The sequence below is a fragment of the Panulirus ornatus genome, chromosome 10, assembly GCF_036320965.1.
Source record: "Panulirus ornatus isolate Po-2019 chromosome 10, ASM3632096v1, whole genome shotgun sequence".
In the NCBI taxonomy this organism is placed as follows: domain Eukaryota; kingdom Metazoa; phylum Arthropoda; class Malacostraca; order Decapoda; family Palinuridae; genus Panulirus; species Panulirus ornatus.
Genome location: NC_092233.1, coordinates 55,171,669 through 55,243,757, shown reverse-complemented (window position 1 = coordinate 55,243,757; position 72,089 = coordinate 55,171,669). Strand labels below are relative to the sequence as shown.

At 40.5% G+C, this 72,089-nt stretch overlaps 1 protein-coding gene across 1 annotated transcript; it reads left to right on the top strand.

The window, feature by feature from the left end:
* The first annotated feature begins 31,684 nt into the window (after window positions 1-31,684).
* LOC139750959 (ATP-dependent RNA helicase DDX24) lies at window positions 31,685-65,208 on the top strand. Its single transcript, XM_071665913.1, has 11 exons — window positions 31,685-31,882; window positions 33,423-33,645; window positions 37,423-37,887; window positions 38,908-39,420; window positions 41,709-41,899; window positions 51,483-51,663; window positions 52,216-52,356; window positions 53,911-54,039; window positions 56,757-56,918; window positions 62,274-62,560; window positions 64,677-65,208. The coding sequence occupies exons 2-11, from the start codon at window positions 33,442-33,444 to the stop codon at window positions 65,047-65,049; spliced, it is 2,646 nt and encodes an 881-aa protein (XP_071522014.1). The 5' UTR covers window positions 31,685-31,882; window positions 33,423-33,441; the 3' UTR covers window positions 65,050-65,208.
* The last annotated feature ends 6,881 nt before the right edge of the window (window positions 65,209-72,089 follow it).

Genomic DNA, 72,089 nt, shown 5'->3' with positions numbered 1-72,089 from the left:
AGTTCGCCGTTTCCAGCGTAGCGAGAGAGCGTCGGAGAGAGACGAAGAATAGCCCCCATTTTACACATCAAATCCAGTGTTAGTAGGGAGTAAATGAGTTCACATTGAAGATAACTCTGGGTCTTGTTGGCCAAGACCCTTTGAGAACTACGATACGACCCTTTGAGCACGACAATAAGACCCCTGAGCGCGACGGCACGACCCTTTGACAAAGCACGACGATACGACCCTTGAGCACAACAATACGACCCTTGATGACGACAATACGACCCTTGAGGACGACGGCACGACCCTTTGAGCACGATGATACGACCCTTGAGCACAACAGTACGACCCTTGAGGACGACGATATGACCCTTGTTCACAGCTCGCCGACCCTTGAGTACGACGTGACGACCATTGGGTATGAGCTTACTGAAGGGTCAGGTCAAAGGCTCAGGCTATCCATATATACCCAAGGGTCGTCCCGTCGTGCTCAAGGGTCGTCCCGTCGTGCTCAAGGGTCGTCCCGTCCAGCTCAAATATCGTACCGTCATGCTCAGACGCGTCGGGCCTTCGTACAGTCGTCGACGTACTCTGCTATATAATCTGACTTTTACCATCTCTCAAAGATGATTTGATGCAATGTTCATGTCAAGATATTTGCATCATAGCTCATACTGCAGTGCTGTCCCCCAGTCCTGCAGGAGGAAGACGCCCTACCACCTCTCTAATGCTGCAGTATGTCCACACTCCTGCAGGAGGAAGATATCATACCGCCCTGCTAAAACTGAAGTACTGTCTTCCCTCCTGCAGGAGGAAGATGTCCTTCCATTCCGCTAAAACTGCAGTACTGTCTCCCCTCCTGCAGGAGGAAGATGTCCTTCCATCCCTGCTGAAACTGTAGTACTGTGTCCCCTCCTGCAGGAGGAAGATGTCCTTCCATCCCGCTAAAACTGTAGTACTGTGTCCCCTTCTGCAGGAGGAAGATGTCCTTCCATCCCGCTAAAACTGTAGTACTGTCTCCCCTCCTGCAGGAGGAAGATGTCCTTCCATCCCGCTAAAACTGCAGTACTGTCTCCTCTCCTGCAGGAGGAAGATGTCCTTCCATCCCGCTAAAACTGCAGTACTGTCTCCCCTCCTGCAGGAGGAAGATGTCCTTTCATCCCGCTAAAACTGCAGTACTGTCTCCTCTCCTGCAGGAGGAAGATGTCCTTCCATCCCGCTAAACTACAGTACTGTCTCCCCTCCTGCAGGAGGAAGATGTCCTTCCATCCCGCTAAAACTGCAGTACTGTCTCCTCTCCTGCAGGAGGAAGATGTCCTTCCATCCCGCTAAAACTGCAGTACTGTGTCCCCCCCACTCCTGTGGGAGGAAGACGCTAAAACTGTGGTAATGTCTCACTCCTGAAGGAGGAAGGGGAGATGTCCTGCCGCCCCGCAAATTCCACTTACACTTATGCCTGGGACAGAGGGAACTTACACTTCTTAACGAGAGCCGAGGAGAAGGAACTTAGCATCGTATAGAGGGAATACCTGGCCATTACCGGGGACGTCTTGGCAAGTTTTGTCAGCGTGGCGTGACGAGCGGGTTTAGTTATGGTCATCATTGTGGACGAGGTTGTCCCAGATGGGGCGGCTGGTGAGGGAGAGAGAGAGGAGGAGGAGGAGGAAGGAGAGCGTCAGGTGGTGAGGCAGAAAGAGAAAGAGAGAAAGAGTGGGGTCGGGGAAGAGGGAGCGCGTCAGGTAGTGAGAGAGAGAGAGAGAGAGAGAGAGAGAGAGAGAGAGAGAGAGAGAGAGAGAGAGAGAGAGAGAGAGAGAGAGAGAGAGAGAGAGAGAGAGACGGAGGGATGGATGGAGGGAGAATGAGAGAGCTTCAGGTGGTTGCCGGAGGAAGATGGCACAGATGGTGAGAGAGAGAGAGAGAGAGAGAGAGAGAGAGAGAGAGAGAGAGAGAGAGAGAGAGAGAGAGAGAGAGAGAGAGAGAGAGAGAGAGAGAGAGAGAGACAGACAGACAGAGAGAGAGAGAGAGAGAGAGAGAGAGAGAGAGAGAGAGAGAGAGCCAGCCAGATGGCGTGTTCGCTGGAGGAAAGTTACCCCAGATGGCGCCCTGGCCAGCGCGGAGAACATATAAGATCTGGATAACGCGAACTTCAGGCAAGAAATCCTCACTTTCTCTTTGTCTGAGATGCCATTGGAGGGAGCCCTGCGGGTCTGGAGCGATGCAGCAGAAGGTGCAGCAGGGGATAAACCTCAGACCAGAGACCAAAAGCTGTCCACGACTCTAAGGTAAATGAAAAAAAAGACACACGGGGACTTAATGTTGTAGAAACTCGTCTCACTGGTGTCGCACGCCCTAACGTTGAAGCTGAACCTACCCTAGCTAAGCCCATGGGGGAAGAATTCGATGTCCTGGTCACCAGAAAAGACAACATACAGGCGGTCGCGATTTCCTATGCAGCGCAAAACGTGTCAGGAAGAGTTTTTTTTTTCTATTTTTCAATCAGCCACATCCAGAAACCGCCTAAGATCAAATCTAGGATTAAACCCATTTACTGGGAGTCTTCATGGTCGCTGTGCTATTGTGGAATGTCGGTTTCAATCAATTATCGCCAGAGATGAGGCACTTCGGTATTGCTTACAAGGAAATCGTCATTTTCCCCGAACTCAGGACTTCGACTGCCATCTTCGGGAGCTCGCAATACTTCGCATCGACGCCAAGAACCTTTTTACCAAATCATGACAGACTGGCCCTGACGAAATACTTCAAGAATGAAAAATCCCTTTTCGAAGGCGGAATAGATCACCACTGAATAATTCACGAGTCCATTATACGACAAACTCGGCGAATCAGACGTCATCTGTCTGACCCGGAGGCCGATAATGGCAACATTACCACCGCGCGCCGAGAACTGTCCAAAACAAACTTCCCGCCCAAAAGATGGCTGCTGCGAGTTCGAGCCAGCCAGGCCAAAAATATATATTAGGGTGGGCCGTTCGTCAGGTGGGAATCCAAGGTACTCAGGGTGCGTCGATGAGAGATGTATCTAGTAATATTCACCGCCAGGAGGCACTTGTCTATGATATATGGAGACTTTATAGTCATTTATATGCCCTCCTGACCTCCCCCCCGATATTCATCCAGGGGTCATCGGTCTTCCCGCTTTTGCCGCCGCAAAAGTCAGGTGTGACCTCTCCTCCTCCCGACCCTGATCCCTCTCGAGATAACTGGGAAGTTTTTCCAGATTGTCCTGTCCACGTAACTCGGTCATCGCGGCCGGGTGAGCTAAATGAAACGGACAGAGCGACGTCAAATGGCGCCGGTCGTTTATCAAGGGTTAGACGCAGTGTGGAGGAGGAGGGTGTTATTACACCCCAGGGAATTAAAGCCCCTCCCTCTTCCCTCCCTCCTTCCTCCTCCTCTTCCTCCTCCTCCACCTCCTCCTCCGACTCCTACCCACCCACCCACACTGAAGCAAGAAGACCCTTGAGTTCTATTACATGTTTTTTTTTACCTGAAGGCTGGTAAACCTCCGGGAAAATATGAGTTTTCGCCTTTCTTCAGGCCTCGTCTGCCGCCATGGGGAGATACGTTCTTTCATGACGCAGGGCCTCTGGAGGTTATTTTGTGAGTCGTCAATTAGACCATCGCTGACTGCTGCATCTCCCCTGTGAGGCATCTCGAAGGCCACGATTGGCTGGGAGGTTTGGGTGGGGTGGTTTTGAGAGGGGGGAGGAAAAAAGAGAGAGAGGGTTTCTTCTCCTTCCTTCAAGAAGTCCTTAGGTGACATCAGGAGACGAGTGGATCGAGAGATGGGTGTAAAAGGAGGCGAGACGGGACCTGGTAGGATCCCTACCCATGAAGTTATAATCTTCAAATGTCTGGGAGAGAGAGAGAGAGAGAGAGAGAGAGAGAGAGAGAGAGAGAGAGAGAGAGAGAGAGAGAGAGAGAGAGAGAGAGAGAGAGAGAGAGAGAGAGAGAGAGAGAGAGAGAGAGAGAGAGAGAGAGAGAGAGAGACGATGACGCACAGACCTGCAACCAAAGACAGCACAGACAGCACATCTCAGATCCTACAGAGCGTACGGAAATCTTAGACCTTACTGTTGACCGAGCAAACAGTAACTCAACAGAAGGAAGAAAATCATATCCAAAGTGACAGACGTCCGTCTCGAGGGAGAGAGAGAGAGAGAGAGAGAGAGAGAGAGAGAGAGAGAGAGAGAGAGAGAGAGAGAGAGAGAGAGAGAGAGAGAGAGAGAGAGAGAGAGAGAGAGAGAGAGAGAGATGGAAAAAGAAAAAGATAATGTATTAAAAAAATCCTTGTGATGAAAAGCCTTGAGACACCAGTTGCCCAAGACAGTCTGGGACGTCGTACAAGGAGACACGGGGTTCCGCGCGCTACAATTAAAACTTCGCCAACGCCCCAGGGAATGTCAATGCTAACAAGAGCTCAACAAACTAAAAGAAAATCCAGATGCAAATTTCTGAGGAGTTGAAACACTGCGACCCGTGAAGTGTGGATGGTAGCAGGAGTGATGAGTTGAAGCAGCTTCAGGAGGTTGTGAGGGGAGAGTTGTCCAGGCGGGGATGAGGGGAGGCGGTTGTAGGAGTAAGGAGGTGGTTGTAGGAGTGAGGAGGTGGTTGCAGGAGTGAAGAGGGGGTTGCAGGAGTGAGGAGGTGGTTGTAGGAATGAGAGGGTGGTTGTAGGAGTGAGGAGGTGGCTGTAGAAATGAGGAGGTGGTTGTAGGAATGAGAGGGTGGTTGTAGGAGTGAGGAGGTGGCTGTAGGAGTGAGGAGGTGGTTGCAGGAGAGAGAAAGTGGTTGTAGGAGTGGCGACACGGTTGCAGGGGTGAAGAAATGAGGACATGGTTGCTTGGGACGTGGTGTGTAGGGAATGGGGACGCGATTGCTGGGCTACAAACACAATTGCATTGTCGGGACGTTGTTGCAAGCATGTGATCACTGTTACAGTAACAGGACGCGCTTGCAAGAATATGGTTAGAATTGCACGATTAGGAACGCGGTTGCAATGTTGGACACAGTTACAGGGAGGGGAGATGGTTGCATGGGTGGAGACGTCGCTCGAAGGAGTGGGGACGTTCTTGTAGGAGTGGAGATGCAGTTGGAGAAGTGGAGAGGATGTGTACAGAACTGGAGCGAGATGGGTGCATTACCTACATCTGGTGGTCTCCAGCGTTTGCCTACTGAAGGGAACCTCTCATATCGAAGGATATTACTGTGACCACGAAAACCAATAGTGCTTTACTTAACCCACTGTGTTTAAGAAATGAAGAATGTGCCAATGGACAAAAGTCATATCATCATCACATATCGCATTTTCAGAGACATTTTAATTTCTCAAGCTTTGCCAGTATGAGAAGTGACAGAGTATGTCTTTCTTGCAGGTTGTCGTAGTGGAGGTGGAAGATACATGTCTTAATGTGAGGTGGATGACGACCTACGTATGTAAAGGATGAATCTCATTCTCAACGGAAGCCTTGAGCAACCCTCCGTCATACTGAAGTGTATCAGGTATTTCTTTATCACTTGTTATTTCCATAAGTCCATGATGTGAGTTCCATAAACCCGCAGTACAATGGAATGCAATACTAATGCCAGTCATGTGAGCAACTGTATTCATCTTTTTACCATCAAGTTCAGGGACGAAGCTGTTTCGTTAGCGAGATACATTTGTGAAAATATAGGTATCCATAGACGAAAACTTGAAGGTAAATTGCCCTTGATGGTCATTTCTGGACTCCAGAAACTCCTTTTTGTTTTATCCAGCCATCATAAGGCCTTATTCTGCAGTGTGAGATAATTATAATCAGCTTCAACTTCCGCTGAAAGTGGTTGGGAATTGTATTTTGTGCAAGGCTGCAGCTCGCACTGAGTTCATTGAATTAGTTACGGCATTTATGACATAGCCTGAATCAAGAACTTTAGCTCACACAGCTTTCTAATGGACGACTAAATGGTGAAAAATACAATAAGGGTCACATTTCCTGAAGAAGACAATGAGAGTCGTCTTACTTAGAGAAGACATTGAGAGTCGTCATTCTTAAAGAAGACAAGAAGAGTCGTCTTCCGTAAAGAAGACAATAAGAGTCGTCTTCCTTAAAGAAGACAAGAAAAGTCGCCTTCCTTAATGAAGACAATAAGAGTCGTCTTCCTTAAAGAAGACAATATGAGTCGTCTTCCTTAAAAAAGACATTGAGAGTCGTCTTTCTTAAAGAAGACAATAAGAGTCGTCTTTCTTAAAGAAGACAATAAGAGTCGTCTTTCTTAATGAAGACAATAAGAGTCGTCTTTCTTAAAGAAGACAATAAGAGTCGTCTTTCTTAAAGAAGACAATAAGAGTCTATTTTCTTAAAGAACACAATAAGAGTCATCTTTCTCAAAGAAAACAGTAAGAGCCGTTTTTTCTTAAAGAAGACAATAAAAGTCGTCTTCCTTAAAGAAGACAATAAGAGTCGTCCTTCTTAAAGAAGACAATAAGAGCCATCTTCCTTAAAAAAAAAAAAAAAAGACATTGCAAGCCTATATCTGTAGCCTAGTCGGTACTGTAAGCTCGTAGCTTCCAATTATAACGTTTTTTGAATATCCTTTAGTATCTTCTTTACAGATATCACTGAACATCACCTAATTCACATCACTGTACGTGCGTGAACGCATCGAGTTGCAGTGAAAGCCTTAAGACATATCTAAAAAAATCCTTCTCTTTAATTTCTATATTGCTGGGTTTAGTTTGGCTTCCCGGTTACCAGAAAGTTGCACAACTTTTTTACCAAATGTAATTTCGTCTGTTACCCTGTTACCAGAAAGTTGCAAACACTTTTTTTTTTTAATTCTTTTTACCAATGTGATTTCCAATTTACCCTCGAAACCTTGAAGATGAGAGTGAACATCAGGTATTGTCATGACTTTAACAAATACTCGGTTGTGATTTCCTTTTTTTTATCCCCCTCAAGCACGAAAAGTATTGCTGAAGAATGTATTCGACTCCGGGTTGCTCGATTTCAACACAGTGTCCTTGCCAAAAGAAGAAGAAGAAGAAGAAGAAGAAGAAGAAGAAAAACTGGGTTGCTGACATGCAAAGCCCCTTCGTTCTAAAGATTCCTCACTTTCTTTTCTTTTATCTTCTTATCTTGAACATTAATTCTGATAATTAGATTCGAGTTACAGAGATTTCATTTGTTACTACATTACTACAACATCTGCTGACTGCCCAAGAAAAAGAACCATTCTAGCCCTTGAGGTTAGGAAGATAATACTGTTGATAATAAACCTTGTTAAAATCCCTAAGCTAACAACTTTTAATTCACTAAGTCTTCCTAAGATAACAACTTTTGACTCACTAAGTCTTCCTAAGCTAACAACTTTTGATTTGATTTGGCTTCCCTAAACTAACCGCTTTCGACTCACTAGGTTTCCACAGGCTAGAATAGCACAACCAAAATTCCCTTGTGACCTAAAAAAAAGGAAATATATATATATATATATATATATATATATATATATATATATATATATATATATATATATATATATATATATATATATATAAAGCAAGATACAGGCTTTCGTATTTCAGAAAAAAACACAAGAAAGAAATTAATTATATGAAATTATGGTGCATTGCACTTAAATCTGAGAGACAAACTTCAATAGAAGGAGAGCTCTGTGGGCATTGCCAGCCCACACTTTACTGATGCACTATCAAACTCACACTGTCACTCGAAAAATTCTGTGGGATTATCAACCCACGTTTAACTAACAATAGCATAATCTAATGATATATTTCACTGGCGGCAACGTAAAAAAAAAAAAAGTAAAAAGAAAAAAAAATTCCTCTAACATTACCATTTCACATTTAACTAACATGACCAAAAAAAAAATTAGATACTTGATCGCCCACACTTCGCCAACCCGAATCAAAAAATTCACGCCTACCAAACCCGCAATTTTATTGAGCAAATTAAAAGAAGAAAAAGAAAATGTAAGGAGATACCTATCTACTCTGATCTAGATTTCCCAAACACAACGATTCCTCCGCATGCTACCAAGATATTATTTACCAGAACAGCAAAAAAAGATCCACAGACATTGGTGGGCGACAGGAAATCAAGCTATGAATAAATTCCTTTTACTAATGACTAAAGGAATTATTTGGCGAACTCAAGACTTCTGGAGGGATCCGTTGAAGCACGAAATGCATGATAAAGGACTTGAGTTCAATTATGGACTTGTCTTTCTGTAGTTTATGGACTAAAAGTCCTCCCTTCCACCAACATTTTACAGACGAGTCGTGATAGCATTCCGCGAGACGATACAATAAGTCTACGGACTCCGCGACCCGCGTTTCATTACCAAAATTCTCACACACACACCCACTCTCTCTCTCTCTCTCTCTCTCTCTCTCTCTCTCTCTCTCTCTCTCTCTCTCTCTCTCTCTCTCTCTCTCTCTCTCTCTCTCTCTCTCTCTCTCTCTCTCTCTCTCTCTCTCTCTCTCTCTCTCTACGTGCCTTCACCCTCTCAGTCAATATCTTCCCATATGATTTTCCCATATGCCTCTTTAGTTTGAACACTCACATTCATCTCACCAACCAATCAACAACGCAGTCACCCCCTTTCTTACTAAGTCCAACTGCAACACTATCCACTCCCACCGCCTTGCCGGATTTCATCTTCAGCAAGACTTTCACCACCACCTTCTCTCTACACTAAACCACTCTCCATGACTCCCTCACTTCGCACTCCACCCCGATCAAAACACCTTACATCTGCCACTCTATCATCAAACACATTCAACAGTTTTTCAAAATACTCACTCCATCTCCTCCTCACTTCATCACTACCTGTTATCACTTCCCCCCTCGCCCCCTTCACCGATGGTCCCATTTGTTCTTTTGTCTTTCGCACATCATTTGCCTCCTTCTAAGATATCTTTTTATTCTTCCTTAAATTTAATGACACTCTTTCACCCCAGCTCTCATCTGCCTTCTTTTTCAACCCCTGCACCTTCCTCTTGCCCTCCTGCCGTTATCTCTTATACATCTCCCAGTCATATACACTCCTTCGTTGTAAGTTCCACATGCATCTTCTGCACATGCCATCACTGCATCCCTTAATACGTCCCATATACGAAATGTATGAAACTTTTTTGTATCCTCACCTCCAGATCTAAACCCGAGAACTGACCTCTGGTATCTAACATGTGAGGAAAGTCGTTATAAGACTACAGCCACCATGTCGGACGACCACTCGCGATCAGCTAATCAAAGATGAGGTTGTTTATTGATACCTCTCGCCTTCTGAACTGACTACCTGCTGTCAGATCAATGTTTATCGAATCCACAAGCGTTCCTGAGGATCCGCCATGGGGTGAGAGGCGTTCACGAGGATCCGGTATAGGGTAAATGGCGCCCCTAAGGATCATCAACACAACCAACTGTCCTCCTGAAGGGGGTCGTCCGTGGCGCCTCTGGACAACGCAGACGAAGTCGGTGAGGAAGGAAGGAGGAAGGAACGGTAGAAGAAAGAGATGAAAAGAAGGAATTGGATGAACTGAGTTAGATGAGGACAAGGACACGGGGAGAGAATAAGAGGGAAAAGGAAGAATTGAAGAGAAAAAGAAAATAGGGAGATGATATGGGGAGAGGATGAGGGTAAGGTAAGAGAGAAAGAGAGAGATGAAGGGAGAGGAAAGGATAAAGGAAAAATCAAAAGAGGGGAGGAAGATATGGAACGACAGAAAAGAGAGACAGGAAGAAGGAACAGAGGGCGAGGAGGAAATGGAAAACGAAGAATAAGTTGAGGTAATAACAAAGGTCATGGCTCACAAAATAGAAAATAAATAAAACGTTTCAAAGACGATTCTGCCACAGCTTATGTCAACCCTCTCAGACGTAACTGAGCCATGGTTCCCCCACACTTCCATCATAAACCAGCTTCATGCGTGTGTCATGACCCTAACGCGTCGTGAACACCTCCAAACGCAACTTCCTGTAGATGGCCAAGGTATATATATTCATCTAAGATATTTAGGGAAATATTTCTGAGGATTCCCATAAAGGGAAGAGTTTCGTGTCAAAAGGAAATCAACGATGAAAAGTAGGAGGTAGGGTGTCCATGTGGCTTTTCTATCTGATACTAAACTCCTTTTTTTTCTCTTTGTCTCTTTTCTTTTTAGCCCATGTGACAGCACCATGATCGCTAGCGGATACAGGTGGCGCCATCAGGGTGCAAAAGCAGGCAGCCAGCCATATGTAAGCTGCTTACCAATGTCGGACGGAGTTAGGTGAAGCGGGAGGGGGTCGAGTGGGACGAAACTTAGTCGAACTTGCCTGCATGGGTTGGAGTCTGGGGTCAATCTAGGATGTTGAAATCAGTCTTCGTGGAAGAGGCGTGAATGAATCAAGAACCAGAAGAAACAGACTTGAATGAGAGAGGACTCAATGGAACAGAACTGGATGAGAGAGGACTCAATGGAACAGAACTGGATGAGAGAGGACTCAATAGAACAGAACTGGATGAGAGAGGACTCAATGGAACAGAAATGGATGAGAGAGGACTCAGTGGAACAGACCTGGATGAGAGAGGACTCAGTGGAACAGAACTGGATGAGAGAGGACTCAATAGAACAGAACTGGATGAGAGAGGACTCAATAGAACAGAACTGGATGAGAGAGGACTCAATGGAACAGAACTGGATGAGAGAGGACCAAGTGGAACAGGATAATAAGATCCATGAGGGCCAAGTGGAACCAGACTGGATGAGACAGAACCAGTTGGAACAAGACTGACTCCAGGATGATCAAGAGAACTTGAAAAAAAATTCAGAGAAGACTTGGAAGACGACATTTGTATTGGTATCAACATTCCTGAAAGAAAATGGGATTAAAACAGGAAAGGAGAGAATAAGGGAAATTTACGATAGGTTATAACCTAATTTTACAAGTCGACAAGCATTAGATTCTCACTGTGAAAACTAAGATTACAAGAAGATAAAAACAATTAGGTATACACCTTCACCTGTGGCCAGCGACGTAAAGCATAATATTAGAAACCTGACCACAGGAACCAGTCCCATGCAGTGTTAGAGCAAATAAAGTACATTATACTTATCAGTAGCTTTCTTGTGTTTCTCAATAAGCTGTTGTGGCAAATACTAAAGATAACAATGTTTCAGACATTTGTTTCTGACCGTCACAAGATTTCTTAAGCACAGAAGCTTGGAAAGATTGCCCGAAAATGGAAATGTTGCCAAAGAACTCACAATGCTATCTACATGCTACCACATTCTTCTATATTATAATCTTTTCTCTTTAATAAGGTTTGATCTAAATCTATTATATAGACTGTATTTTTCTCTAATCAACTCCTTTTTTACTATTCCCTTATGAAGAAGGTGTTTCTTTTTCTGTTCCCCTTTAGCTTTCTCTTCCTGTACGCATTTCTCTGTATGACTTTATGACTCCACTTTGGCCGTCTGACTTCCAGACGTTTCCTCTGGAGCCCCGTCGTGTATATCATGTCTCTCTCTCTCTCTCTCTCTCTCTCTCTCTCTCTCTCTCTCTCTCTCTCTAGCCACCAAGTTTATTCTATATCATGCCCTGGTCCCTCCAGCTGCGAAGTGGATTGTATATCATGCCTCGCCCTCCAACTACAAGTGAGCAACAAAGGTATAAACAACACAGACATTGCCAATGACCCGCGTAGTATTCCTACGCGTTCCATCTCTCATCGCTGCCTGAATCACCACCTGGGGATAAATACACGTCTATATAACTTTGTTTATACGCGTCACGCCCAAAAAAAAAATATATATATATATTATTCTAGACGCCCTTTGGAGCTCGTCTACTGCCAACGAGGTCACCGGGCTGTATTGTGGCCCCCGACGGTAATAAAGTATATCAGGTTTTTGCTGAGTGTAAATTGCCAGCTGGGGCGTTTTACCCTACGGCGCCATGATAGTCTGCGGTGGCAAGTGTCTGTGTTGATTTTTCACAGAAAACGAGAGTGAAGAGGTGGTATAGGGTTAGGGGGGACAATAAAAGAAACAACGCCCCGTTATGGGACGTACGAGGCAAACTGTGTGCGACCGAAAAGAATATAGTGGTTTAGGGGGGGATAACGTCTCTGCAATGAATTAAATATCATAGACAACTGAAGAATAGAATACTGGTACTAATGAAGAACGATATTAGAATGTAAGTAATGTACGAGCGAAAGCATTCTACACAAGAAGGAATTCACGAAGTTTAGATTAGATAAAATCGAAAAAAGAAAGATATTAAACAAGGATACATCATACGATGATATGGGTACAATGGTGTGATATTCTTAATAAGAAATAGATTTCAAAAAGTGAACTTTGGAGGGAAAAAATCGTGAGTTATATATATATATTTTTTTTTTGAGAAGATATAAAGGAAAGAAAAGGAAACAGATTGTCGAAATAATCAAGAAACAACCACTGAAGAATGAAACTGAAAACGGGAAACAGACATTAACGTTAGGATAAACGGGGATATGGGGGTATATAATGAACTCCCATTGTGATGGAATCCAATGGATGTTTGATGTAAGATAAACCTAATCTATTAGAAATCGTTAAGAAAAAAAATCAGATGTGGATGGAAGCGTAAATAATATTATATAGAATATGTGAAGAACGCTTTCTGAACACAAAGAAAGTTAAACATGTAAGTTAATAGTGGATAACCTGGTTGAATATAAGAGAAGAAGAAGAAGATAAGAAAATTTGATAATTATCAAACGTGAGGGGATAAATATATTCAAACGTGAAGCGTGTAGCCAAAGTGATGTGTGGTATGGCGAGTGAGAAAGAAAACCCTCCTCCAACCCCAAAGAAAAATAAATGTTCCTTGAATCGAATTAAAACATTTTAAACGATGATGATATTAAAGTGGGGAATCGAAGGGTCATTTTTTTTTAAGGAAAAAAAATGATTGAGTGAAGGGTTAAAGATGAGAAGTATACGGACCCAGAAACAAGAATGTTTGATAGCGAAACCTAATGGTGAGGCGAGACGGTCTGCTGATTAGGAACATCTGATGCAGAAGGATTACATACATACGTGGAATTAACCTGTGAGAAGAGTGATGGGAGCAGGATGAATGTTGGAAGAGGCAAGGAAGAGCAGAGACTGTGTTGCGAGAACTGGGAGTGTGCGAATGTGAGTGTGTGAGTGGTGTCGGGAGGGATGAGTGCGTGGAGGTGGATATGACCAACATTGTGGAGGAATGTTACGTGGGACACATGCCAGAGAGGACATGATGCTAATGGATACTACACAGGGCACCAACCTCACTCTCCCTCACCAATTTCTTCCTCCCTCACCCCACCACACCCTCCCACCTCACTTATCTCATTCTCCCTCACCAACTTCACTTTCCCTCACCAACGTCACCCTTCCTCATTAACCTCACCCTCCCTCATCAACCTCACCCTCCCTCACCAGCCTTACTCATCCTCTCCATCCTCACCCACTCAAACAAACCACGCTCTCCCTCACCAACGACACCCTCCCACCTCACCAACTTCATCTCCCTCACCATCTTCACTCTCCCTCACTAGCATCACCCTCCCTCACCAACCTCATCCTTCTTCAATAACCTCACTTTCGTCACCAACCGCAACCTCTCTCGCCAAACACACCCTCCCATCTAACCAACCTCACCCTCCCACACCAACCTCACCCTCCCTCACCGACTACAACCTCTAACATCACCAACCTCACCCTCCCTCACCAGCCTCACTCTCCCACCTCACCAACCTCACCATCACACCTCACCAACCTCACACCACCGACTTCACCTTCCACCACCAGCCTCATCTTCCCTCACCAACCTCATTCTCCCTTGCCAACCTCATCCTCCCTCACCAAAACCACCATCTCACACCAATCTCACTCGCCATTACTAACCTCACCCCTCACACCACCAGCCTCACCCTCCCTCACTTTACTTGTCCACAGTATAATTGTGCTTACACGAAGGACCTCTTAATTAGAGACGAGGGTAAATATGTGTTTTTTGCTTTTCTTTTGTGATCCACACAACGGACCTGTGAAAACAGGGTAGCCATGGAAAGCTGCTGCCAGTAGACTTAATGTGAGAGAGAGAGAGAGAGAGAGAGAGAGAGAGAGAGAGAGAGAGAGAGAGAGAGAGAGAGAGAGAGAGAGAGAGAGAGAGAGAGAGAGAGAGAGAGAGAGAGAGAGAGAGAGAGGAGGCACTAGCGGTCAAATTAGCCAGCAGAACACTGAAGGATTTTGTGGAAAGTATTGAAGAGGTTATGAAGAAAATAAAGCAATATAGAAACTAGGAGTGACTGAGGTGGAAGAGATGACAGTCGATAAATGATTATTTCCAAATGGTCAAGGGGGACTGTGTGCAGGCCAAAGACAGATGTAACAAAAGAGAACGGAACAGAAACAAATAAATGGCTTATAACGTTGGATAACGAAATGGAAGGAGAGACTATTCTCGTTTTCGTTCTCTAGTTAGACACATAGATACAGAGTTTTGTGCCGGGAATAAAAAAAAAAAGAAAAGAGAAAGGAGGAAGCTATGTTCGCTGAGCGCTAAGCTGGAGGAGTTAAACACAAATTGCAGAGAACGTAGTTAGGGGAAACTGCGTAAGACAGCGGGGTTCCCGTCCAGGTTTGGGGGACCATCTGAGCGGCTCAGGTTAGATCGGAGGAGATCCAAGAGAAATGCACGACACTTATTAGGAAGTTTAACGAAAGTCGCAAGGCAGGTCTGGTATTGGGACTACTTCCTAAGTACGAATGCCAGGGAACTTGTAGTAGAATTCTTCTGTAAATCCAAGGAAGGTTGATTACGTACATTTTCTGGGGGACGGTTTCGTCGGAGATAAGGGATTCAATGCTAAAGATGGCTTGCATGTAGACGGGATTGGGTTTGGTGTAAGTAGATAGGATCCTTGAGGACAGGATTAAGCAGGTAGCTAATAGGTATCAGGCCAACAGGTGTGATATCAAGTCGGGTATGGCTACACTTAATGGATCAGACATTATCACAAGTGACCTGAGTGTGGTGGTCTAACTTCGTAGGTTTGAGACTAGCTCACCTTGCCTTTCTGAAGGAAACATCGATATATATATATATACATATATATATATATATATATATATATATATATATATATATATATATATATATATATATATATATATATATATATATATATATATATATATATATATATATATTTCTTTTTTCTTGTATACTATTCGCCATTTCCCGCATTAGCGAGGTAGCGTTAAGAACAAAGGACTGGGCCTGTGAGGGAATATCCTCACCTGGCCCCCTTCTCTGTTCTTTCTTTTGGAAAAAAAAGAAAAAAAAAAAACGATCATCAGTAATGGATTAAGATAGGACAACAACATCACCCAGCTGTATACAATATAGCCAAAGGGATGGTTGGTTCCACCGCCAGAAATATAACGTACAACACAGGATATATCACTCTAGAACACCCTGGTCAGTCCAATTTAAGAACATGCCTTTTGATTCAGGTCACCAAAACCTTCTCATAAATGAAGCAAGACTAGAGCAAATTCAAACAAGTGCAACAAAGTTGAGTCTGTCATTTAGAGATAAGCTTTATGAAGGGAAACAAAGAGATAGAATTATTCATTCTCTCTAGAAAAACGTAGACTCTGAGATCTAATGGAAGTTTTCATACTATAGAATATTGACAGCATAATGTAATAATTTCGTCAAGTTCGATTCAGATTCACTGACCAAAAACAACGGGGATTATATAGTAGCAACGTGGAAAAGAAGAAAAAAATTCAGTTGTAGAGTTGAAAAAAAGAAAAAGCACTGAAATAAACACTCCCCAGACGTAGTAGATGCTAAGACTGTCAGTATCTTCATATGAAGGCGAGGCAAATACATCAGTGATGTGCGTTATCAGTAAATAGCCCTGTTTCAAGAGCAGATAATGTAGTCAACACTTTTCCATTTATCAGACACAAGCCACAGTGAGGCTGTGTCGTTCTAGGGTAGGTAACGTTTCCCATTCTGACTTTCCTACAAAATTCCCTCTGCGGTATATACGTTTTCCATTGTCCATGGTACTTTCATATCACATTTTTTTTCTTTTCTACTAGCTGTTGAGACGGAGGGGAAGGTGGGAAGGGAGGTGCCTTTGCTTTGTTATCTTGTTTCCGACACATTTTATGCAGGTAACCTCGTCAGGGACCATCAAGTCTCCTGTTATCTCACACCAACATCCCCCTCCCTTACCATCCTCACCAACCTCACCCTCCCACACCATCCTCAACCTCCCAGTACCTACCTCACCAACCTCTTCAACCTCGCCCAATGTCTTCAACCTCGCCCAGTCTTAATCCTGCCTCACCTTCCCTCACCTTCCCTCACCTCCACGACCCAGGGCCCGCCCGTGCCTACCACCAGGCGTCAGGGAGAGGCTCCCCAGACCCCACGCCTCTCCTCTCCTCTCCTCTCCTCCTCCCTCCTCTCCAGCAATGTCCCGTGCTCAGCATGTTTTGCTGTAAAGACACAGCAGCAGCAGCACCAGCAACGCGCCGCCGACTGGCCCAGCCCGACCTGGCACCACCACCATCCCACCCACACCCTCACATCAGTGCAGAATTCCTTGACTGTTTTGTGCCATGATTTACCCTCCGCTGTCCCGGCATTTGTAAAGTGTGACCAGAAAATGTATTTTCGGGCGCGAGCAAAAGAGCGTCCGCTTTTACCCGGAATTCAACGAAATGGTATTTGAAATCCTCCTCTAATTCCATCAAGCAGTCGGGAAAGAGGCTGGTGGTCCGCCTAATTCACTCCACACTGGTAAGCTCACAGAGAGAAAGTAAGATGTTGCAGAAAGGGGTCACAGTTTCTCGTGTTGTGATTTTTCCTTCTCTGTCCGACTTGCACCGTTCACCTGCATCTAGTCCTTCTCGCAACTTATGTCTCTAATCCTCCTCGCTACATATGTGTCCAGTCCTCTCGCTACATATGCGCCCAGTACTCTCACTACATACGTGTCCAGGCCTCTTGCTACATATGTATCCAGTCCTCTCGCTACGTATGTGTCCAGTCCTCTCGCTACATATGTATCCTGTCCTCTCGCTACGTATGTGTCCAGTCCTCTCTCTACATATGTATCCAGCCCTCTCGCTACATATGTATTCAGTCCTCTCGCTACATATGTATCCAGTCCTCTCGCTACGTATGTGTCCAGTCCTCTCGCTACATATGTATCCACGACAATACGATCCCTGATCATAATGTTAAAAGCACTGAGGAAAACGGTACCGTCCTTAAGCATGACGATACAGTCCTTCGGCACGACGGTACGACCTTTCTGTATACTGACCTGACCTTTGACCCGGCCCTGATTGGTGAGGTCAAAGGCTGTTCCTACCGTCGTTCTACTGGGTCTGAATACAGACTGGCAATTATATACGATAATACCTTCAGATGTAGTGGTTAGTGTTCCTGTCGGTGGTGCATTCACAGGTCGCCCAGGGTCGAGAGTATGGGTTCGAATCCCGGTTTTGTGGCAGTTAGTCCACAGTCAACCCAGCTGTTCATCCAGGGCTTGATCGATAAGATGGACACCTGGCTTAGGTTGCGATATATACATGTATTCTTTTAGTTTTTATTTGTTATACTTAATCGCTGTTTCCCGCGTCAGCGAGGTAGCGCAAGGGAACAGACGAAGAATAGCCCAACTTCCTACATCCATATACATATATATAAACGCCCATACATACATGCATATACATACATACATACACCATATACATACATATACATTTCAACGTATACATACATATACATACACAGACATATACATTTATACATATGCACGTACTCATACTTGATGCCTTCATCCATTCTCGTCGCCAACCTGCCACACACGAAATAGCATCCCCCCCCCCCCCCCCCCCTCCAGCAAGGTAGCGCCAGGAAAAGACAATAAAGGCCACATTCGTTCACACTCAATCTCTAGCTGTCATGTGTAGTGCACCGAAACCACAGCTCCCTTTCCATGGTTCAACCCAGATGCTTCACATGCCCCGGTTCAATCCATTGACAGCACGTCGACCCCGGTATACCGCATCGTTCCAATTCAATATATATATATATATATATATATATATATATATATATATATATATATATATATATATATATACCTCGCAAACGCGGGAGACAGCGACAAAGTATAAAAAAAAAAAATATATATATATATATATATATATATATATATATATATATATATATATATATATATATATATATATATATATATATATATATATATATATATATATATATATATATATATATACATATATATATATATATGTGTGTGTGTGTGTGTGTGTGTGTGTGTGTGTGTGTGTGTGTGTGTATGAAGGTTGAAATTGCACTTCAGTAGGAGTTCATACAATTTTATTCAACTCGTAATTTTTCTATACGTGTGGCACGACATGTTTCGTGGAGACAATCCACCTCATCATCAGGTGCCAGTACTTAACCAAGTTCTTTAGCTCCCAACATCACACTTGTGGTATAATCTGTAGAGGGGTGTAGAATAAAGGGATTTTGAAGATCTATGGAGTGATCATTTTCATGACAATGTTTAGCGATCGCATTTGTGTGGTCATCCCTGCGTACTGCATGACGGTGCCAATAACACCTCTCCCTTACAGTTTACCAGTCTGGCCTACATAAATATATTTACATGCCTTGCATTTGACGGCGTAAACACTCCCAATTGTTGCATGATTTGGCCTTCTATTTATCAAGGTCTTGCTGATGGTGTTATTGTGCTGGAAAGCATCATTATAAGCACAGTTTTTTAGAAGATAGATTAGCTAAGTTGGGAGAATAGGGCAACACGAAACATTTTGACTTATCCTGATTTGTCATATGATTTTGAGACAAGAAACATAAGATGTCTTCCTTAGCTTTTTGTGATCGAAGCTTATGCACAGAATGTACCTCCAGATCGACAGAGAAATAGAATATTGGTTCCTCTACGACCATAAGACTTGGGCTGTTCACTGAAATCATTTAGAATCAGAAGGAGGAGCAGAAAATAAAAAGAAAAATGAGAAGCCGAGGATCATTTTGAGAGTGTCATCAGATGGGCAGGGATAATTAGGATATGGGAGAAATACCCTCAAAGGACGTGAAGGCAAGATCAGAGCAAATGAAGGAAGGAGAGGGAACAGAACTTGAGGAATGGAGATGCAACGAAGTGGATATGATCAGAGGAAATGGGTCAGAACACTTGCTTCTGGGATGTCATTAAAGAGAGATCAACCACAGGTAATACCCATCAACACAGGACATCAGTGACTAGGGATTGGTTCCCAACCTAATCCCGGAATAGAGTGGAGAGAAACAGAGAAACCTTGACGCAAGGTTTGCATGTGAATGCTGAGAAACAGTGAAAATATGTGGTACACAGGAAGTCAGTTAGTCGAAGCTGTAGGGAGAGTAACCCACATCGTTAGAGACAGAGCAATTAGAGAGAGATTTGGTCAGTCAAATGGAAGGTTCGATAAAAAAAAAAAAGAAATGTGTATAGTATTTAGGATTCTGTAGTTGTTGGCAAAACAAGAGATTCTAGAGAAAGTCAGAGCCATGAAGGTTGAGGAGTTAAACACTGAAGGATTTAGTAGGGCAGTGGAGGGATCATAGATTTAAAAGACTTGTTAAGCAGGAGGTTCATAGATGTAAGTCGTTGATGATTTGGGGACTGGAAGATGATCATATTCCAGACAAAGAGGAGAGGGTGGAGAAGGAAGGAATTGTATTGATTTAAAAGATCATAAGAGGCTTTAGATATGCCAAACGCAGTTTCGCTTATAAAATATGAAGCAACGAGGGGAGTTTGGGGATACAGTTAAGACATAAAGGATCGACCAATGATTATAATGTTTCCGATCGCTTTGGAGTGATGTGCCCAGAAGATACTTAAAGAAGGCTAAGAAGCTTAGAATCAAGGAGGAATTCAGTCGAATCCTCTGCAGCGGTGATACATCAAGGGAAGAAGAAGAAGAAGAAGAAGAAGAAGAAGAAGAAGAAGAAGAAGAAGAAGAAGAAGAAGAAGAAGAAAAGAAGAAGAAGAAGAAGAAGAAGAAGAAGAAGAAGAAGAAGAAGAAGAAGAAGAAGAAGAAGAAGAAGAAGAAGAAGAAGAAGAAGAAGAAGAAGAAGAAGAAGAAGAAGAAGAAGAAGAAGAAGAAGAAGAAGAAGAAGAAGAAGAAGAAGAAGAAGAAGAAGAAGAAGAAGAAGAAGAAGAAGAAGAAGAAGAAGAAGAAGAAGAAGAAGAAGAAGAAGAAGAAAAGAAGAAGAAGAAGAAGAAGAAGAAGAAGAAGAAGAAGAAGAAGAAGAAGAGAGAAGAAGAAGAAGAAGAAGAAGAAGAAGAAGAAGAAGAAGAAGAAGAAGAAGAAGAAGAAGAAGAAGAAGAAGAAGAAGAAGAAGAAGAAGAAGAAGAAGAAGAAGAAGAAGAAGAAGAAGAAGAAGAAGAAGAAGAAGAAGAAGAAGAAGAAGAAGAAGAAGAAGAAGAAGAAGAAGAAGAAGAAGAAGAAGAAGAAGAAGAAGAAGAAGAAGAAGAAGAAGAAGAAGAAGAAGAAGAAGAAGAAGAAGAAGAAGAGAGATGCACAGAATGTGCCGTCAGATGGCAAAAGAATGGGAGACACCAAACAAGGCAAGGGTACTGAAGGCCCTCACTAGTACAGCAAAGAGATCAGGGATGTCAGACATACTTGACTGAAAGTAATGCACAGAAATGTAGACGGACTGGTAGTCAATGATAAAGCTGAAATTCAAGTATCAAATTACAGAATATTCAACTCATATTGTTTGAGTCGTGAAGATTAAACTTGCTAAAGAGATAGGATCTCACCTGTACTGCTCGAGAGGGGTACATAGTCGCAAGGATGGAAAGAGGAGACAAAAGAGAAGGATTAGCCCTCTGAATAAGACACAACCTTAAACTTCATGAAATACCGGAATCATGCCCATTTAGACACAACTTGTATTCCTTGAAATACCGGAATCTTGCCCTTTCAGACACAACTGGTATTCCTTGAAATACCGGAATTTTGCCCTTTCGGACACAGACCTGGAAGAGCTGTGGGAAAGAAGTACAGAGTGGTGCAAGAGTTTCTGTGGGAAAGAGGTACAGAGTGGTGCAAGAGTTTTCTGTGGGAAAGAGGTACAGAGTGGTGCAAGAGTTTCTGTAGGAAAGAGGTACAGAGTGGTGCAAGACTTTCTGTAGGAAAGAGGTACAGCGTGGTGCAAGAGTTTCTGTGGGAAAGAGGTACAGAGTGGTGCAAGAGTTTCTGCGGGAAAGAGGTACAGAGTGGTGCAAGGCTTTCTGCGGGAAAGAGGTACAGCGTGGTGCAAGAGTTTCTGTGGGAAAGAGGTACAGCGTGGTGCAAGAGTTTCTGTGGGAAAGAGGTACAGCGTGGTGCAAGAGTTTCTGTCGGAAAGAAGTACAGAGTGGTGGTGGTGTTGGTGTTGATGTATGAATCTCAGAAGAATCTTGACCAAGCCTGTACGAAAGTACAACGAGGATAGTGAGGTGAAGAACCAGGACGATACGTGAAATAGTGCAACACTGCTTCAGTGCAAGAACAGTGCAGTCCCATCTTCGAACCGTAAGGGACACAAACGTTCTTCTTATGAATATTTGAATATCGTTCGAGAACATGGATACGGGAATATTCAGCAAGCTATTCACATCCTATATAAGACCAGAACTAGAATAGGCTTCTCAATATTGGTCACTGCCCTTAAAAAAGGCACAAAGAACTAGTTGAGAAGGTCTAGAAGAAGGGCAGGCATAGATGGTATTAGAATCATGAGAGCAAAGTTATAATGGATGGTTAAAGGCCGTAACTTTGTCCATCAGGGATAAAGGAGTGTAAGAGATGACTTATATACAACCTTTTAGCTTCTCAACCAGTTTGATGACGTCGACAGTGAGCAGTGTTACGGAAGGTGGAAGGATAGACCAACCAGAGACCGTAATGTAAAAATTAAGCCATATACTTGTTAGAAAAGTGTTAAAAAAAAAGGAAATACAGTTCAAGAGTGGTGAATGGGAGTGGCGGATGAGTGGCTTGAAGCAGATAACGAATTTAGGGATACTGACAGGGTACAGAAGTATAGCAAGACGTATGATAGCAAAGAACGCTCAATGAGTCCCATGAGTGTAGCAGAGAACGATCAAAAGATAAGATACCATGAATGTAGCAAAGAACGCTGAAAAGATAAGGTCCCATAATTGTAGCAAAGAATGTTCAAAAGATAAGGCCTCAGAAGTGTAGCAAAGAACGCTCAAAAGATAAGGCCTCAGAAGTGTAGCAGAGAACGAGCAAAAGAGAAGTCCTCAGAAGTGTAGCAAAGAACGCTCAATGAGTCCCATGAGTGTAGCAAAGAACGCTCAAAAGATAAGGCCCCATGAGCGTAGCAGAAAACGTTCAAAAGATAAGGCCTCAGAAGTGTAGCAAAGAACGCTCAAAAGATAAGGCCTCAGAAGTGTAGCAAAGAACGCTCAAAAGATAAGGCCTCAGAAGTGTAGCAAAGAACGCTCAAAAGATAAGATCCCATGAGTGTAGCAAAGAACGCTCAAAAGATAAGGTCCCATGAGTGTAGCAAAGAATGTTCAAAGGATAAGATCCCATGAGTGTAGCAAAGAACGCTCAAAAGATAAGGCCCCATGAGTGTAGCAAAGAACGCTCAAAAGATGAGTGTAAAACTCCCTCCCTGTACAAAGCAAAGAGGGTAATCACAGTTTACCAATTGCACGTCCTGTCGTAAACACACCCATTATATACACATATTGAATTTCACCACAGACGAAAACTCATATTTTCAGACATACACAAGAAGAGAGAAAAGTAAGTGACAAAATAACGTCAATTATATCAACCAAAAAAAAAGGAAAGAGACCATGTTTAAACATCTGATTTCGCTGGATAATTTTGAACCAAAATGAACTAGAAAATACGACGCACCAAGATAGTGCTATCCCTCAAGAAGGCCAGTGTACCAGTGGACGCTGAGGAGCAAGACCATGGAAATTGACCCTTAGGACCTCATCAAATAACCTAATATCACCTTGACTTGGCAGAAGAAAAATGCCATACTTAATCATGATTGAGAATTTACAGGAGTCTTTAACTTGAGCAATGGATCGGCGGTTCCTTTGGAATGACATCATTAAAAGTGATGTCCCGTTCCCCACCCAGCTCTGTAGGTTTTTAAGCCAAGTGAGAGAGGGAAGAGGAGAGACCGGGGTTGTGCAGGGAAGTGGTGAGAGAGGAGAGAGGAAAGGGGAGGGAGGTCGTGGGGTCAGGCAGAGTTGGGAAGGTTAGGTAGAGAATTGAGGTGGTTAGATGGGTCATGGGTGTGACAAGTGGGAGAATTGAGGTGGTTAGATGGGTCGTTGGTGTGACAACGGGGAGTTGAGGTGGTTAAATGGGTCGTGGGTGTGACAAGGAGGAGTTGAGATGGTTTGATACCTGACTCTGCTCCTTAGATGCAGCGTCTTCCATCATGAAAGAGCGAAGAGGACTTGCTAACCCGTTCCTAAAATAGCTTTCAGAATTACTTAGAAAGTAGTTTGGACCTACTTACAAAAACAGTTCTGACTGCATTTCGGTACGTGTCCCTTTGTGAGGTTTGAGAACGAGAATCTATCCTCAGGTCAATCAAACTTGTCTTGAAGCAGAATGGATCTTTGGAAAATCATTGTAATCGAAGGTAACTTTTGACCTCCAGAAATGGGTAAAAACGACGAAGACACAAATTTGTCATCGGTGTTAAATGGGGATTTGTAAAAAAAAATGGTCATCACCGTACCGGATTTTGATAAACCCAATCTGAAAGTAATGACCGAAAATATACTAAATTATATTCTGTTGGTCTGTGTTCCCTAAGTAATGACGATAACTTATTCGATTACAAACCTAATCTAGGCGGTAGTGAGAAGCGCGTTTGAAGTATATCTGTCGTGCCCTATTTCGTGACCACTGGTTCAAATGGGGATATTCGTGACCACTCGTTCAAATAGGGATATTCGTGACCACTGGTTCAAATGGGGATATTCGTGACCACTCGTTCAAATAGGGATATTCGTGACCACTGGTTCAAATAGGGATATTCGTGACCACTGGTTCAAATAGAGATATTCGTGACCACTGGTTCAAATAGGGATATTCGTGGCCACTGGTTCAAATGGGGATATTCGTGACCACTGGTTCAAATAGGGATATTCGTGACCACTGGTTCAAATAGGGATATTCGTGACCACTGGTTCAAATAGGGATATTCGTGACCACTCGTTCAAATAGGGATATTCGTGACCATTGGTTCAAATAGGGATATTCGTGACCACTCGTTCAAATAGGGATATTCGTGGCCACTGGTTCAAATGGGGATATTCGTGACCATTGGTTCAAATAGGGATATTCGTGACCACTGGTTCAAATAGGAATATTCGTGACCACTGGTGGACGTAGGGCCAAAGGAGAGCAAATGAAATCTGTCTTTTTTTTCGTGACTTTCGTCCTCCTCCCTCCTCCCCCTCCCTCCCTATACAACAGTAAGAAACTGATGAAATCATACATCTATCCCGTTCATTGTATGGACCCGACCAACCCATTTCTTCTATCCTCTAACCATGACCTAATCTAGTCATTCAATCAACCTTACACCCGCCCACGAACTCTCGTACGCTTACCAGTCCTTACTACACCCATCCATCACACACACACACACACACACACACACACACACACACACACACACACACACCGAAATACGACACAAAATCTCTTTCACAGGATCACTCACGCGCGCCCCCAAGCCTCCATCCCAACCCAGCAACCAGGTATATACTCTAATACATTGTGGTCGTCCGCGAAATTACTTCAGACGTCCCAGTACATGTTGTGGCAGGCAGGCAGGCAGGCAGGCAGTCGGCCCCGCTGTTAGATTAACATGCAAACAGAAATACAGGCAGTAGAGATAGCGAGGCCAGCAGCGAACAGGATGGGAGAGACACACACACACAGGCCGACACACAGGCAGACAGACGTGCGCTGGCATGGAACGCATTCAGATATGAGGGCAAAAAAATATATATATATATATATATATATATATATATATATATATATGTTATACTATTCGCCATTTCCCGCGTTAGCGAGGTAGCGTTAAGAACAGAGGACTGGACCTTTGAGGGAATATCCTCACCTGGCCCCCTTGTCTGTTCCTTCTTTTGGAAAATTTAAAAAAAAAACGAGAGGGGATGGTTTCCATCTCCCCGCTCCCTTTTAGTCGCCTTCTACGACACGCAGGGAATACGTGGGAAGTATTCTTTCTCCCCTATCCCCAGGGATAATATACATATATATGGCAAAAAAAAACTGCTTATCAGCATCGATTGTATGGGTCATATTCAAAGGCCAGCTCTGTGGTGAACCTTACCCACTCGACCATAGCGCCACTTCCCCGACTGGCGTACTGGTGTCTAGACTAGCAAGATAGCAACTCCCACAAGGCCACCCCATTCCCTCAGCCAGGAGTTATCCAAATTATCTGTGGTTATCCGGCTACAGCGCGCCTCACTCGCCTAAGTGGGAGGTAATCTAATGGACACCACATCCCCCCCAGAAGGCCAGTCACGCAGGCCCTCTCGGACAGCAGCGTCAACCTCCCCTGGTAGCTACTTCCTTCCTTCCTCGGACCCTGGCTGGCTTGAAGAATGACAGAATAAGGTTTTCTTTCATCATTTTTTCCCTCCCCGCTCCACCGTAGTTATGGAGTGACACGTAAAATGATACGCTTGTCTGTGTGTGTCTGTTCGTATATTTCAGATCAGTGAAGTTGTGTAGATATCCCTTAAAAGTTCAGTAGAATCATCAGAATCTTTAAATCAAATTTGTGCCATATTTTCGTATGTGGTTCAGTGGTTTATTGCGTTTTTTTTGTGGAGCTGATGTGTGTCTTTCAAATAGCCATAATACTGATCGACTGTGAAAACGGAGGGTAAATGCTGTCTTCCTGTATACTATTATGCATTTTCTTTTCGGTTTTAAGTAAACATTCAAAAGTCATATTTTGAAAGACTCTACAGAACATATCGTTGGGGAAAAAGCAATGAATTTATAGACAAATGGACTGTATATTAGTTTATTCTTTTTTTTTTCTAATTCTCTAATTGTCTTGCTCGCTGTATGTGAGAATCATATTCATAATTGAGTGCCCAAATCATGTTTGTTTTTTTTCTGTTCGTGTCCGCACTGAGCATGTTCGCTGTAAGTGTTCGTGTCCGCACTGAGCATATTCCCTGTAAGTGTTCGTGTCCGCACTGAGCATGTTCGCTGTAAGTGTTCGTCTCCGCATTGAGCATATTCCCTGTAAGTGTTCGTGTCCGCACTGAGCATGTTCTCTGTAAGTGTTCGTCTCCGCATTGAGCATATTCCCTGTAAGTGTTCGTATCTGCACTGAGCATGTTCGCTGTAAGTGTTCGTCTCCGCATTGAGCATATTCCCTGTAAGTGTTCGTATCTGCACTGAGCATGTTCGCTGTAAGTGTTTGTAAACAATGCTCGTTATAAGTGATCGTTTGATCCACTAGTTATGTTTATTGTAACTGTTCTTGTTTGCCACTGGTAATTCCAGTCGTATTTAAGAAGAATAACGCATGCCGAAATGACTAGAATTCGTTGCAGATGCATTTCTTATTTAAAAGGAGTTGAGGACTGCAGGGAGCATGTTAAGTTACATTTTGTTATTCAGATCGAAAAGCGACATTTGTACCCAAATACAATTTACGTTAAGGGTATCGACACCGATTTCGGAGACATGATCAAAGGGAAGTCTTGGTCAAACAGTTGAAAGATCAATACTGTAAATTCTTGAGATTTTGTGCAGTTTTGAATTTGTGAGACTGAACAGACCAAGATACTTCATCTCTCTCTCTCGGTTATCCCGGGTAGTGTTGACCCGACACAGGATTGTTTCGGACTGAGGGATTCGAACTCATCAATGAATCTTTCTTACAAGTGCTAAGTAATGCAGACGGCGAAGACAGGTGGGCTAATGGCTCTCACGTCGCCGGGAAGAGATTTGACCCAGTCAACAGCTGCTTATAAGTTAGTAAAGTTCGAGTTCCCAGGGGGGACTTGATTTGGCATAATGAGCAAAATTCATTTTTTTTGCAGGATTAGAAAGAAGTCAACGTTTTCTGTACGTTCTAACCTCAAGAGGCAGCCATGAACATGACTACGAGTGAGAAAAGGAGCAATAACTAGAAAGTAAGAACTCTGATCTAGCGAAATTTAATAGCGAAGAGAAGCTAACTAAAACAACATTGCTGGGAAACACTGAGGATCATGCCGTCTGTATATTGGAGGACCTGCCTCAGGTGGTGCGTCCAGCGAGGAGAAGGATGTGGCTCAGGGTGACGAGCTGAGGGGAAAGTGGAGGTAGGACACTAAGGTTTCTTCCATCCCTGAGTGTGTAGGTGCGTTCCAGAGCTGGTAGGATGTTGCAGGTATCAGAGGTATTGGAAAAGCGAGAGCCACAGGTGCATATTTAAAGAGAAGTGTAGGGTTTGCTTCAGGCAAAACACAGTAGGATATCGTATGGGGAAAAGGTGTACATTGGGAAGGCGTTGCACATATATGTTACATCCGCTCAAGTGATCATGAGGTTTGGAATCGGAACTGTCCACTTAAGCCAAGAACAAAACTTAAGAGGCAGCAGTTCATCCTCACTTCACAGCCTCGAACCTTGGCCAAAAAGGCTTCCTGTGAAACCCACAAAGTACTGTGGACTTCCTCCAACAAGGTGATGGCAGATGAAAGTCCTCAAAAGCTCTCCTATTCGAGGAACAAAACTTCACGACCCCGAGATGCGGATTCAGGCTCTCCTGATGGAGAATTGAGTAGTAATGTGCATCGGGAAACAAAAGCAGGTCTTTGATGACGAGAACCTCATCAGCGACATGGAGCAGAGAGAGTGTGTGTGTGGCACGCTGTAGAGATAACCCCATAACCAGCACACCAGGTGACAAGCCATCCTTCGGGAGTGCGAAGCTACTTCGAATCCCTTGTTATTACAGGAGATATCGGCAGACTGTAATGTAAGAGGGAGACACACAACCAGCAAGCCAGGTGACGACCTTCTTCAGAGAAAACGAAACTGTTTGGGATCCCTTGGACAACGGATGAGACTGGCAGAGTGTATAAAGAGGGACATAGATAGATACATACATGCCACACTCCTGGGGGAAGACGCGTCTGTTTTGGATCACTTGAACAGCACGTAAAGAGAAGGAGCTTTCAAGAGGAACCTAAATTAGTCTGGTTCTCTTGGTGCTAGGAAAGACAGTGTGGCAGTCACTGAGGAGGAGCAAACAATTATTTAGAAAAATGAAACAAGAGTGATCACGAAAACATATCGCCTGCGTTCGAATCCGGGACTGGGCGGTCGCCCACAGTGAATCCAACTGTTCATCCTCCCCTTGTTGCTAGTCGATAAATGGAATATATATGTGTGTGTGTGCGTGTGTCATACCGAACTCTGCCCGCTCGAAGTTACTGGGCGAGTTAAACGTCACCTGTAGCGAGACTGTGCAGTCTCGTCAGAAAACTCCAAACTCCAAAGGAGTTTACCCTCTTAGTTAGCCTCTCCTCACTCATCCTCTCCATATTCCCAAACCATCTCAGCACGCCATCTTCAGCTCTCTCAGCCAAGCTCTTCTTCACACCATACATATATTGTCCTCAAGTATTTCATTTACAAGTCATCCACTTCTTTTACATTTCTTTTCTTTAATGTCCCACGCTCCTCATCCATACAACACCGTCAAGATTTCTGTATCATCAAGCATACCCAACTTTGTCCTCAAAGGCAGTGACCTTTCTTTTCACTCACCCCTCGGTACATGCAGATCTTCGTCCATCCAGTGGATCGCTTCAGTTTCCATGGTTCCATCCATTGCCACGTCTACTTCCACATATCTAAAACACTCCACTTCCTCCTGACTCTGTCCAGACTCCCTCTCCAACCAACCTCTCTCTCTCTCTCTCTCTCTCTCTCTCTCTCTCTCTCTCTCTCTCTCTCTCTCTCTCTCTCTCTCTCTCTCTCTCTCTCTCTACTGTCAAACTTAATAGCCTTACTTATATATGCATTAACTCTCAATCATCTTCACTCAAATACTCTCCCCGACTCGGAAACCAGCTTCTGCAGTTTCTCACTCGAGTCTGGCATCATCAGTACTGTGTCATCAGCAAACAGAAACTGGCGCACTTCCCATGATCCAACCCCCTTGCAAACCCGCCCCCTCTCTCTAAGACCATCGCATTTACCTCAACTCGCCACCTCATCCATAGATAGAACAAATAGCCATGGTGACATCACAAACTCTTGCCACAGACCCATATTCACTTGGAATCACTCACCGTCTTCTTATCTTATTCGAATACATGCCTTAATATCAGAAATGCATCACTGCTTTTAGCAGGTTTCCTCCCACACCATATGTTCATAGCACCTTCCAAAAGCCATCTCTGTCAACCCTATCATGCGATTTCTCCAGATCTACAAATGCAACATAATAATGATTCTCTTTTTTTTCAATATTCTTCTCACAGTTTCTTCACAGCAGACACCTGATCTACACCTCCTCCACCACTCCTAAAGCTATACACTGTTCTCCTTTGCCTGATGCTCTGGACATGTTACCACCCTCACAGTCACCACTTTCACCACAACGTGCCGGGTTTACTCAACCAACTTGTACCTCTGTGCTTCGAACATTAACTTTTGTCCCCTTTGTGTTAATATTATGCGGATACATAGGCATTTCGCCAATTTTCAGGCACCTCACCTTGAGCCTTAAGTAAATTGAAAATTCCAAATATCCAATCAACAACACTGCCACCCACTTCCCTGAGATATTCACTTGCAATCCCATCCACTCCAGCTACTTTGCTAATCTTCATTTTAACGCAAGACATTCACCACCAAATCTCTTTTCACTAAACCATCTGCCCTGACTCTCCCATTTTACATACTCCAGGACCCAGACGTCTCACATCTGCTTCTCTACCATCTAACATGCTCAACAGTCCTTTGGCATACTCACTCCATCTCTTCTTCACGTTTTCTTTTCCTGTTACTATTTCCTCATGTGTTCCCGTCATTGATGCTGCTGTATCCTCTCTTGTTCACCTCACACATTACACCTCCCCCCAAATCATTTTCTCATTCTCCCTGAAGTTTGCTGGTACCACCTCAACTCACATATGTCCTTCCTTGTCAGTCCCTGCACCTTCTTCTTGACCTTCTGCCACCTCCTCCTCTTATACATCTCCCAACTCCCATACACGTAACACCCATACACTTTTCTTTCTCTGACAACTTCTTCATTCTATCATTCACTAGCTTTGTTGTTTTTTTTTCATATACCCGCATCCCACCTCCCGCACACCACAGACTTCTATTGCACATGTAAGCGCTGCTTCCCTGGATACTTCCCATTCCTAACCCATTTACTCTCATCTCTCATTCTTCAACCAGTCATCTCCTTTGCTCACACAAAGCCTATTATTCAAACTCACTCACTTTCACTAGCCTCTTTTCATCCATATCATTCTACTCTTTTCCAAAAGCCATTGTAAGCTTTCACTTTCGCCTCCACCAAGAAGTGATCAGACGTCCCAGCGACTCATATGTCCAAAAGCCTCTCTTCAGCACGCCTATCAATTAGGACATAAAAATTCCAGTACTACCTGTTACTATTAGCCTGACTCACCCACATATACTCAAGTATGTCCCTCTTTTTAAACCAAGTATTCCCGATCTTGAAAATCATTTCTAGCACAACTCACCAAGCTGTTCACAACTTCTGATTAACACTGGGGTACACATACCCCCTGTTCTAACCTCAATGCCACATCACCTAACAGTGTAATTCGATCCTTCGAATCAAAACTGCTGAAGCATCATTGAATTCCTTCCAAAGCACTTGCCTCTTTTTCTTAACCCTCTTGCTGTCTGTCGTCTTGTTGCAGGAATGGGATGATCCGCGTTTGTTCAAGTAAGATTCTCGCTTTGATGGCAATTGCAGGATTTTTAACTTGCAAATATTGTTTATTAGAATGCCTTTCTCTTATTTTGCTCATGTGAATTATATCTTGTTTTAATCGTAATTTTTTTTATGTATCAATGATTAATTGCCGCGTCTTTAAAGAGCAGTCTCTGAAATGAAATTTGTAGGTAAATCAGTGAAAAGATTGTATGTGCTCACTGTGAACATTCGTTGTAAGTGTTCGCCTTTTATAAGAATAGTGCTTACTGAAAGTGTTCGCTGGAAATGCTGGAACGCTCTACCTGAAAGTGATCGCTTCATATGGTCGCTAGTGCACACTGAGAATATTCCCTGTGAGTGATTACATGTGTCCATTGAAAGACTGAAAATGTTAGCAATGTTTGCATGTTTCTATTAGAATCTCGATGTGTTTGTACGTTCCCACTGAGAATATTCGTTTGCAAGGGTTCGCACGTGCCCACGGATTATGTTCGCTCAAAATGTTCGTCTATGCGTCCCAAAAATATTCGCTGGAAATGTTCGCAGACAAAACAACAACAAATTGGACAACGTGAGGTTACCTTATGGTGTGGAGTAGCATTTACACATAACCTAAGTTATAAGGCATAATCAGAGGAAGTGGTATTCAGAGGAAGTGGTATATCTTGCAGTAGTGGTCAAGAACTCAAAAATCCCTTCGCATTCGCCGACAAGAAAAGACGAACTTAGTGATATTGCGTAAGGTACATAGGTAGAACAAACAATTTCTCTCAGATGATATGAAAGAACTTCATATAAGCATGTAAGGAGAGTAAAGCAGCCACAAAGCAGGTGATATAGACCGTAGCGTATTCAAGGAGGAACAACAGACTAATAGGAAGAGCATATTATTAAGATAGTGCCAAGTGCTATACTGTCTAGTTTTGGCCTGTTATGCCAGGCCTTATTTTAGTTTTATTTAAATTACAGCACAAACTCCCCCTTCTGCTGATGCCTCATATATGAATACCTATATTCTACATGTCTCCATTGCTTCCAAAGAAAGGGAATAGAGTTTCATTTTGATGTTTATTGAATAATGTGTACCTTTGCATTGCGTATTTGTTCAGGAGACTTGTGGCATTGCTCTTGAATCAATGAAGTGACTAACATACTTTCTCCAAAACTCCTCTGATGTTGTTGATACCTGCATGACAACAGGAAAGTGTATTACCATCACACACAACACAAACATATCGCCTGTCACTCCCTAACATTTGTCGGTGGTTCACTGACGCAAGTTGGCAGATTATTTCTTGATGTACATCAGTATCTCACTCCCTGACACATAACGATACAAGGCTGATATTATTTGCTCCTCCGTAGGTATCAAAGTTATCTGTTTGCTTTGTTATTTCAAAACAGCTTTGAAAGAACCCAGTGGTCTGCTGCTGACTTTCTGAAACTGAAACATGTCAGATGTAACTCCATGAATTTATTTTTGATCTGATCCTCTGGATAATTAATGTATTAATCAGAAACTGTACCATTAGTATGTTAGCATTAGTCTGTTATTTGTTTTACTTTTTTTAGAATTTGGTATTTGATTTGCCTTTATGTCGTTCATGAACTGGAACTTTTTTCACTCACATTTATTGTAATGATGTATATGATATACTATGATTCCCTTCACCTGTATGCACTATCTGCTCATGTAAACATATCCTTCATCGCATGAGATGTCATATCTTCATCAAACTGTGAATTAAGTAAACAAATTGAAGCGTCTTAGTGGGTAGGCATATTTTGACTCTGGTGTGGGTATAGCACTCTACTGACTAGCTTTGAACAAAATTAAGATGGCCTGAGGTCCACACGGACCAGGATTGATGTATTCATTTGTATGTAGCCTGTTTTAATGAGGGCTTCTTATAAGGTCTCTTATAAGGATTAACCAGATGTTAAAGATGTGTCCGGTGGTAGATTTGTATGTCAGCTGGATGATGGATTTCCCAAATGGTTGAAAACAAAGTGACTGTAAATAGTGAACCATTTTACCGAAAAGAATTAACTAATGTAATATCTCAGGGATTAATAAATAGATAAATAAATATCTCAGGGATCTGTTCTTGATATTATATCGTTTATGTTTCTTATTTATGATATACCAGAATCTCTTAAACTCTTGGTAATCTTTTCCTATTCGTAGACAGTACAAAGATTTTCAGACGCATGCTTGAATTTTTGTTTATTGAATGCATCACAGCCCATGATTAAATTTTTTGTTTTAACTGTCCTTTACAGACAAGTAAACAAGAAAGAGATGGGGAAAAAGAGAATCAAAACCGATAAGAGCAAAGGTAAAGAAGGAGGGAAACGTGATGCACTGCTATCTACACCCGTTGCATCCTCACAGGAATTTGAGGGCTTGGTTGGTTTTGAGGAAATATCTTCATGTACGATAATAAAGCTTTCCAAGAATGGCAAAGTGAAAAGGGAAATTTGGGAAGGTGGTAAGATTAAAAAGGTAAGTCATATGAACTGCTTATCTCATTACTAGGGTATTTTCATTAACCAGTTTCAACAATTTCACCAAAAAAGAAAATTAAAAGACCTATCACACATGGGGAAACATTGTTTATGATATAGCCTCTCAGCTGTATATGATTTTCATTGTTTCAGATTCTTTTTGCAGGAAGTCATTTACAAAAGTGAGTGAATGTGTTGGAAATGGAATGCATGAGGACAAAATGTGGTGTGAGTCAGGCTGATTGTGTAAAGAATGACGCCATAAGAGTGAGGTGATTGAGAAAGCTGACCAGGGTGTGCTGGAATGGTTTGTAAACGCGAGGAGGATTTGTGAAGACTGACTAAATGGATCTGTCTCAAAAGTGGAGGGAGCGTGGGGTAGGGGGAGCCTGAGATAGATCTGGTATGTTATAGTAAAGGAAGCTTTAAGGTACTGGAGCTTGAACATTCAAGAGGGTAGGAGACATTTGTAGGCTTGAATGAATTGGATCAACATGGTATAAGGGGGATCATCATGCTGTTAGAGTTGAACCAGGCATATGAAGTGATCTCAGAAGACCATGGAAAAGTTTATAGGCATGATTATGGATGGGTGGTTCTGGTTTCAGTGTATAATTCATGATGGGGAATGAATGTGTATAATTGAGGTTGTTTTCTGTTTGTTCTTCATGTTCTCTTGTTAAAGTATTAAAAGGCTCTAAGATAATCACTGTCACTCCATATTATTTTGCTATGTTAATGATTTTACTACTGCCAGGAAATAAACGAAGAATGGCACATCTATATATATATATACTTATATATTTTTTTTTCATACTATTCGCCATTTCCCACATTAGCAAGGTAGCGTTAGGAACAGAGGACTAAGCCTTTGAGGGAATATCTTCACTTGGTCCCCTTCTCTGCTCCTTCTTTTGGAAAATTAAAAATGAGAGGGGAGGATTTCCAGCCCCCCGCTCCCTCCCCTTTTAGTTGCTTTCTGTGACACACAGGGAATATGTGGGAAGCGTTCTTTCTCCCGTATCCACAGAGATGATATGTTTATATACATATGTAGGATTAATGAGCCTCTCATGATGGCTAAGCTCATGATATGTAACTTTAGATGATCATTGCTGAAGTGTTGGGCTTATTGCCATTGCATGCTCCCTAGCTGGACTGGAAGTTATATGCCATCTGTCATAGAAGCATTACATATGTTGATATCTGCTAATTAGTGTTATGGGGATTATAAACATGATGCTCGGGGGTATTCCTCGTAGCACAAAGGGAGTCTGGGCATACTTTTCAGTGATGGCATGGGTCAGCAATCTTATTAAAGACCACTGTTGGTGGAATGATCTCACAGGTTATGACTAGCATTCCATCCAATATTTTGAAGTAACTGTTAATCAAAAGCATAACCTGTATAGTTTTTTACTTCAAACCAGATTGTTTTAGTTATTGATCATACCAGACTTGCATACTTTGATTTACTCCTGCTTAAAATCACCACCTGATATGATTGTAGATTCTTCATTTTAAATTTCCTGTTTGAAAAGAAGTATCGATGGAAGAGGAAATTTGTCAATACTTGAACTTTGATTTGAAAGCGTAACGTCCACTTATTAACTATAAGTATTAAGGTATTTGACAAAATAAACTAGCTCCAAAGTAATCGCTGATGTATTTTTGTATAATTATATTGTCATGATATTTGTTTCATGTTATTCCATATATCAACGTATGGTTTACTAATGAATGTTGTCATTCACTCCCAAGTACTTCTACTATGATGATATCCTAGATCCTACTCTTACTCCTTACAGATGTCCTACTTTACGTAGGGCAGCCTAACTACCTTAACTCTAAAATCCTCTCCACAAGATTTCTCCTTCTAGATCAGTTTTTCCAGTCTGTCTCTAGAAATTCTATCTCTTAATCAAAGCTGCTTTTCGTTAGGGTTGTAGTCAGATTTCATGCCTTAATTCCTGTGCTAAGACTTGACTGTTAAGTGTTGTATTCATTCATGTAGAGGCTATTCTGCCCTTTGCTTTAGCTCTGTTTTTCTCTCTGGGATGTACTTGAGATGTTTACTTAGCCGAGTTTGGTTTGAGAAAGGTCCCTAACATGATAGATTTTTTTAGTCTTGTTGTAGAGATAATTTATCCTTTTCTTTGTAAACATTTATGTAGATGAAATTTTACGAATATACGAAGAGGAGAGGTTGTATGCACTGTTCCTGGAATGTATTTAGTGAAAGGCATTGCTGAGATCAGTCCAAGTTAAGTTAACATTTAAGGTACTTCCCTGTATGTTTGTATGTCTGTATCTGATAATTGAAGCCATTATCCATGTACAAAGGTATTTTTGTGACCACCAAAAGAAAGACAAAGGACACTTGCCAGAATTTTCTGTAACCCAAACAGCCCCCTCCCCCACACATCTGGGATTAACAGTGCCCTTTTCTCACATTTTCCCTGTCTTATTTACCATCTTTACATTGTATTTTTTGTTGAGAAAAGTGCTCCCAGTGATTGAGAAAAATGTTCCCAATGAATATAGATTTAATGCATAAAAACTGCTTCAAAATAGTTTGTATTTTGCTTTGGTTTGAATCAACTTAGGTTTGAAAACCTATGATGAACTTTGATAAAGTGTGATTTGGCTACTTGTGCTTTGAGGAAGTTTATTGTAGTCATCCCTGCTTTTGTAGGTAATGTAGACATTCATTGCAGCCCAGTTTTGGTATGATTTGCCATAATTTTTTTTTACTGAATCTGCCAAAGCCTGCCACTCAACACAAGGGAGATGTTGGGTTACTTTTTGTGGGAAAGCTATTTGTGAGGCTTAAAAATTATTTCTTTTTCAGGTATATATAAATATTGAATAAATTCCTGAGGATAGGGGGGAAAGAATACTTCCCATGTATTCAGTGTGTTGTACAAGGTGACTAAAAGGGGAGGGAGCGGGGGACTGGAAATCCTTCCCTCTCATTTTTGATTTTCCAAAGAACGAACAGAGAAGGGGCCAAGTGAGGATATTCTCTCTATAGCTCAATCCTCTGTTCTTAACACTACCTTGCTAACACTGGAAATGGCAAATATGTTTGAAGAAAAAGCTTGGTGCATTACACATGATAGCTAGAGACTGAGTGTGAACAAATGTGACCTTTGCTGTCTTTTCCTAGCGCTACCTCGTTTGCATGTGGGGGAAGGGGGTGCCATTTCATGTGTGCCGGGCTGGCGATGGGAATGGATGAAGGCAGCAAGTATGCATATGCACATTTGTACATATTTATGTCTGTGTATGTATATGTGTGTATACATTGAAATGTATAGGTATGTATATCTGCGTGTGTAGGCATTTATGTATATACATGTGTATGTGGGTGGGTTGGGCCTTTTTTTTGTCTGTTTCCTTGCGCTACCTCACTAACACGGGAGACAGCAACTGAGTATAACAAAAAAGATGATATATATTTTCCCTGTCCCTGGGGATGGGGAGAAAGAATACTGCCCACGTATTCCCTTCTTTCTCTTTCGTTCACAACTACGACTAGGAAAGTAGTTGTAATAAGAATGAATGTCATTTGTATGAATTGCAGCAACAGTAATATCTTATAAAAAAAACATTTAAGAGCATTTTGTGAGATGCTTCATTGTGGTAAGACTACCTTCCATATGTATCCCCACATGTTAGAATATGATAAGTGGCATTTGGCTGTGCATAAGATTATATTAAGTTTAGGTACCTTCTTTTATAATCTTTATGTAATAGTGAATTTTCATTTCAGAATAAAAAGAAGAAGGTAATGAAACTTGCATCTTATCATGAATCTGAACCAGCTAGTCCTAGTGTAAGGGAAAAGAAAAGAAAAAAAAAGAAAAAGAAACCAGATTCAGGCAGTCAAGAAACAGGCCAGAGTAAAACTGAGAATTTTGCAATTGCAGAATACAAAGAAAACATTGAAGTATCAACAGAAACACAAAATATGTCTGAAGCAGTAGTTGATGAACATTTTTCAGAGCACAAGGTCTGCAGTCAAGAGGGAAAGATGAAAAAAAGAAAGAAGCAACAAACAACGGGTACACAAGCTGCTGTGACTAAAAAGACTCGTTATGACAATGCTACATATTATAGGAGAGGCCTGGTTGGGAAGAAAAAGGTTGATGTGTCTGCATGGGAAGCTCTCTTTGTCCCACATCCTGTGATGGAGGCTCTTGCAGAATTAGGATTTTCACAACCCACAGAGATTCAGGTAATAAGTACTCCTCAGAGTTTACCCTCATCCAGTAAAATGACAATTCATACAGGTTATTTTTATGTCAGTATCCCTGACATATGATTTTGCTAGTGCCATTTCAGTTACTTAGACCTTAGATTCATCTTTCTTGAGTTTAACAGTGAGCTTTTGGTTTGATGTAAGAAATATAATAGGAATTTCCGCATCTATACATTTGTTTTAACTGGATTTAAAAACATCATGTGGCAGCAATCTTATCAGCCAGTCACGCAACTGTTACAGCTGAAAGCATGTTATGCTTGCTCATTCAGGAAATAATACTGTGTACTACATGTTTACTATGTGTGAGATACTAGATATCATTACTGTCCACCAGAGATTGTTGAGAAATTTGTGTTTGCCACTCTACATGTATAAATACAACAGTGATAAGCAGTGAGAAACAGTTTATAAATATATGATGATAAATAGATGAAAATGCCAGAAAGTATGGAAACAAGAATAGGAATGATACAACTATTAAGAGATCACATCTACATGACATGGTAGTAAAAAGACATACATTATATGCTTTATTGATTAAACATTCATGTCTCCCTACCATTCCCTTAAGATGGCAGTCATTGAAGAAGAGATCTTCATGGACAGTCTCTTAAACAGGTTTAGACAGATATTATGTTTGTTTTTTTGTCAAACCACAGGTTTAAAGCTTGTGCATGCAACCAATTCTTTGACTATCAAGACATGTAGGGATGATCTGTTTATAGCTGTTGTTTTTTTGTCAAACCACAAGTTTAAAGCTTGTGCATGCAACCAATTCTTTGACTATCAAGACATGTAGGGATGATCTGTTTATAGCTGTTTTATCCCTTTTCTTGTTTGCATACTTTTTGACACTTCTATCCATCCTGTTTTATCCCAATTCTTATTTGCATACTTTTTGACACTTCTCTCCATACATCACTTTATATTCATGAAGTATATTATTTGTAAAACTGTGTCAGGGAGTCCTAATTGATTTTTGAATTATTTCAGAGACTTGTCCTTCCTGCTGCCATTAAAGGTCGTATGGATATCATTGGAGCTGCTGAAACTGGGAGTGGAAAAACTCTTGCATTTGGAATTCCTATCATTCATGGCATTCTTCATGATAAGCAGTTTGAAGCAGAGCACTATTTAGAAAATGTTGAGGATAGTGGTGTGGAAAATAGTGATCTTGATGAAGAGGAAGAATTTCATAGTGATGAAGAGAATTCCCTTGAAGAGCAAAGCAAAATTGAGGAGATTAATGATGAGAGTTATGAGGCTATTGTGTCTCAGGAGAATTTAGAAGTAAATGAAAATTGCGAAGATGTTATTAATAGTGACACCTCTGAGGATGGTGAAAAAGCACATCAAGATTTTGAAGAAAATCTAGGTTGTGTAAAAGTTATTAATGATATTGATTTTGATTTTCTGGAAGAGGGAAAAGACACTAGAAAGGATGAAAGATGCAAGAAGAAGCTCAGGGCATTGATCATAACACCAACTCGTGAACTTGCTATTCAGGTAATCGATTTTAGATATATTTTGATGAATTACTTTCACTATTGTAAGTTTGTTCTTAATTTTTTATCAAGGTTTTCATAATAGGAGAGCTCTAACAGGATTTAGATTGTTCAAAATTGATTTACTATAACTTTATGCCCTGCCATGTGTAGCTACAGTCTTTTATTATTTACAGTCTTTTATTATATAATGAATATAAGTAAATGAATGATTATTATTATCATTATTATTATTATGCTTAATCACTGTTTCCCTCTTCAGCAAGGTAGTGCCAGGAAATATTATTGAATACTGAGGAAATGCATTCTCTATATAAATTATTATTTTGGTATTGCAGCTAACCACTGATTCTTGTAAACCATTATACTGTCACTTGACTCTTCCACTATATGTTAAATACATTAGATAGGAATAAACAAATACAAGCAGTTATGTAAGAAGGTAGAAGTTTAGAGAAAAGTAATAGTGCCCATGTATCCACTGAATGTCAAGGAGGAATGGGAGTTGGGGGCTGGAAATCCTACCCTCCTGTGTTACTCTCCAAAAGAAGTAATATAGGAAGGAGCCAAGTGTGGATTTTTCCGTTAAGGCTCAATTATTTCCTCTTGACACTACTTTGTTCATGCAGAAACAAAAGGAAGGGGACCTGCAACAATTTTAAGAAAACAGATTAACAGTGTCTTTGCTGGTTGTTTAGCCTTATAAATCAGTTTACTCATTATTTGTGATCCGTGCTTCCATGAGGTTACAGTGCAAGTGAAAAGTCATCTTTGGCAAGGCTAAATCATCAAGAGTATGATCTTGTCAAAGAACCTCTAATACCAAAGCAGTGCATTAGTTCCCAGATAATGGAAGTGGCATAGCATTATAGCTGCAGGAGCTCCTGGAAAAGGGGTCCTGGAATAAATCTGTGACCCTTTCAAAGGATATGTAAGGCAATTATGAATAAATGAATAACTAGTTGAATCGACATTGCCAGGTTCCACCTGCTTGTGGTTATGCAACTAGAGAAAAATCACTTTCAAGAAGGCTGTATCGTCATCACTTGACATTAGGGAGTAGTCTCATTGAAGAACACATTCCAAAAGAGTCCATCATTTTTCTGATGGTAGTTGTAGTGCAGCCGTTGAGTTGCAGAGGCTCCTGGAAATAGGATCCTGGGGCAGATGTAGATAAGTAGGTAGATAAATTTCATCAGTCATAATTAAGAAGCAGTTTATCTGTGGAAAGCCATTGTTTACTTAACATGGTGATTGTGACTTGAAAATAGGCATGCATGAGCTGGGAGGTTGTATACTCTTTACGCATCTCAGGTAAACAGAGAGGTAGCTAAAGGTAGTTGATAGTTATAGAGAAAAGAATGTGACAAATTTGAATTCATATGCATTACATGCGTAAAGGCAGAGGTAAAGGAATTTAAAACATTAGAAGTTTGATCATTTCTTAAACATTCAGAAGAGTGAGATAGTTTAAATTGTATTGGTGTGATGATTGTCACCATTACAGCCCTGTTTATGGATCATGTCTATAGATATGGTTGCCACAATTTTTTTTTATGTATTACTAGTCTTTGAGAGTTGGAAACAATTAATGAGGCAATTAGCCTAAATTTATTGACCAATAATTGCAAGGTAATGAACCATATTTTGCCTTGAAAGCAGGAATGGGTGATCAGTTAAATTCTTTGTGCCAACTTTCATGTTCACTAGCGGTAAGGTTAGTCCAGGAAATTTTTCTGTATTTTTCTCTTTTCTTCTTTTAAACTATTCGCCATTTCCCGTGTTAGCGAGGTAGCGTTTATATTATATATTATTATATTCCAAAAAAGGCCCAGTCCTCTGTTCTTAATGCTACCTCGCTAACGCGGGAAATGGCGAATAGTTTAAAAGAAAAGAAAAAGCTAGATAATCAATTAGTCATAGAAATTAGCACATTTACAGATGTTAGCCCAGTCAAGGTGCAGAAATTAGTTGGTCTCACTACCCAGAACTGATTTTTTCTTTTTATTTTCATACCTTTAGATGTATTATTAGGAATGATGGACTGGAAATCCTTTCCTCCTTTGTTGATATTTTCCAAAAAGAAGCAGAAGAAGAAGCTAAGCAAGGAGTCTTCCTTCAAGGCTCAGTCATCTGGTCCTGACACTGCCTCACGTACAAAGGAAATCCTGAACAAGTACAAAAAATAAAGAAATAAGATGTTTTATTGAGTGTTAATTGAGATAGATAGTATTTCACTGAGTAGATATGCTGAGCAAGAATATCTGAGAAAATTATTTCCTTTTACAGATTAATAGCCACTTAGCAGCAGTGCTTGTTCACACTGATATACGTGCAACTGTTGTGGTAGGTGGTGTGGCACCTCAGAAACAGGAACGATTGCTTCGGCATGGCCCAGAAATTGTTGTTGGGACCCCAGGCCGTCTGTGGGAGCTAATTCAGCAAGGCAATGAACACCTTGTTCAGGTTGCAGATATTCGGTGAGTTTGAAATCCATTTTGAACTAGATTAAACTTTTTTATACTTGTTCAAGATTTCCCATGTTAGTGAGGTAGTGTCATGACCAGATAACTGAACCAATACTTATGTGCAAAGAAGACTGTGAAGTATGGCTTAGAGGTCTGTTTGATATTATTTGCCATACAAAGACCCAAGATTTGATTGGTAAACACTGGGACCCCTTTACTGCTCATTCCATAAAAATGCTTTGGTCATTCATAGGTCTTGTGACTAGCTTCAACATGTGTGGTACTCATTCAATCAGAATACTTTTTATATGAATAGATTAATGGTACTTATTAGAAAAAAAAATGAGAAAAGTTAAAAGACTCTAATTTTATGTTCTTAGCTAATGCATATGCAGAATTTTCATTTTGTCTCATATGAATTAAAATTATGTAGAAATCAGCTGTTATGCATGAGATAGACTCTCCTTATCTTTTCATGTATACATGCATTTCTTTTTATTCATTGATTCAACATTAGCATTAGCAATTTCCCACATTAGCAAGGTAGTACCAAGAACAGATGGAGAAATGGCCTCTTGTACTCACAGTCATTCTTTAGCTCTCTTGTGTAATGCACTGAAACCACAGTCCTCTCTACCAACAACCAGGACCCATAGGCTTTTCCATGGTTTCCCCAGCCACTTCATATGCGTGCTTCATACTTGTTCGTCATTTTCCACATTAGCAAAGTAGACCTAGAAACGGGCAAAAATGGCATCATTTGCTTACATCCACTCTCTAGCTGTGATGTGTAATACTAATGTACATTTTTTCTTACTTTTTAGCTATTTCCTACTTAAGCAAGGGAGTGTAAGGAACAGACAGGTGGTGTTTTCATTTACTTTCATCCACTCTTATGTATAATGCACTGAAACCAGAGCCTATCATCCTAGTCAAGCCTCACAAACTATCCTATGATTTCCCATAACTGCTTCATACATCCTTATTCAACCCATTGATGGCACAGCACCTCCCCATACAATATATCGATACAATTCAGTCTGTCTGATATACACATCTCACCCTCCTGAAAATTCAGACCATGATACCGTAAAGCCTCTTTTGCACCATACTTTCATATTCTTGCTCATCCGTTCCCTTTGACTTCCTCCACTTTTCACATAGATCCTCTAAGTTTGTTTCTCTTCTCTTAATGACTCCATATGTCCTAACCATTTTAGCTTACCCTTGTCAGCTTTTTCAGTCAGACACCTCACTCTTATATTCATTTTTTACAGGTTCAACTTGCCTTACATCAAATATTGTCATCATGCATTTAGATTCCAACATAACCACCCTTTTCATTCTTTTGCATTCTATGCCCAAGTCTCACATCAGTACGACACCAATGGAACTACTTGACTATTAGATATGCCCAACCACATTTGCCCAAACAGACCATAGATTTGTCCTTCCATGTACTCCTCAGTGTAACCAGGATCTTGGCCTACTCTCCCACCCTGTGACTCACTTCAGCTTCCATTCTTTCATCCAGTCATTGCCACTCCATTTACCTAATGCATTCCTCTTCAAGTTTTACCATATTCTTTCACATTTGAACTGTTCTATCTTACCTCTCTGCTGCACTTCATTACCTTACTTTTGCTCACATTGACTCTCACCCTCCTTTCACACACTTTACCGAACTTAGACACAAGCTTCTGGAGTATGTTTCTTGTTAATCTTGCCATAGGAGCTGTGTCATCTGAAATAAGTAAACATTCCTGTTTGAAAGGATATAATGTGGGTATGGGAGCAAAGAGGTCCCAAAACCTGGAGTACGTCACAGTCCTGACACTTTTGCTCACCAATCACTCTGGCTTGGGAAGGATGCTAGACTAATGTGTTTGATTTTTTATGTGATTGAAGTCTTTGAAAGATTGATTAGGAAACAGATATTGAAACAAATGGAATTTTTTTTCATACTTATTTACCATTTCCCACATGATCGAGTTAGTGCCAGGAGCAGATGAAGAAATGCCACATTCACTCGCAACCATTCTCTGGCTAACATGTGCTGTGCACCAAAACCACAGCTCCCTGTCCACAACTAGGGCCTGCAGACCGTTCCACCACTTATTTCCAGTTCAGTCTATCCCATGCTCACCTTTCACCTTCCTTCATATTCGGACCCTGATCACTCAATTGTTTTTCATCTCATCCCTCCATCTTTACTTTGTTTCCCCCTTCTCCTTGTTCCCTCCAAATCTGACTAATATGTAGTCTCTATTAACCTTTCCTAACTCAATTTCTCCATATGTCCAAACCATTTCAGCTTTCCCTTTCATCTCCCTTAACCACACTTTTTTTTTTTCATTACCACACCTCTCCTACCCTTTCAGTAATTCCTCAATCAAACCACCTCACACCACATATTGTCTTCAGATATTTCATTTTCCATCACCACATTCTTCCACACATCTATATATATGATTTTTGGGACTGCTATGCCTTCAAACATACCCGTATTTCTGTCTTCTCAGATGACCATCTCTCTTTCCACACATTTTTTGAATGCTACAAGAACCAATGCCTCTCACCCACCCCATGACTTGCTTTCTCTTCCATGGTTCCATTTGCTGCCTTGTCCACCCCCAGGCTCGTAAATGCTTTGCTTCCCCCAATTTTTCTCCATTCAAACTCACACCTGAACTAACCAGTCTCACAACTCTGTTAAACTTAATAACCATGCTTTTATTCACATTTACTTTCAGCTTCTTCCTCTCACACACTCCTTAAAACTCAGTCACCAACTCCTGCAGTTTCTCAGCCAAATTTGCCATCAGTGCTGTATCATTGATTCCCTTTCCTGGCCCTCTCATCCCCTCCAGACTGCATACTTGCCCTTCTCTCAAAGACTCTCACATTTACCTCCCTCACCACTCATCTGTAAACAGTTAAACAGCCATGATGATATATCACACATCCCTTTCACAGACCAACCTTCACATGGAACCACTCACCTTCCTCTCTTACTGATACTCATGCCTCACACCCTTGATGAAAATTTTTTACTGCTTCCAGTAGCTTTCCTCCCACACCATATATTCTTATGACCTTCTACAAGACATCTCTATCAACCTTATCACATGCTGTCTCCAGATCCATAAATGCCACATACATATTCATTTGTTTCTTTAAGTATTTTTCACACTCATTCTTGAAAGCAAACACCAGATCCACACATCCTTTACCTCTTCTAAAACCACACTGATCCTCCCCAGTCTGATGTTCTGTACATTCCTTTGCTCTCTCAGTCACCACTCTCCCATACAACTTACTAGGAGCACTCAGCAAATTTAAACCTCTATAATTTGAACACTCAGCTTTATCCCCCTTGACTTTATACAGTGGCACTATGTATCGTTACGATCTCAACCTCCTTCAACTACATTGGGTCTCAACCTCTCCACTCATTAGCCCAGGTGTCTTTTGTAGAATATTTGTTGTGATTGATACGCTAGGCCATGTAGACGCTACTGCATGTAGGTAAAAGCTGTGAGTAACATCTCTGACAGCAATCTCAAATTTTGACTTATTACATCTCAGTAGGTAACTAGGACAAGATCACTGAAAATATATATTGAACAATCAACGAAAATATATTGAAAATAATAATATTGTACAAGTTATAATCCAGATGTGAAATACATGCTGTTGCAGACTCGACATTGAAACATTTACTCTAATTTGATCTGAAATTCACAATCTCAGCATGAATCTTGCTCTCTCCTCTGCAGATAATGTTTACACCTTTATCCTTTGATATAACCATTAATCAAGGACAGATGACAAATAACATGATCAAATCCAACCTGATTTGTACAGACTACAGGTGCACATGTTTATCCACCTAGCTTGCAAGAAAGAGAGAGTGTGAATCTATGTTCCAGCAATTTAGCTCAAGCTCCCAAAATTATTTCATTAGCATAGTAAGCACTTCTTTATACAAAAGGTAATGATTATGATTTTTACAATTCTTTAGTAATGATTTATATGATAATGTCAGTGACATGATAAAAGAATGCCAAACACTCCAGAAGGTTTACATCATTCCTAATTTATAAGAGAAAGCATAATGGCATATTTTAAAGATATAAAAAGGAAATACATAACAACTTTTGTTCCACCAATGCTCATGCACCTAACCATAATCCATAGATACGTTGAAAATCCAAACTACCAGTTAACAATGAAGTCACCCCCTCTCATAAAAGATTCAACAGCAGTACCATCAAGTCCAGCAGCCTTGTCACATATCACCTTATGTAAGACTTTCTTCATCTCTTCTGTCTTCACCAAATTACTCTCCATAACTTTCTCACTTTGTATATCACCCCGACCTAGACACCTCATGTCTGTCACCCTGTAATCAAACACATTCATGTCCTTTAGAATATTCACTCCATCTCCTCACCTCATAACTACCTTTTATCACTTTCCCATTTTCCCTTATCACTGATTTACCCATTTCACATATTATTAGTCTCCTTCCAAAAGATCTTTACTGAAACTCTCTCACCCCATCTCTCATTTGCCCTCTTTTTCAACCCTCTTACCTTCCTCTTGACCTACTGTTGCTTTCTTTAATGTGTTTCCCAATATTTTGCACTCCTTCCCTGTAAGTAATGTCCAAACACTTTCTTTTTTTTTTCACTGGCAACATTAGTTCATCCCATTATCCACTACCCATTCTAATTTACCTGCTTCCCAACTTTCTCATGCCACATGTATCTCTCACACGTATTATCACTGCTTTCCTAAATACCTCCCAGTCCTCACCCACTCCCCTAGCTTCATTTACTTATTCTCTCCAGGTATTTTTTAACATAAACCTCTTTTCCAAGCTCACTTACTTTCACCACTCTTTTCTCACCAATAATGTTTCCTCTTTTCTGAAGACCACTAAAAATCTTTACTTTCTCCTCCACAATGTAGTGATCAGACATTCCACCAGCTGCTCTCAGCACATGTACATCCAAATGTCTCTCTTTTACATACCCATCAATTATATGTAATCCAGTAATGCCTGCTGACCATCTTTCCTCCTCATGTAAGTTTACTTGTGTTTATCCCCCTTTTTATACCAGGTATTCCAAATCACCATTCCTTTTTTAACACACAAATCCACAAGCCATTCATCATTTATATTCTCTTTACTGAATACCCCGAGCCCTCTAATCATACCCTCAACTGCCACATTACTCACCTTGGTATTTAAATTTCCTATCACCAATACTCGGTCTTTTACATCAAAACTGGTGATGCACTCACTCAGCTGTTCCCAAAACACTTGCCTCCCATGATCTTTCTTCTCATGGCCACATGCTTAAGTAGTAATAATCATTAATGTCTTGCCATCCACTTTCAGTTTTACTTACACTTTCACACACTCCTACAATTTCTGCTTCAATAGTATTGGTATTCCTTTAATATCTCTTGTCATTTCACTCCTAAGACATTACCAAACCCTTTTTCTACTTACCCTTGAGCTTTGTTTTACTCAGAGCTAGAACATCCAGGTATGTTTCTTCAAAAATGCTATCTATTTTTCCTTTCTTCTCTTCTAGATTACATTCATACACATATAGACACCCCGTCCTGAGCCTTCAAGGAGGATGAGCACTCCCCACTTGGCTCCTTCTTTTGTTCTATCTTTTAGAAATTCAAGTACATAAAGGAGAGGTTGTTTCCAGCCCTTTCCGTAAAGAGTAAATTCCCTTCCCCTTTAGTTGCCTTCTATGACACACAGGGAATATGGAGGTAGAATTCTTTCTCCCTTACTGCAGGGATGAAATGAAATAAAGTAGCTATATAGATAGAAATCTGTAATTGAAGATCACCATGGATTAGTTTTTTTTTAAACTATTCGCCATTTCCCGCGTTAGCGAGGTAGCATTAAGAACAGAGGACTGGGCCTTTGAGGGAATATCCTTACCTGGCCCCCTTCTCTGTTTCTTCTTTTGGAAAATTAAAAAAAAATAATGAGAAGGGAGGATTTCCAGCCCCCCGCTCCCTCCCCTTTTAGTCGCCTTCTACGACACGCAGGGAATACGTGGGAAGTATTCTTTCTCCCCTATCCCCAGGGATAACCATGGATTAGTACCAGGTAAAATACTCAAACTCGGGTGTTAGATATTTACAGGTACGTCATACAAACTTGTAATGCAAGGAATAAGGATGGATACTGTTTTTCCTGATTTTGCATAGGCATTTCCTAGAGTTTCATAAAAAGTGTCTGAAACAGTAGAGATATAAAACATAAAAAAGAAGATTAGAAAGGTGGGTCAGTGAATTTTCCAGCATACAGAAAACTCAAAATAGTGGCAAACCAAATATAACATGATGATGTTTTATAAAGTGCATCATAGGCATTAGTTTCAACACTGTTCATGACAATATCACTCATATACAGAATGATTAGAAAGAAATTATACTTTTGTCACCAGAGTCATTAAAATGATAGGATTAGAAGAAAAGAATGTTAAGATTTCAAAATCTTCAGATACAGGTTGAGCATCCCGAATCAGAAATCCAAATTGCTCCAAAATCCAAAACTTTTTGAGTGACAACATGATGTTGTAAGTGGTAAACTCCACGCCAAAGCACATTATTTAATCATGGTATTAATGGCATTCCATATTTTTTTACCGTTAAGTACTTATATATGAATAAGTGTAAGAAAATGATTGTTTATCTGTAGCATATAAATTCAGAGTCAGGAATGAAGGAGATGCCAAACAACCACAGATTGTCCACATGGGCAGCTGAGGTTGATGGTTTATTGTTACACAAACTTTGTTTCATGTGCAAAACTATTAAGAAGATATTTTATGAATTACCTTCAGGGTATTTGTATGAGGAGTATATGAAACATAAATGGATTTTGTGTTTAGGCTTGGGTCCCATCCCCAAGATATCTCATTATGTATATGCAAATATTCCAAAATCCAAAAAAAATAGAAAATCTGAAACACTTCTTGGTCCCAAGCATTTTTAGATAAGGGATACTCATCCTGTATTATGGGCAGAGGAGAACTTGATGGTCACTGAGGAAAATTTTGAAGGCATGAGTCATGTAATGTTTAACAGTATAACAGTGACACCTTACAAGGGCCCAACTGTGAAAGAGACTGAGATAAAAACCTAATGAAGACATAGAAGTTGTTATAAGCAACAAAATATAATTTGAGGTTTACGTTAGAAAATTTTTTATAACACTTGTGTCACGTAATGAGTAGTGTGATAATAAAGACTTGCAAGATATTGGATAAAACTAAGATTTTTGTAACCTTTATATTTTTGATATTTAAAAGAATATTTTCTTTCATTGATGTAGTATGTCATCATTATTTGAGGTGTTGTGCAATTTTTCTGCATATTTTAATGAATTTGTATCTTACTATCTATCTGTATCTCTGATGCCTGTTCCCAACTGGGGTTGGCCACAGCAAGTCTCCATATCTAGTGAACTCCAGTGTCCATCTTATCCTTTAGTGCCTCTCCCTTAACAGGCCATTGGCAAAGGGCAACTCTAGTGCTGTGTTTGAAGAGGCTCCAACCTAATGTTCCTACTGACTACTTCTACCTAATGCTCCTGTCAAAATTTTCCTACCTACCATTACTATCTGTTGCTCCTACCATTTTTCCAAAAGGCAGGGCTAGCACATGGAATTAATGCAGAAAAATATAGAGTTACGAAGAATGCGCTGTGTAACTTAAGTATTATCAATTGTTGTGTATGACAAGGAGAGATTGTATGTTTCTGGACAGAATGCCAGTAGTCCACAAGTGGTTGAGGCAGAAAGAAAAGACAGCTACCTGGGTCAGAGGAATGCAATGTGATAACCACTGAAGTGCTAGCTCACTATGCAGCCGTTACTAACCCTCTCGATACTCAGGCAGGTTTTACTTGTAATATATCTCCCTGGTCATTGGCTGCCTACTAACATTCATATGTGTTCACTATTACCCTGTTATTTACTGCATCTCATTTGGTGTAGGCATTTTAGTGCATATGGAAGGAATGTTGATGATACTTATGGAAATACAGGACGTAAGGTTATCACTTGTGATGAGGAAGTAAAGATAGTAAGGAGGATCAGTATGGCTATAATATGGTTATAACAGTGTTTGTAGGTCTTGCTCAGTCTCTAATCACCATGTTTTTTATGTATGTTAAATATCTGCATTACCTGTGATGTGGCAATAGCTGTTGAATCAGATGATTCAGGAGTGACATAGGTAACCTTTGTGCCCCTTGCTATCACTCCTAGTAACATTCAGTCCACCCCATCCCACTCCAAGAGCACTAAAGCCCTCATTACCATGTTACGGTATAGTACCTTTTTCGGTAAGTTTTATTCAACCCTCAAGCTGCCAGTATCAGAAAACCTGCCTACTGTTGTGAGAGCAAAAATCACAATAAAGTATGCTTTATGAAATTGAAGAGGTACATGCCAGATAATGAAAATGAAAAAAACAGATGATTCATCTTTCTCTGTGTTGTAGGGGAGGAGGGTGGAGTGACTGCAGTAAGGTAGCAGCTGTTGTGTAGTAAAGGAGTGAGTGGAGCAGTAAACACTGCCTGGTTGGTGTTAGGAGTCCTAGTGAGATCTGATGCATGTAATTTAAAAGAAAGATGAAATTTTTTCTCATGTGCACCATGTCACAGATATGCAAGTGTACTCATGTGAGGTATCATGCAATTTGAAGATTATCATTTGAACCACTGTATGTGGGTGGTAAGCAGCTTTAGTTACAGTATAGTCCATCCATAAGGGTTAGATTGGAAAAATTTGTGGTCAGGACCATAACACCCCTTATAACCAGATTTAGTTATTCAAGTTAAGATGAATTCAAGTTGGGACAGGTGTTTAGGAGCCTAACCATCTTTTAACTTAAGATATTGTGCATGATTAAGAGAGCTATTATAAAAGACTGAAAGAATTCGAACTATATGGTCTAAGAAGAAGAGAAAGATTGCAACTAATAGAAAAGATTAAAGAGAACAGACATAAGAATTTCACAGTGTGGAAGAAACAGAGTAAGCAAGCCCATAAGAAGTCTATGGAATATGTGAAATTTAAGTACCAAACTGAATTACTTGAGAGCCCAGAAAGCAAGAGAGCAAGAAAAATGGAGAGGCTCCTCAGTGCTTTGCCCAGTGAAATGTGAAAGCTGCAAGGAGAGAATACTGAAATCTTAAATGAAAGATTGGACTGATGGTTAAACTCTGCTCTGGATGAACCCAAGGTAGTCATATGTACAGAGTATACGGCAGGATAGAACGACACTATTGTAAAACAAACAGGATATGTGGTGAGCGTTAAGAGCTAGCTCAGCCTCATAGCAAAATCGTGTCATATGCACTCATAGGTTAGCACATTAATTACTCATATGGGAGGGTCAGATGGAACCACTTTCAGTGACCCAGAGACAAGATAGCAAAGGATATTGCTGAGGTTGAGGGATTTAGAATTGAAAAATGAACCGGATAAAGGAATGCAAAGATTTCTAGTCAGAATTATTTTTGCATATTCTTTCTTTAATACAGATACCTAGCCATAGATGAGACTGATCGCATGCTTGAGCGTGGACACTTTCAAGAATTAACACAGCTCTTGGAGCTGATTAATAGCAACAAATCTGCTCTTGAGAAACGTCAGACTTTTGTTATGTCTGCAACACTCTCCATTGTTCACCCTGTTCCAAAGAGGTTGATTATGAAAAAGAAGGTAAGTATATGACACATTTTCTGACAGTTTCTTTGTCTGTCTCTCTCTCAGAAGTGAAATTGAACTTTGTAGAAATGACTAAGTACAAAAAGGCAAAGAGCATCATTAGTTTGCTTCACATTATAGGTAAGGAGTGAAGGCTTTCATGACTGATCATTCTTATTTTGATTAACTTCATTGATCAGTGCATAAAGTTGGTTTAACCTAATACATTTTCCTGAAATATATAAAGGATATGAAGCTTTTGAAATGTAACAGTTCAGCTGAACAAAACTTATATGATCACAAAATACATGAACACTATTTGCACAGTAATAGATATTGTACCATATCTAGGTATACCCCAAGAAATCGTTTTAATGCATGTCACAGGATGAAATTTTATGGTAGTATTTAGATAATGTGGAAATTGGAAAACTGTGTTCCACTATGGCCTTGTGTAATTTGAGTTTTTTAGTAGATGTAGTTTTGTCCAGTGATTGAATGGTATTTCTTGATTTAGTGTATTTATTGATATTTGTTATATGCTAAAGACATGTTTTTACCCCTCAGGTAAAAGAAATGACATCTGAACTGAAAATTAGTGAACTTGCAAAGATGACTGGGGTTAAACCAAATCCCAAAATTGTGGATGTGACACAAAAGTTTGGAACAGCAGAAAGTTTGACAGAGGCCAAAATTAACTGTATTAAGGTATATGGTATTTGGTGCTAAGGGTATCAGTTTTCTTTATCTTGCATTATCTATGTCTCTGTCAAAAGATATTCAGTAAATGATCTTCAAACGCTACTATTTCCACGTGTATTTACAGAAATCCATCTTTATAAAAACTTCTCTTAGTTCATTCACCTCTTCCTACTTCCCAGGATTCATTCCCATTTCTTTACTTAGTCATTTCATCATTTTCTCTCCATCTGTTTTATCTGTATATCCATGAAATTATCCTCTATATTTGCTATTTCTCTAGAATTTTGTTATTCAGAACTCAACATTGCTGCAACTTCCTTCTATCCAAATTGCTGTATTATTCTCAGAAAGTTAGTGGAACTTTATTGCTCTATCTTAACTACTCTGTTGTACCAGATACTTGCTTCCCATTTGTATGGAGTGGATCAGGCTCATACAACCCAACACTTCTTTCATACACATCCTTAACCCATGTATGGTGTGCTAAACTGAGACAGATTTCTTTGTACTTCTCACATTTTTACTGGGAACATAAATTGATTCATCATGTGAGATATAAGTCTCCCATCATACTTTCACCATCATGACTTGTCATTTCAATTGTGCCCGATGATATATCATTCCATCGAGGTCTTTATCTGTAATAGCTCAAGACCTCATTTGTTCTCACTGCATATCCTCCTTCTAGAGATGGAGGGTATGCAGTGTTTCTCATCTCTTTTACACGGAACAACATCTCATCTACCAAACATATGAGCACTAATCATTCTTCTTGTAAATATCCATATCTTGTTATGTGCATATGTGGAAGTTTTACTTTTATGTTCCCATTGCACATACATAGATTTACACATTACATTTTCATTGTAACAATTTTTCTGTAGTATGTTACAAGACAGGCATATTGATATGCTGTTGTCAGTCTATGTGTTCACTTATCAAACAATATTAAATCTTGCTCATTGATGTCTAAATGTGCATCCTCTTGAATATTTGCACTGGTGAACTCTGAATCCAGTGTGTCCAAATACTTGAAAATTCACTGAAATCCATCAATGGATCTACAGACAAATTTTATGGTTTGAAGTGCATGCCAATCTTTCTGCAGAGAATTAATTATTATAAATTTAGTTAATTAGAGATATTCTGTTACCAGAAGGGATGAAAGTATTAGATTTGTTCATATTTATAGCTAAGACCAACAAAGTTGCTTTGTAATGGTGATGAGATTTACCCTTTGGTGTATGTTGTATTATAGAATAATCATTTATGAACAATAACATGTGAAAAATGTTAGATCAAAAGCTGCATCACAAATTGTTGATTAGTTCAAAAGTTTACTAGTAACACTAATATTCATGAATATCTCATCAAACTCACTTTAGTGGCAGTGCTGGTTCAGTATTTGTATAGAGTTATTCTTGTTGTCATATTTACTTTTGGTAAGCCTTGAATGGAAAGAAAAAGGTAAAATCTTACAGAAGTAATTCAGTTGTATAATGTATGGATTGGGAATGTTTATTGATGTTTGGTGAATATTTTGCTATCCCCTTTTTTCAGGAAGAAAAAGACCGTTACTTGTACTATATCTTGAAGTGTTATCCAGGACGTACTTTGGTGTTTTGCAACAGCATTGATTGTGTGCGAAGACTACAGAATCTTTTTACTGTGCTTCAGTGCAAGCCACAGGTTTGTCATTGTAACCTAAAAGCAGTATGTTTATTTAGATTGCTAGAGAAGGATTTAATTCCACATACATTATAAATGATATAGTCCGGACTTTGGTTTAACTTCCTCCTTTTCTCTTCTTTAACCATCTCAGTGTTATTTTGTTTTTTCCTCGAATAATAGCTGTTTTTTTTTCTGTGGAAAAAAGTCCACAAAAACTATCAAAACTTTTTATTTCTTTGGAACTTAACCATTCCTTCTTGAGGACAAATACATTACCAGACTAGTCAGTCTTAATAATGTAAATTTAGAATCCCTTGTGTTTTGTAATTTTTCTTTATTTTTATGATTAGTGCAGAAAAATATCAAAACCAATGCTTTTCTCTTGAATTAGGTTTGAAAATTTTCATTGTATGAAAAACACTGGGTTAAACATATTGGCCAAGCCAAAGTCCTAGTGGGCTTTAGATGTGTGCTGTGGGCAGCAGTGTGTTCCATAGATATGATAAGGTTCAAGAAAAGCTCACACTTGCCCACCATGGACACTAGTGGATTACCAAGGTCTTTGGGAGCCCTAGTAATTCATCCTTTTTTTGGGTTGCACCAAAAGGGGTAATGGACATATTATAAATTATTATGAGAGAGAAGTTAACGAGCATCTGTCTCTAAAGAATAATGATATAAGCCAGAATGTAAAAGTTTTCATAGAACCCATGTTCTTCCCTTCCCTAAGAATTTTCTCAAATGTATTCACTTTCTCAAAAACTTAATGGGCAAGTAGTATTCAAATATACAACACCATCAAGAAAGCCCTCATCAAAAATAGCCCATTAAATAATACAGATGATGTATATAAAGTCCTATGTAAAGACTGTAACCAGTTTTATGTTGGGCAGTCAGGGAAAGATTTGGAGACTAGGATCTCACAACATAAGTATAGTGTTAGGATAACCCAACAGAGCAATGGCTTATTTCATCATAAAGCTGCCTTTGATCACCATATCTACTGGGAAGGAGCTAAGACCATAGCTATCTCAAATTGTTTCAGTGAAATAAATGTAATTGAATCATGTTTGATCTCTGACACAATTGGTCATAATGTAAATATGTCCTCTGGCCACTATAAATGTGACAAACTGGTAGATGAAATGATTGTTTAGAAATATCCACCAGAAATCCCTGCCTCACACCATGTAAGGAGAGGAAGGTCAGACATCGGGTCACATGATTAGTGCCACTTGCTCTCCATGGGGAAAAAGCATTGCTACCCCCTGCTTCAGCTTGGCATTGCCAGGAAAACACAAAAAAGGCCCCATTCATTCACAGTGTCTCCAGCTGTCATGTGTATTGCACTGAAAACACAGCTCCCTATCCACATCCAGGCCCCACAGACCTTTCCATGGTTTATCCCATACATTTCACATTCCCTGGTTCAGTCCACTGACAGCCCATCGACCCTGGTATACCACATCGTTCCAATTCACTCTATTCCTTAAACGCCTCTTATCCTCCTGTATGTTCAGTCCACGATCGCTCAAAATTATTTTCAGTCCATCCTTCCACCTCCAATTTGGTCTCCCACTTCTCCTTGTTCACTCCACCTCTGACACATATATTCCCTTTGTCAACCTTTCCTCACTCATTCTCTCCATTTGTCAAAACCATTTCAACACCCTCTTCTGCTCTTTCAACCACACTCTTTTTATTTCCACACATCTCTCTTACCCTTTTATTACTTACTCGATCAAACCACATTGCACCACATATTGTCCTCAAACATTTCATATCCAACACATCCACCTTCCTCCTACAACCTTATTGATAGCCCATGCCTCGCAACCATATGATACTGTTGGAACTACTATTACTTCAGACATACCTATTTTTGCTCTCCGAGATAACATTCTCTCTTTCCAAACATTCTTCATTGCTCCCAAAACCTTTGCCTTCTCCCATACCCTGTGACACTTTTGCTTCTAAGGTTCCTTTCACTGCTAAGTCCACTCCCGGATATCTAAAACACTTCACTTCCTCCAATTTTCCTCTATTCAAACTTACATCCCAATTATCTTGTCCCTCATCCCTACTGAATCTAATAACCTTGCTCTTATTCACATTCATTGTCAGCTTTCTTCTTTCTCACACTTTTCCAAACTCGGTCACCAACTTCTGCAGTTTCTCCCTCGAATCAGCCACTAGAGCTGTATCATCAGTGAACAACTGACTCACTTTCCAGGTGCTCTCATCCCCAGCACACTGCATACTTGTCCCTCTCCAAAACTTTTTAATTTACCGACCTAACCACCCCATCCATAAACAAATTAAACATGGGGACATCGCACACCCCTGCTGCAGACTGACCTTCACTGGGAACCAATCACTCTCCTTTCTTCTTTTTCGTACACATACCTTACATCCTTGATAAATACTTTGCGCTGATTCTAGCAGCTTACCCCCCCACACCATATACTCTTAAGACTTTCCACAAAGCATCTCTATTAACCTTATCATATGCTCTCTTACAGATTATATTATCCATAGCCTTTGATATGATTTCAAAAACCATAATAGCAACATGAAATTTGGTATCCCTGCTCTTTGTTGGCCTGTAAGATAAGGACTGGGTACCCTAGTTCTGCAAATTTATATCCACTTAAAGGTGTATACCTATTTTTCCTTGATTCAACACATGGAAATGGGAAAGAAGTGAATGATAATATAATTGTTTACTGTTTCAGTCTCTTCATGCTTCACTGCATCAGAAAAAGCGCCTCAAGAGTTTAGAACAGTTTTCAAGTAATCCTCAAGCATTGTTGTTTGCCACAGATGTTGCTGCTCGTGGTTTAGACATTCCAAACATCCAGCATGTTATTCATTACCAAGTCCCACGTACAGCTGAGGTAATGTGTTAGTATTTTATGCATGGATCAAGTTTCAGTGCTGATGTTTTTCTTTTCTCTTAAGGCTAAAGAGGAAGTTGATGTTAATTTGGGAAGTAATCTGTTGTAAAGAATACTTAGTTAAACATTACAAATAGAATAAAATATGTGATGTGTTGGGCTTCAACTTGATAAGTTTATTTGTTGGGCAGTGGATGCCCTTTCAAAATGTATATCTTGCACATCGTCAAGGCAACCAGCTGTCTTTTACAACTCCTTCTCTGATTTAGCAAACAGAACAGCATCATCTGCATACAATAAATTTTGTTACTCCTCTTCTTTCTCACCTTGGTTTAGCTCTGTAGTTTGGTCACTTTGTTTCCTTCATATTTCACATCAAACGCTGTACATAAAAGTATTTAACCATATACCCAGACCTCTTGTAGATCTGCTTATGTTTGGTAGAGGGGGACTTCATGGAGATCTACGATCTGTGCTGTTGGCCAGCTATTGAGTTTCTGGTAATCAGTGGTAGTGGCACAAGATGAGGCCTTTTCATTTATCTATATATTTATTTTATTATACTTTGTCGCTGTCTCCTGCGTTGGTGAGGTAGCGCAAGGAAACAGACGAAAGAATGGCCCAACCCACCCACATACACATGTATATACATACACGTCCACATACGCACAGATACATACCTATACATCTCAACGTATACATATATATATATATACACACACAGACATATACATATATACACATGTACATAATTCATACTGTCTGCCCTTATTCATTCCTGTCGCCACCCCGCCACACATGAAATGACAACCCCCTCCCCCCGCATGTGCACGAGGTAGCGCTAGGAAAAGACAACAAAGGCCACTTTCTTTCACGCTCAGTCTCTAGCTGTCATGTATAATGCACAGAAACCACAGCTCTCTTTCCACATCCAGGCCCCACAAAACCTTCCATGGTTTACCCCAGACACTTCACATGCCCTGGTTTTATCCATTGACAGCACGTCGACCCCGGTATACAACATCGTTCCAATTCACTCTATTCCTTGCATGCCTTTCACCCTCCTGCATGTTCAGGCCCTGATCACTCAAAACCTTATTCACTCCATCTTTCCACCTCCAGTTTGGTTCCCACTTCTCGTTCCCTCCACCACTGACACATATATCCTCTTTGTCAATACTTCCTCACACATTCTCTCCATGTGACCAAACCATTTCAAAACTCCCTCTTCTACTCTCTCAACCACACTCTTTTTATTACTACACATCTCTCTTACCCTTTCATTACTTACTTGATCAAAGCACCTTACACCACATATTGTCCTCAAACATCTCATTTCCAGCACATCCACCCTCCTCCGCACAACTCTATCTATAGCCAACGCCTCACAACCATATAACATTGTTGGAACCACTATTCCTTCAAACATACCCATTTTTGCTTTCTGAGATAACATCCTCAACTTCCACACATTTTTCAACGCTCCCAAAACTTTTGCCCCCTCCCCCACCCTATGATTCACTTCCACTTCCATGGTTCCATCTGCTGCCAAATCCACTCCCAGATATCTAAAACACTTCACTTCCTCCAGTTTTTCTCCATTCAAACTTACCTCCCAATTGACTTGTCCCTCAACCCTACTGTATCTAATAACCTTGCTCTTATTCACATTGACTCTCAGCTTTCTTCTTTCACACACTTTACCAAACTCAGTCACCAGCTTCTGCAGTTTCTCACCCGAATCAGCCACCAGCACTGTATCATCAGTGAACAACAACTGACTCACTTTCCAAGCTCTTTCATCCACAACAGACTGCATACTTGCCCCTCTTTCCAAAACTCTTGCATTCACCTCCCTAACAACCCCATCCATAAACAAATTAAACAACCATGGAGACATCACGCACCCCTGCCGCAAACCAACATTCACTGAGAACCAGTCACTTTCCTCTCTTCCTACTCGTACACATGCCTTACATATCAGATAAAAACTTTTCACTGCTTCTATCAACTTGCCTCCCACACCATATATTCTTAATACCTTCCACAGAGCATCTCTATCAACTCTATCATATACCTTCTCCAGATCCATAAATGCTACATACAAATCCATTTGCTTTTCTAAGTATTTCTCACATACATTCTTGAAAGCAAACACCTGAGCCACACATCCTCTACCACTTCTGAAACCACACTGCTCTTCCCCAATCTGATGCTCTGTATATGCCTTCATCCTCTCAATCAATACCCTCCCATATAATTTCCCAGGAATACTCAACAAACTTATACCTCTGTAATTTGAGCACTCACTTTTATCCCCTTTGCCTTTGTACAATGGCACTATGCAAGCATTCCGCCAATCCTCAGGCACCTCACCATGAGTCATACATTCATTTAATAACCTTACCAACCAGTCAACAATACGGTCACCCCCTTTTTTTTAATGAATTCCACTGCAATACCATCCAAACCCGCTGCCTTGCCAGTTTTCATCTTCTGCATAGCTTTTACTACCTCTTCACTGTTTACCACTCACTTTGCACACCACCTCGACCAAAACACCCTATATCTACCACTCTATCATCAAACACATTCAGCAAACCTTCAAGATACTCACTCCATCTCTTACTCACATCACCACAACTTGTTATCACCTCCCCATTAGCCCCTTTCGCTGATGCTCCCATTTACTCCCTTGTCTTACGCACTTTATTTACCTTCTTCCAAAACACCTTTTTATTCTTCCTAAAATTTAATGATACTCTCTCACCCCAACTCTCATTTGCCCTCTTTTTAACCTCTTGCACCTTTCTCTTGACCTCCTGCCTCTTTCTTTTATACATCTCCCAGTCATTTGCATTATTTCCCTGCAAAAATCGTCCAAATGCCTCTCTCTTCTCCTTCACTAATAATCTTACTTCTTCATCCCACCACTCACTACCCTTTTTAATCTGCCCACCTCCCACAATTCTCATGCCACAAGCATCTTTTGCACAAGCCATCACTGCTCCCCTAAATACATCCCATTCCTCCCCCACTCCCCTTACATCCTTTGTTCTCACCTTTTTCCATTCTGTACTCAGTCTCTCCTGGTACTTCCCCACACAAGTCTCCTTCCCAAGCTCATTTACTCTCACCACTCTCTTCACCCCAACTTTCTTCTTTTCTGAAAACCTCTACAAATCTTCACCTTTGCCTCCACAAGATAATGATCAGACATCCCTCCAGTTGCACCACTCAGCACATTAACATCCAAAAGTCTCTCTTTTGCACGCCCATCAATTAACATGTAATCCAATAACGCTCTCTGGCCATCTGTCCTACTTACATATGTATACTTATGTATATCTCTCTTTTTAAACCAGGTATTCCCAATCACCAGTCCTTTTTCAGCACATAAATCTACAAGCTCTTCACCATTCCCATTTACAACACTGAACACCCCATGTACACCAATTATTCCCTCAACTGCCACATTACTCACCTTTGCACATTCAAATCAACCATCACTGTAACCTGGTCTCATGCATCATAACTACTAACACACTCTCTCAGCTGCTCCCAAAACACTTGCCACTCGTGATCTTTCTTCTCATGCCCAGGTGCATATGCACCAATAATCACCCATCTCTCTCCATCCACTTTCAGTTTTACCCATATCAATCTCGAGTTTACTTTCTTACACTCTATCACATACTCCCACCACTCGTCTTTCATGAGTAGTGCTTCCCTTGCTCTCGTCCTCTCACTAATCCCTGACTTTACGCCCAAGACATTCCCAAACCACTCTTCCCCTTTACCCTTGAGCTTCGTTTCACTCAGAGCCAAAACATCCAGGTTCCTTTCCTCAAACATACTACCTATCTCTCCTTTTTTCTCTTCTTGGTTACATCCACACACATTTAGACACCCCAACCTGAGCCTTCGAGGAATATGAGCACTCCCCGCATGACTCCTTCTTCTGTTTCCCCTTTTACATCATTTAATTTACAAAAGAGTTCTTCAGTTACTCTTTAACCATAGTGTGGAGTGGATGTCACAGTAGACCACAAAGTATTTGCTCCTTGATAATGAGGAATTTAGTGATGCAAATAATAATCTGTTGTATGGCATGAAAAAGAACTATGTGCATCAAAACACTGTGTAGATAAGGAAGTGACAGTCAAAGCATAATGACACCAGGCTGTGTGGCGTTTTACACTAACTCAGTAGTGTGCTCCCACCAGTAGGTTTATTTTTACGTGGGTATGTTGAGGCCTATTTCTCTTATTTTTCTGTTGTTTTGTTATTGTAATATGATATTTTATCATTTCATGAGAAAAACTCACATATTTCAGAAGCACCAAGAAAAATATTTATGTGCCTGCTTGATTATAAATAACCATGGTAACATTACACATTGGTATTGCATTCCCTTTTTTCTTTTTTTCCAAATCCCTTGCCTATACTGCTGTTTACTTTCACCCATGAGCTATTTCTATTATATTTAAAAGCACTTATATGTCTACCTTGCATACTGTATAGAGTCATAACTTCACAAAGGTCTGTCCTGTTAGTTTGATCATGTGCTTTTTCTAAATTCATTAATACTGAATGCACTTTCCTTTTCTTCTGTAGCGGTTTTCTCCATTTCTTGCCATGGTGCAAAAATTTGGTCTACACTAACTTTTATCATGAAATCACGTAGGTAGCCAGGTAAAAGGGGTTAACTAATCCTTTTAACCCTTTAACATTTGCAAATGAAGGTCTTCACCATGTGAACAACATTCAGAGACAGAAATCTCAGCATTGAGAATTCCCAACAAAGTTTCAAGGATACTCTCTGGATAGTGGGTGCACATGGGTGCCAAAAGCTTCCAGTAACAGTCACCTTGCAGACATGACAGGAGTGGTAAGTGCACAGTTTGTGTTGGTGTATTCATATTTGCCAATTTCTGCAGATATGTTTTTAGTACTTATAAATGTTACTAATAAAGTATTTTTATGAATTATTTTATGTATAAAGGAATTAAGGAAAAAGGAGGAAATAGTAAGAGACTTAAGCATGATGAAGAAATAGTGAGAATAGCTTCTTTCATGAAGGTATGACACTTGTATAAGTTTGAAAGTTCATGTTTCACCTTCATATATTGGACATGGATTGTGAGTGTGTGTGTGTGTTTGTGTGTGAGTAATTTGAGAGTTTTGATATTCTTCATTCACTCTGTGGCATTAGGAACAAAGTTTCACATCACTTTATAGCAGTTAGTTACTTTCTCCTGTGTGCTTTGACAAAAAGGATGGTGGTGAATAGGAAAATTCATGATGTGAATGTTTTTATTAAAGCCATGTTTAAGCAAACAGTTTCTCTGTCAGGTTTATATTCATCGAAGTGGTCGCACTGCTCGAGCCAGCCAGGAGGGACTTAGCATCCTTTTGATTGAGTCAGCAGAAGTCAGCAGATACCATCGGTTGTGTAAGACACTTAACCGAGCCACAGACCTGCCGCAGTTTCCTGTTGATATAAATGTTATGAGTCAAGTGACAAAGCGGCTCCGATTGGCTTCAACTATAGAGAAAATGGAACACACACTTCGTAAGACCAATGCTGAAAAGGACTGGCTCAGAAGAACTGCACAGGAAGCGGAATTACTTATTGAAGAGTAAGCAGACTTATCATTTTGCATGCTTAAAAGTTATGTGAACACACACTGCACAAAAACTTAAGCACGATCAGTGGTACATCACACAAATACTTCTTGTAGAAGTTCATTTGCGGCCACTATACCATATTCACATAAAGCTGTATGTAGGTAGAGATGTGATTTATATTCAAGTAAACAAGCATCACTACTTGTACATATTTACATTGATATGTAAACTGATGTACATCCATCAAAAGCTTAGGTAATCCTTCCCTGTATTTTAAGCTACAAGGTAAAGAAGCTATTATCTTCAGTCTTGTATCATTGCATAATAAGGCCATTAGCATTGCATAAATCAGGCAGATGAAATATTGTAAGTTATAGCAAGAAGAATAGACTTTTCAGGCACACCATACTAAGCTAAGCTTATTGTCAAACCAACCAGACTAGCCCATCTCCAAATTAATCACTAAATTATCATGGGTACTGTTATAAAGAAAAATGGAAGAAACAAGGGGTTACTCCTGAGACAGAATGAAAATATTGAAGGCATGAATTTGATGAATGAGATTAAACTGAAAGGTGATGCCAGGATGTTCAATGAAAATTTGGGAGTAGAAAAGTTTATGGGCTTTTTAAGTAAAGATGATATGGAAGAGCTAGGAACTAGACATTTGATAAGACCCATATTATGGCTGTGGTAGAAAAGCTTATGCTTAGAGTAAACCACCTAGAGGACAAGGTGAAGAATGTAGGGACCATGAAAAACTCTAGAGAGCACTAGAGTAGGTGGACAAACTGGATAACTGACGGAGCAAGACTGCAAAATAAAAAACTGGTAGATGCTGTTTATATGGTGTACATATAAAAGTGGGACCTCACAGGAAAGGTAGATGATTGCACAATGAGGCAGTCTGCCGCATTCAGTTAAGTGAAAGTGAAGGGATGGAGGAGTAAGAACTAAGAGATGATTCTTTAGCTAAGGAATGCCATAGGTCATAAAATGTAGTGATGTGTGTCCAGAGACTGCAGGGCTATTAGAATAGTAAGTTCTTGGTATCTTCATTATGGCAGTTGCATTGTGGACATGAGGGGTCTTGGGATATGTTGAAATGAAGTTTGTAGTGTTCGTCTGGGCGTGTGGCTTCTGATGATTGTATATTTAGTGTGTTACTGTTTGTTTAAGACTGAGTTGGGTGGGTATATGTTGTATTTGTTGGGTTATTTCACTGTATGTATGTTTTGTTAGTTATTTTGGGAGAATGGGTAAGATCTTTGAGTAGAGATTACTGAAGTGTGAGGCAAGGGTAAGCTTTTCTTTTCTACTAGAGGGTTGGTTGATTATGGAGTGGTTTGAGTGGGAAAGGTTTAGTGCTGTTCCACTGAACTGAGTGCTCAGCATGTTGAGGTGGAATTGTCCAGGAGGATCTTTGTTTCATTGTGAAGGTGATGAGTGTTATACAGATTGGTGTTACTGGACTCTACCTGCTCAAGGTTTCACCACAAAGAAAAATCACCTTTGATGAGGCTGTATCACTGGGAGTATAGTCTCATCAAAGAACTTCTTACTCCAAAGGATTCCACATTTCTTTGCTGTTGGAAGTAATGCACCTTTGGGAAGCAAGAGCCTTTAGAAAGAGGCTGTGGGTAACACCAGGACTGTTCCTTAGAAAGATTTCAGAGGGAAATTATGAATGCATTTGTAAGATATGTAGATTTGGACAAGAAAATGAATCCTTTAGCATCCTTTGCAAACAATTCAACCATCCCACCATGAACTATGCCTCACCTACCTGGTATTCCACCCTCTCCAAAGCAAATACAGCAGAGTTGCAGACCATACAAATAGAACACTCAGAACAATCATTGGCTGGCTAGCAACTACAAAATTCAACACTTGCATAAAGAAACAGAGATCCTCTCAAGTCTCACCTTAACATGCTCAACATAGACTCCCTTTCCTCCCAAACCACTCCATAACTAACCACCAACTCCCTGCTAGAAATAAGAAAGGTCACCCCTGCCTCACACTTCAGCAGCCTCTACTCACAGGTTCCCCCTTCAGCTTCAGCAGGGAAAAATATCTTTGATTTGAATTCGTCAGTAGATTTTTATTTCACATTTCCCTTTGCAGAGAAGACTACGATGATGACCATGAAAGAGAAAAATCCATGAAGGCTGCTCGTGAAAAACGTGATCTCCAGAACAAGCGGGCAATGTTGATGAAAATGCTTGCAACTCCTTTTATAACCTTTAATTTTTCTGGCAAATACCCAACTCATACAGGGTCTCTTGTTTTACCACTTGCTGCTGATTTTGATCAAAGTAATGGTAAAGATGATAAAAACGACACTTCAAATAAAGCTTTACATGTTATGAAAAAGGAGTCTAAGGAATATTCAGAACTCCTGAAAAAATTTAAGTTTAAAACCCCAGTACGGAGACTGAACAATAAGAAATTTAAGGGATTTCAAAAGAGGAAACTGAAACAGAAAAAAGGTAACTAGAAAAGTACAGAATAACAAAGATCGAATGTTAGGTAGTTTGCAGATTCAAATTTGGACAAATAAAGATCATTAGGTCTTATGAATAGGCCCATCACTGTTGTTCAGATTGTTTGGCATATATCTGAATAAGGAATGATTATAAAATATGTTGTTTGAAAATGTTTTATTATCCTTGAGGATAGGGGTGAACGAACACTATCTGTGAATCTCCTGTGTGCTAAATGAGACAATAAGAGATGTACATTGTATGCAAATAGCAAATGATACTGTTCACATCCTCCTGCCCCCATATTTTCAAAGGCAATATATGACAAAGGTTTACTCTGAGTACAAGGATGAAATCGTTCATCTGGTCGTTGAGATTAGTGCTTCTAATGGTATAAACACCAGCAAACTCCTCAGCATTCCTCAGGCTATCTTGAGGGAAGAATACTCTTTGTTTACTCTTCCAGGCTGCCACTTCATTTTGGGAATTTTCTTCTGGTAATTCTTCCTCCTATGGTTCAAGATGGTTAGTTATCTTTATAAGGAGGAGAAAGCCCAACTTCTCACCTGGAAGCAAGAAAATATAGGTACAGTGAGATTTCTAGGGACACTGGGCTCATGGAAAGCATGATAAAGCTGCTGCTTCCTGCAGCTCCTCATCAGTGCCTTGCTTCATTCAGGGGATCAAGCCCCTTTGAACCCATAACATGGACATCGAATACTTCAGGATCTTTGCCAATTCTATGTCCAGATGTCTGCTGATGATAATCAAGGCCATGGGGGAAATGACTTCAGTCGTAAAATGTAAGGATGACATCACCTTTGTAAATGTATGGAGGAGACAGACAAGGTTTATTTGTAGACACTTTATAACTAAAAAAGATTTTTCTCCAGAATGAGAGGGCAAATGCATAGCGCTCATTTGTCATGCTTGATTACTGATGCTGTTTCTCTCCGCCACCATGCATCTTATATAGTTGTCAATTTGAGGTACATCAGGGATTGACCTCAATCGTATATCTATATTTCATTATATTCCTATGAGTCCACGGGGAAAATGAAACACGATAAGTTCCCAAGTGCACTTTCGTGTAATAATCACATCATCAGGAGAGACTCAAGAGAGAAATATAACAGTCAGTTGATATACATCAAAGAGATGAAGCTAGGACGCCATTTGGTAAACATGCGATTGTCCAAGACAGGGCCTTCGAATTTAAGTCCGGGGAAATCACCCTTACTCTACAATTCATTGGTTCTTCCACATCCTGAAAGTTGTGTTCAGTTTTAGTCACCCTACCTAAAGAAAACACATAAAATGGAGAAAGTATAGCAATGAACTACCAAGATGATTCCTGGACTGAGAAACAAATCCTGTGAGATCAGATTGAACAACATGAATCTATCTAGTTTAAAAAGAGCTGGTTAAGAGGTGATCTAAAACAAGTATTCAGGACAATCAAAAGCTTTGATAATCTTGATCTGTCAAGTTACATATGACCATTTGTCTGATTTTACTTGTAGTAATAGATATAAACTAGTGGGCAAAAGTATTAGTCTGAATGAGGCAGAGTACTTTTTCATCAACAGGAATGCTAAAATATAAAACAATTTGCTAATATATGTTGTTGAAAACAGTACAATACAATTAAGAGTAGACTTGATAGATACTTGATAAATACTTTCATTAGTTGTGCCTTCATAGTCACAATGGCAATTTGCAGGTTACTCTCTTTGAATTACCTGTATGCCTTCCAACTTTAACCACACTAATTTGTGAGTTTCTGATATCTTTCACTATCATAAACTACCTTGAAAGGACCCAATGGTCTGTTGCTTTTTTAATTCCTTTGTACAATAGTAATGCCAAACGGCCTTCTCTCAGAAGATTGATTTAGCGAGGCAAATGAATTCTGATATAGGAGAGAAGTGACATGAATGCTTATATACCAATAGACTTATTCCCTAAAGATTTATTCGATACAGCTACATAAATATTCACATTGTCAGAAGCTCTCTTCCAAACAAAGTATGTTGGTGAACCATAAAACCTTTTAGTATAGTAAAAATTTGTAATGTTTTTCACCTGCATAGATGACCTTGCAGCTGGGTTATTTAGTGCAGCACAGCACACAGGAGAAAAGCCATACGAATGTTGACAATTCCCAATGAGTAAGTTGGTGAACAATATGAATATTCATTAAGGAGAGATGCTTTATCAATGTTCACATTGCCAAAAACCTTTTAGAAAAGTTATCTATTAAAACACGATTACAGTGGAAAGAAGCCATAACAATGTTCTAATCACTAAAAGACATCCTCCCATTGGAGTAACTTATTGCAGGACACTCCTGCAAGTGAGAATTCTCCTAGTTCCTGTGTACCTTTGTCTGCAGATATAGTGCAGTACATTACCGTTTAGACAGAAGATAATCCAAAAGAATGTTCGCATTGCCTAAAAACTTATACAGCCAGAATTATTACGAAGTCTAACGGATGAATGTTGATTTAGGTGAGAAGCCATTTTTCATGGACATTGATCCCTCGAGTCAAGGCTTCCACCTTCCACTACAACTAGTTATGTATGCAATAGTATATGCTATAGCAAACATCAATGTGACAAGATGATTCCCTGTAGGGCCATTTGGTGTCTCACCAACAGAGAATTTTGGTACTCCTAAGGAAATGAGGCTTTAAGTTGGTAATGGTGCAAACTCCATTATCTGCAAGAAGAATCATTTTCCAGAACTGGCCAGGACTGTTTCATAGTTGTATGTAAATGCTTGTGTCATGAACATTACATTCTTGAGGAAGAGTTCTAAACTTTGTTAAGCCCATCTTTGCTATACATAAAAAAAAAGAAAATCCTGCCACCAAGTCACTCTTGATTCATCAAATAGTAGAGCAATAACTTGAAAGTAAAAAAAATATATATGATAGATATGGTGTTTTCAGGGAGAACACTATGTTGCCTTCATCATTTTTCTGTTTGAAGTGGTATTAAGTTTTTATTAAGATATATATTGATGTATATACTGATGCCCTAACTCAGTTTGAGAAAGAGAATTACTACATCTAGAGTGACTATGTTGATAAATGTTTGTGGATCATTTGCTACTGGTTATAATTATATGAAGAATGTTAGTGAATAGTGTGCAAGAAAGTATGGATGTGAAAGTCAAGTATGTAGTTTAGGATACATCAGAAATAAGGGCAATGGAGATAAATACCTTGTGTAGTACTGTTAGAACTTGGAGGATGGAATATAGATGTGAAAAGGTTATTTGGTGTGAAAAAGCCATTAAAAAGGTACAAGGTGTAGGGATGAAAATCTTAGGATAGTATGGTGTTTAATTACATGTGAATGGCAATAGTTTGTTCAAGAACTACAGTTATAAAGAACTACAAGATAGGGAAGTATTCAGCTGAGATGGGTAGATATAGTAAGTGAACTGATTTAAAGCACAGTGATTATGGACTGGATGCAACAGAAGCATTCTATATGTGGATGTGGTGTGAGTGCAGACACTGGTCTCACTAGACAAATTCTTTCAGTGTATGCAGAAACAGGTACAAGTATATGATGCTCTCAGGGTGAAGTCATTGCATATCTAGCTGCTGAGACTAGTGTTTCCATAGAATGATGTGAGTACCAGCAACCTGCTTCAGTGTGACTCAGGCTATCTTTAGGGAAGAATATCTTTCTTTCCTCTGCCTGGTTTATACTTCATTTTGGGAAGTTCACTTCTGGGTGCTGTATTTCTTCCACCTATGTTCCAAGATGGTTGACTCATCCTTCTAAGGAGGAGAATGCCTTGCCTCATTGAGATCATCATCACCTTATGGACCCTAAACATGGACCTAAAATACTTCAGGCACCTTGCCAATTCCATGACCAGATGTCTGCAGAAGGTAATCAAGGCTAAAAATAGAGATGACAAAGTGCTATAATGTAAGTGGGACATCACTTTTGAAAGTGTAGTGAGAGGCAGACAAGGCTCTAGTTGCAGACCCTGTATGCAAAGTGAAAAAGTAAACTCTTCTATAATAAAAGAAATCATTGTTTCAATTATGACAAGATTCTGGTAGACACAGAAAGACATGGATTCATCAGTGATGCAAGGCTAACCAGACTTCGAAGACTTAAAGAAACTGGATAAAACTCCTGAGACCAGCCATTGGTATGGATTGCCCTTTAACTAATGCTGTTGCCTCTTCTGCAAGGTGTTGGACTATACTATTTTGGCACAATTCAGTAACTGACCACCACTTTCCCATTGGCAAATCACACAGAATTAATTCTGCTTGGATTAGCCAACAGAGAAGAAACATGTATATCGGGCATGCGCCATAACGTATATGGGGGTAATATCAACTAAAAGACGTTAGAGTACCAGCTAAGAGTGCTGTCAACATGAAATATTATATTGGAACAAATGAGAGAATCTAGACAGTGTAGGAGCTATGTGGTTCAGCTCTGCAGTAATACACCATTTTGTTAAACACAAGGTATGTACCTAGTAGACTTACTTTGTATTATTCCAGTGATGCCTGTGATGAGCCAGGTACCCATTTTATCGACCTACCCCTAAGGGTGGATGAACAGCTGGGATGACTGTGGAACGACTGCTGCAAACGTATGCACTCGACCCTGGGCGGGCCGTGAATATGCCACGGTCAGGAACGCTAACCGGCTACACCACGGGAGTCCATAACTTCTAGTGGTGGTGACTTATTTTTAATGAGGGCTGCAACTTGTGGGAAGAATTTTCGTTTAAATTTCTTATCTTTGCGGTACATTCTTTCTGTTGGCATGGTTGATGCACTGTGAGATGACATGATGTAGGAATGGACAATCATCTATAGTGAAGCTTAGGATCTTGGATTCCATACACTGTGTGAATGTTGGCCAATCTGCTTTCCTGTATTTTGTGTGCCATTTTTGGTGGCTGTGTGTTGTACGGGTTTGGTATAAAGGTTCAGAATGGGGATGTGGTCAGAGAGTTCATCATGTAGTTTGCTCCAGGTGGACCTCTTGTGCGAAATCCAACGTCCTGTAAGGTTATCTGCTGTGGGTGGCAAACTAGTTGAATAAGGTGATTTATGACTTCGTTCACCCTAAGGACCTTTAGCATGAGTATTGAGTTGTGCAGGATGATGGGCACTAAAATCTTCTCATAGATTAATGTTAGGCATGTTGGTCATCTTCTAAAGTTAGGGTGAGTATGTGGAAGCAAGGATGGAAGTATGTTGTTATTAATTGTTGTCATTAGTGCTGTGTCGTTGTATATTCATACATTGTATTTCGGGAGTGTTGTCGTTGTTCGTGATCTGTTTTGTGCTAGGAGTAGCGTCTGGGAATGGGATATTGTGATGTATGTCACGAATGTTTCTCCTTTTGTCCATGTTGTTTGTCTTTTCTTTAGGTTGTGTAATGATCGAAGGGAGAGAAAGGATCTGGGTGCAGGTGTGTGGTTCTTTGGATAAGGGTTATATGTATGTTTTGTTTTTTGAAGAAGGGTGAGTACGTCTGTGTGCTTGTTTCTGATGCCGTGGGTGTTGAATTGTATAACATTTCGTGTGTGAATGGATTTCTATGGAGTAGGAGGGTTAGCTGATGAAGCAGGGGGTTTGTGTATTTTTTACAGTCACTTTTGGAATGTTGACGATGGAATCATAATGGTTGAAAACGGTGCGATGTGTAAGAGCGGTTGTTGCACGTCTGTCATTTTGAGAGGTCCTTTATGGAGGGTAGTAGTGATGAGTAGCGTAGGTGATACCACCAGACGCAGTTGGAGCATTTGAGTGAATCGTACGTTCAGGTGATAAGGGTATGGCATCTTGGGCAAATGTACCCACAAGCTCATGTTTGTAGCAGGAGAACGATGGCTACAACAACATCCTCCAATGGAGGAAACAATGTGTGACTGTGAAACGATGCTTAGTTTTGACCCATGACCCAGTAAAGTGGCATTGGCCAGGTACAGTAAGAGACTAAGTTTTGCATAGGAGCAAGGGATTGTGGGGCACCTTTGAGACAGGATTGGAAGACATCGAATGAAACTCATGCTGATAACGAAGTTTTGGGGAAGAGCTTCTCTCCTTCACTTCTTGTTGCCTTGTCCTCATCCCTGGCAAGTTGGTCCTCATGATCATATTGCAGCCTCTTATAACCTGGGCGAAAATTCTGGGGGCCTTAAAGAATGTGTGGAAGTCGAGAACATTATCTCGGAAAGCAAAAATGGGTATGTTTGAAGGAATAGTGGTTCCAACAATGTTGTATGGTTGCGAGGCGTGGGCTATGGATAGAGTTGTGCGCAGGAGGATGGATGTGCTGGAAATGAGATGTTTGAGGACAATGTGTGGTGTGAGGTGGTTTGATCGAGTGAGTAACGTAAGGGTAAGAGAGATGTGTGGAAATAAAAAGAGCGTGGTTGAGAGAGCAGAAGAGGGTGTTTTGAAGTGGTTTGGGCACATGGAGAGGATGAGTGAGGAAAGATTGACCAAGAGGATATATGTGTCGGAGGTGGAGGGAACGAGGAGAAGAGGGAGACCAAATTGGAGGTGGAAAGATGGAGTGAAAAAGATTTTGTGTGATCGGGGCCTGAACATGCAGGAGGGTGAAAGGAGGGCAAGGAATAGAGTGAATTGGAGCGATGTGGTATACCGGGGTTGACGTGCTGTCAGTGGATTGAATCAAGGCATGTGAAGCGTCTGGGGTAAACCATGGAAAGCTGTGCAGGTATGTATATTTGCGTGTGTGGACGTATGTATATACATGTGTATGGGGGTGGGTTGGGCCATTTCTTTCGTCTGTTTCCTTGCGCTACCTCGCAAACGCGGGAGACAGCGACAAAGTATAATAAATAAATAAAAATATAAATAAATATATATATATATATATATATATATATATATATATATATATATATATATATATATATATATATATATATGTTATTTATCTATTATACTTAATCGCCGTTTCCCAAGTCAGCGAGGTAGCGCCAGGAAACATAAGCGCACATACACGTACATATACATGCATATACATA

What these genes read in the sequence shown, in the direction of transcription:
- LOC139750959 (XM_071665913.1), top strand. Translation starts at nt 33,442, where the DNA reads ATGGGGAAAAAGAGAATCAAAACCGATAAGAGCAAAGGTAAAGAAGGA. An exon ending in AAGGTGGTAAGATTAAAAAG is followed by an intron (nt 33,646 to 37,422) that starts GTAAGTCATATG and finishes TTTTCATTTCAG; the next exon opens with AATAAAAAGAAGAAGGTAAT. An exon ending in AAGTCCCACGTACAGCTGAG is followed by an intron (nt 56,919 to 62,273) that starts GTAATGTGTTAG and finishes TTTCTCTGTCAG; the next exon opens with GTTTATATTCATCGAAGTGG.